General features: G+C 37.8%; 4 protein-coding genes across 6 annotated transcripts; 2 read left to right on the top strand and 2 right to left on the bottom strand.

Annotated features, from left to right (window-relative positions):
- Positions 1 to 7,431: 7,431 nt before the first annotated feature.
- LOC145056781 (MOB kinase activator-like 1A) lies at positions 7,432 to 10,453 on the bottom strand. The gene is made up of 7 exons (XM_079004501.1): positions 10,265 to 10,453; positions 9,323 to 9,371; positions 9,111 to 9,219; positions 8,893 to 8,986; positions 8,018 to 8,151; positions 7,772 to 7,935; positions 7,432 to 7,658 (listed from the first exon to the last, which is right to left on the bottom strand). The coding sequence occupies exons 1-7, from the start codon at positions 10,285 to 10,287 to the stop codon at positions 7,584 to 7,586; spliced, it is 648 nt and encodes a 215-aa protein (XP_078860627.1). The 5' UTR covers positions 10,288 to 10,453; the 3' UTR covers positions 7,432 to 7,583.
- Positions 10,454 to 11,344: 891 nt separating this feature from the next.
- Positions 11,345 to 22,307, bottom strand: LOC145056783 (Putative membrane lipoprotein). Of its 3 annotated transcripts, none has more exons than XM_079004505.1 (4): positions 22,167 to 22,307; positions 21,397 to 21,643; positions 20,750 to 20,846; positions 11,345 to 11,363 (listed from the first exon to the last, which is right to left on the bottom strand). In XM_079004505.1, the coding sequence occupies exons 1-4, from the start codon at positions 22,167 to 22,169 to the stop codon at positions 11,360 to 11,362; spliced, it is 351 nt and encodes a 116-aa protein (XP_078860631.1). In that variant the 5' UTR covers positions 22,170 to 22,307; the 3' UTR covers positions 11,345 to 11,359. The 3 variants fall into 3 exon arrangements, with proteins under 3 accessions (XP_078860631.1, XP_078860630.1, XP_078860629.1); XM_079004504.1 differs by lacking the exon at positions 11,345 to 11,363 and adding an exon at positions 17,504 to 18,781; XM_079004503.1 differs by lacking the exon at positions 11,345 to 11,363 and having other exon boundaries at positions 20,467 to 20,846.
- LOC145056782 (growth-regulating factor 3-like) lies at positions 17,859 to 19,687 on the top strand. Its single transcript, XM_079004502.1, has 4 exons — positions 17,859 to 18,081; positions 18,554 to 18,968; positions 19,041 to 19,417; positions 19,495 to 19,687. Exons 1-4 carry the CDS (start codon positions 17,859 to 17,861, stop codon positions 19,500 to 19,502), a joined length of 1,023 nt encoding a protein of 340 aa, XP_078860628.1. The 3' UTR covers positions 19,503 to 19,687.
- A 9,133-nt stretch (positions 22,308 to 31,440) lies between the features above and the next one.
- Positions 31,441 to 39,184, top strand: LOC145056785 (uncharacterized). Its single transcript, XM_079004506.1, has 6 exons — positions 31,441 to 32,621; positions 32,897 to 33,006; positions 33,102 to 33,444; positions 33,607 to 33,801; positions 38,423 to 38,523; positions 38,647 to 39,184. The coding sequence occupies exons 1-6, from the start codon at positions 31,578 to 31,580 to the stop codon at positions 39,101 to 39,103; spliced, it is 2,250 nt and encodes a 749-aa protein (XP_078860632.1). The 5' UTR covers positions 31,441 to 31,577; the 3' UTR covers positions 39,104 to 39,184.
- The last annotated feature ends 32,905 nt before the right edge of the window (positions 39,185 to 72,089 follow it).

A 72,089-nucleotide genomic window follows, 5' to 3' on the forward strand; every position in this document is an offset into this window, starting at 1 on the left:
GCCATAGGGTTAAGGCCGAGCACCAGAGACCGCATGGTAAGTTGCAGCCGTTGGAGGTTCCCGAATGGAAGTGGGAACAGATTACCATGGACTTTATCACCAAATTGCCAAGGACTGCTAGGGGAGTTGATGCAATTTGGGTGATTGTGGACAGGTTGATGAAGAGCGCCCACTTCCTTTCTATTAGTGAGAGCTCCTCCGCAGAGAAGTTAGCAGAGATGTACGTGAGGGGAGTGGTATCTCGGCATGGGGTGTCGATCTTAATTGTCTCAGACCGGGATGTACGTTTCACTTCCAGATTCTGGAAGAAGTTTCATGAGGAGTTGGGTACTAGACTGCATTTTAGTACCGCATATCACCCCCAGACAGACGAACAGAGTGAGCGGTCGATTCAGACGCTCGAGGACATGCTCCGGGCATGTGTGTTGGATTTCGGGGGGAGTTGGGATACATACTTGCCCTTGGCAGAGTTTTCTTACAACAACAGCCATCATTCGAGCATTGGTATGCCGCCCTTTGAGTTGTTGTATGGGAGGAGGTGTCGGACCCCCATTTGCTAGGGAGAGGTCGGACAGCATGTGATGGGTAGTACAGAGATCGTGCTTCAGATGACAGAGCAGATCCAGCAGGTCAGACAGAGGTTGTTGACCGCTCAGAGTCGTCAGAAGAGTTATGCGGACAGATGCCGGTCCGAGCTTGAGTTACAGGTCGGCGACTTTGTGCTCCTGAAGGTCTCTCCTTGGAAAGGAGTGATTCGATTCAGGAAGAGGGGCAAGTTGGGGCCTCGATACATTGGTCCATTTCGGGTGGTCGCGAAGGTAGGCAGGGTAGCCTATCGATTGGAATTGCAAACAGAGTTGGGGCAGATTCACGACACTTTCCATGTGTCGCAATTGCGGAAGTGTATAGCCGATGAGTCGGCAGTGGTTCCATTAGAGGATATTCAAGTGGATGCGAGCCTGAATTATGCTGAGAGACCAGTGGCAATCAGAGATCAGAAAATCAAGGTTCTGAGGAACAAGGAGGTACCCTTGGTTTTGGTTCAGTGGCAGCATCGGAATGGGTCCGAGATGACTTGGGAGCCGGAGCGTGAGATACGCGAGCAGCATCCGGAGTTATTTGCAGAGTGAGACTTCGAGGGCGAACTCTAGTTCTAGTGGGGGAGAATTGTAACAGCCTGGATTCCCAGGTATTATTCATTCTTATATTTTTGGTAATTTTTGAGGAGACTCGGCGAGTTGGTGCCCAAACTCGCCGAGTATGATCGCGACTATGGGCACGGGTTCGCGCCTAGACTCGGCGAGTCCATGCTGTTTAATGAAACCCTAATTCCCCAGGTTTGGAGCCTATTTAAGGGCACTTATAGCCTCCCATTGCGGCTACCAGTCCCTTGAGAGAACCCTAAGAGAGCTAATTCGTTTTGGGAGAGAGGAAGTCACTTTTGGGCCTTTGTATTCCTTGTTTAGCAAGAAGAATGTGGCAAGAGCAAGGAGGAGGTGAGATTCCAACAGATCCAGAGTCCAGAGGCTTCATTTTGAGGTAATAGTTCGAACCTCCTTCAGTTTTAGGGTTGATCTTTAGAGTTAGGGTTTTCTAACCCCTTTGGAGAGTGATTATGTGAAACAAATGGTCCCTCTTCGAGTTTGTGCCTTGGATCTGGACTCAAAGAGGTCCAGAGACCTTAACCCTTGGAGCTTTTTGGGTTATTATGGAGTTATTGGACCTAGGTGGTCATTTTTGGGACCAAATCTCCTTTTGATGCCTTGTGGGGGTTATACAAGCATCAAGTTTCGAACTTTACGTGTCATTCATGCTTGGGAAGGCTAGATCTATGGTTTGGGAAAGCAGATCTGACCTCAGAAGGTCAATAGAGTTTGTGCATGGCATGAACTCGCCGAGTTGTTCTTGGCACTCGACGAGTAGGGTTGGGGTTTCACGTAAATTGTTCAGTGAGTAAACTCGCCGGGTTGAGGGGATGACCCAGTGAGTCAGGGAAAGTCAATAAGGGGCTGAGTCAAGCCGGAACTCGCCGAGTTGTTCTTGAGACTCGGCGAGTTGAGTCGTGGTTGCCCCGCGATTCATGCCAGGTGGAACTCGTCGAGTTAGGGAAGTACTCGACGTGTCAAGAGAGGATCCGAGGGAGTCAGTGAACGCGTATTGACTCGCCGAGTCGCTTTGGTGCACTCGCCGAGTCCGGTCAAAGTTGATCGTTGACCATTGACCAGAGTTGACCAGTGTTGACTTGATAGGGTTAGTCAACCTTAGTTGTAAAAGTGTTAATTAGAGATATATTGTATTATAGGACGATTATAGCTCGGGGAATCGAGCTCGAGTGATTTCAGGGATTTACGAGTTATCGAGATACGCGAGGTGAGTCTTCTCACTAACTTTACCTTGAGTAGGTAACTAGAGTTATGTGATACAGTGTTTGTATGCTATATATGTGTTATGTGTTGCACTGCATTATTCTATGTGATTTATGCTGTGCATGTTTACAGAGTTAGAACCTGAGGGTTCACAGAGTTTGGGTGCACGGACCCACAGAGTTATAGCCTCGAGTGGCTAATATGTGTTATATGTGGTATTTTGGGGAACTCACTAAGCTTTGTGCTTATAGTGTTTGGTGTTATTTGTTTCAGGTACTAGTGACGACCGTGGGAAGGCGCCGGCTTGATCATTACACACACATGGGATTTTATGTTATGAGATCTTGGGATTTTTGTATGGCATGGATTGAATTTCAAACATTGGTGTTTTTACGAATATTAAATGAATTATGTTTTTATAAAATGCGAAAAATTGTTTTGAAATTTTCGGTGTTACACTAAGTACGAAAGATACTAACACCTTCCAACCTTGGAAACTTTTCAAACTATATGTGGAAAATATTGGATTTTCTGGAAACTACGTTCATCTACTTTCTTCCAAAATGACATACTTTTTCTGTAAAAAAACACTTATGAACTCACCAACTTTATTGTTGACACTCTTTCGAAACCACTTGTATTTCTCAGGTAATCGGTAATACAGGTAACTACCAGCTTTTGAAGAAGGAACGCTAAGGCGTTTATTATCAAACATTTTAAATCATCATATTGTAATATTCTTTTGGTAACATGTATAACGCAACAATGTACATTTTTATTATATATATATATATATATATATATATATATATATATGATGGTTGTGTTACTTTCTTTACGATATTCAATTGTTATGGTACTATGTGAAGTCACCCACTCCCGAATGTTTCTGCCATTCTGGTTTGGGGGTGTGACAGATTGGTATTAGAGCATTGTTTATAGTGAACTAAGTATATCGAACCACATAAGATATACAAACTATAAATGCAAAAGGGGACCAAAACCCTCTGACAAAACTTTTTCATAAACAATATATTTTTAATATATATATATATATATATATATATATATATATATATATATATATATATATATACCTTTTTACACGCATGCATCGGACTCGTATCATAACCAAGTTTTCTAAAAAGTATTAAGGCAAGTTGCGACACTACGATTGGGCCTCGAGGTATGTAATCAAATCGAGAATAAATATAGCCTGATCAACTATATTTATCCTGGATTTGACCAACGTACGTCGATGAATGGTCGTGGTGGACAACAAGTCAAAAACTTACCAAATAAAATTTATAGGCTTGCAGAATTCGAAATACTATAGAAGTATTGTTATAAAATATAAGGACAATGAAAAACTTGCACACCACCATATATAGTTAAACTTAGGATGCCGTTAAATAGAAATTTCTTTTCTTATAAAATTCTTATACCTCTATCCTAGTACAGACAAAAATGGCCGGATTCCATATACCGGGAGATCCCTACTACCCAAACCAAGGTAACGGTGGATGGATAGAAGAAGACCCAGAGGAAATCGAAGAGGAAGTCGGAGAGGAATTCGAAGTCGATGAGGAAGTCGAAGAGGAAGAAGAGCCTATAGAGGAGGAAGAGGAAGTTACGGATGGAACAGACTCCGAGCCGGAAGTGATCAACCCTCCCGCTCCTCGTCCTCCCGAAGTTAGAATGGGTTACCAAGCTCCCATTCCCATATGGGGAATCCATCTCTACCATTGGAGCCATCAACTAGGTGTACGCCCTCCCTTCGGCATGTGTCAGGAGTTTTACAATGTCAGTGAGGGAGGCTCAGCTGATCGAGCGCTTCCCGTTCTTGTGGGCACAATATCCACCCAGAACTACCATTCGGACATGCAAGCGGCCAGAATTCGTGAGATCAATGCTGCTACACGGGGTAACGTCACAGACATCCGTCGTCTGGACGGACTACACGAAGATACCCAACTCCACACAGGGACGCTTCAAAGCCAAATGGAGGCAGCACTTGCAGAAATAAGAGAGATGAAGGAACAACAAGTGGTTCTTGAGAGGCGTTTAATGGGAGTCAAACAATCGGATGCAAAATCTAGCTCCAAACGCACAACACGCTGCAAGTAGGACTTGCCCAACTCCAACAATTTTGATATAGAATAGGACCTCGGATAAAGTTTTTCTTATTTTCTTTGAACTTGTAATTGGAGACCTCTAGATAGGTCAAATTTTCCTAAACATATGTGGTTATGATCTGTTAGAACGGAATCAGGGTAGACAGTATTCTATGCTCTTATGATCCGCAAGGATTGGTATATTAGTGACCTGCTAGGTCGGTACTCTAGTTACGAGAGAATTCTATGATTGATGACCAGTGATAAATATGCTTGATGTTTATATATGCCAGTATATGATAGTTATGCGCACATAGTATTTGCTTGTTGATTGGGTTGAGGCGGACCTGCTTTATGCTGTAGGCCAACACACCCTATGAGCGGTCCGGGGAGACTGTAGGTCCACGTGGCAGACCAGTCATGCTGAAGGCTCGGGATAGATCTAGATAGACTGTAGGCCCTGTAGGGCGGTCCAGTCAGGCTGATGGCCCAGTATGCATGTTGATTGATTGATTATTACTGATATGGTATTGTCAGTGTGGTATTGGTATTTTGGGGGTAGCTCACTAAGCCCTCGGGCTTACAGTTTTCAGTTTATTGTTTCAGGTACTTCAGGAGATCATGGCAAGGCGAAGGCATGACCGTACCACTCCTCATCCTTATGTTATGATTTTGGGACACTGACGGATATTGATTTGAAAACATTTTTGTAAACAAACGTTGTTTGATTTTATTTATGATTTAAAAAGTTTAAATTTGGCGTAAAATTTATGGTTGTTACAACATGAATCTATATGCCAAATAATCGATAATCAACGTCTTGCCAAGATATCTACATGAACTTCCTAATTTGACAAAGGTCAAACCTCAGTCTACTACTAGTCAAACTGGTCAAAAAGTCAACGATCAACAGTAATCACGCCGTAACCAGCTAATGGTCACATTGTGATCACTAGGCGGCAAGATAGTCGGGAAAAGCCCAGATGTCTCACCGAGACATATGATATGTCATGCCGTGAAACGGGGCTTAATAATCTTCCTCATTCAATCCTTAATCCATATAGACAGGAGTTCCAAACCTCATATCTGAAACTCCCAAACATCTCAATGGATAAAGCTTCCAACTTTATCCATCCCAATGACTTAATCAACCAAAAACTCCAACCTTAAGTCCAAAATATCCATCAAAGAGCCAAAACTAAGTGCATATATTAACTAAGAACACATATAGGTTCATTTCTTAAGAAAACACGGTCCATAAGCATCAAAATGCCACAAAAACATTATGGAGTTCTCCAAACTCCAAGAACACAAGGATAAAAGGACAAGGATTACTCAAGAGCCATCAAACAACTAAATATATCAATATCAAAGCATAAAGGTGGAGCCTTTTACTTACAAAAGCTCCAGAAGGTAATTAGCTTACTGGAATACCAAGGATTCACACACTAAAACCATACTTCAAGCTCCCTCTCCTTGGATCTTCATAAAAGAGCACCAAAACACAATCAGAATCAAAGAGAAAGGTTAGGGTTAGATGGGAGAATATTCTCTGGAAGTTGTAAGGGTTGCAAATGGCAAAAATCATGGAGCCAATCTCTTTAAATATGGAATAAAACCCTAAAACAACGTGGACTATGGTTGCACATATTTCGCGTCGTGACACCTTATGTGTCGCAGCGTGAAATGTTTGATCCATCAAATCCCAATTCAGCTTAAGCTCGATCTATCTTTCAGTCAAAAACTCAACCTTTTGCCCAAAGTCTTATACTCTTAGCCCAAGAACCTCATTCCTTGAAGGTCCAAACTTCATCTCTTAAAGTTCAAGACCTTCTCTTGGGCAAATTAAAGTCTGCCATTCTAAAATAAGAAACATCATAAAAGTGGATGTTACATCCCGAAACTAGATGTTACATCAACCCAGTAATAGGTTTAAATCTTTCTCACGTGATCTTATTATGCATACAAAGGAGTCAAAGAGACTTTGCATTTAATTTGTTTCTATTACAAGATGGATGGTTTCTCTCTTTTATCATTAAGGTTATAACGTAATTCCTATGATGTAATTTCTCACTGAGTAGCATATTTTATAATTTAGTTTATTAATAAAAACTTAGGACATAAAGCTGGTAGTTTTGAAAATCAATTTGAATCCTAGATACTTTATTGTAACCTTGCACAATAGGTGCTACATAAATCAATTTACCATGAGATTTCTTAATAAATTGGTACTATGACTGGTATATTTCTAAAATTACAATTAAATACATGAAATTCACGATGTATACTTTTCAATCGGATCCCTACACAAGTACCATGGACTAATGCTCTAATACATTTCAAAGAAATAATTGTAAGTTCAAATTAAACCTTATAATATCATAAACAAGAACTAACAATCAACTGAATGGATGCACACTCTAGTTTTCCCCTCCCAATGGTTTCTAGGGAATGATGTCGAGTGCTATCTATGTAAAAAGCAGTGAAGCCCCTTAATGAGAAACTAGGTTGCTAAGAATCTTGTTATTATCTCTTCGGGGAGAGATTAGACTCGTGTTTGTCGGGGGTTATGACATACTGTCCTATCAGATATCACTACCCCTGCACCAAACCTCTGTTAAAAAAATGGACACACTTAGTTTGTTGTTGCATTTGAAGTTTTTGAGCACCTCCTCACAAATAAATTGATAAATGTGTTATAAAAAACAACCGTTGGGCACCTCCCCTTACTCCCTTCTTCTTCGGTTCGCCCTAATTAGAGTAGAGGTACATTAATCGGTTTTCTAAACCAAACCAGATCGGTTTGAAAATGGGTTCGGGTTTTTTTTCGACAATGGTCGCAATTTGTTTGTGTGAACTAGTTCGGTTTTAAGCCGGTTTAGAGGTAAAAAAAAAAGTTCAAAGCCGTTCTTAGTTGTTAAACTCTTATATTTAGTTCAAGAAGGCCTATCTTAATAGAACATTTCAAATCACAACTTTTTCATTAAGGGATCAAATAATAGAATAAAAAACACAACATAAATATTTGACATCTTTAACCACACCATCTTATTATGTTCCTCAATAGATTCAAGTTTAGCTATCAACCCAATCAAGAGGTTCTTCAATGAGGGATAACAATGGATTCTATAAGCTCTTGAAGTGGAGCTAACTCCTTGTTGTCAATCAAACAGAACTCCTACATACACAAAGCCCATAAATCAAGAAGAATACAAGATATAAAAACCTTTAAAAAAAACACACAAATTTTAAAGATTTGTATATAGAAATAAGCAAGTGTAAAACGCTTACACATGTAAACAATATGAAATGCTTAAAGCATGTATTTAAATGTGCTTCCTCCTTGAGACTCACAATCTTTTGAAAGTGTGTATGATAAATATGAGCATATACACGAAATAAACGTTTAAATATCGTTTTCACAACATCCCTAAAATTGTTAGGAAATGGTGTACCTGAAAATTAATAAGACGAAAATAGCAATGTACTTTAAAAAGGGCATTTTCGGGAAAAACAAAACTAAAAAAAGGAAACTACCGAGTTTTTGAGGAAATATGGATTCATCATCCAATTGTGACTCAATCCAATCCATTAAATACTCCACATATTTTGGAGCCGATACTTCTATAGGCTTCTTGATTTGCACACCATCAGCCCATCTATATTCATATCTGAAAGTTTCCATTTACATAATATTTTTAATTTTTTATAAATATCAAAAGATATTATCTTGTAAACTATCCACAATAATCAAAACACAAAATCAATATGCTCTCAATGGACATTTATATCTCCTAAACATGCTTAATTCTAAATTTAGTAATCAATTTAATCATCAAATCAATTATGCCATATATGTTTTTAGACATTTCTTCAAAAATGGTCCCTATGGTTTCCAAAAAAATCAAGTTCAGTCCTTAACTTTTTAGGTCAGCAACGTTGGTCCATGTGGTTTCAAAACTTTTAAAGAATGGTCCTTAACCCTAACTCTGTTAGTTTTTTCTGTTAAGTTCATTTTAATGAGGGGAAAATAGTCTTTTCCATACCACAGGGACCATTTTTGAAGATATATATATATATATATATATATATATATATATATATATATATATATATATATTCTGACTATATTATTTAAATATGTATAGAAATCTTCAAAAATGGTCCCTGTGGAATGGAAAATACTATTTTGCCCTCATCAAAATGGACTTAACAGAAAAAAAAACTAACAGAGTTAGGGTTAAGGACCATCCTTTAAAAGTTTTGAAACCACAGGGACCAATGTTGCTGACCTAAAAAGTTAAGGACTGAACTTGATTTTTTTGGAAACCACAGGGACCATTTTTGAAGATTTGTCATGTTCAGTTTTATTTTGGGTAAATTAATATAAGAACATTGTTACTAAACCATACTTTGGGCCTGCAGCCATTGTTGGACAGCTGTCCGGTGTACAAAACTCGGTTAATGTGCCATAAAGAAGATTCACCTGGTTGAAGAAATCCACAGCTGAAAATCAAAAATCAAACCCTTTTTATTCCGATTTAAAAAAAAAATGAAATTATATTCCCTTTTTAGTAAAAAGAAATGAAAGTAGGTTGCTATTTCATAAAGAGAGGGAAAGAGAGTTAACTGTTGACAGCAAGCCATTCATTTGTATCCTCTCCTGGTGGAAGTCTTACAGCTTCTCTTAAGTTTCCACTTCCCAAAGTAGCATCAATGTGTTTCCTTAGTTGTGCACCCTATTTTATAAAAATATAAAATTATTGATGCAATAAATATATTATTATTACATCTGCAACTGTAGAAAAATCAAATTTCAGAGAGAGAGAAAGACAGGTTAACCTTACTCCCCGAGGGTGCACTTTTTTTGGGACGAAATGTCCTCTGATTCCTGTTAATATTGTCAAAAATTAGTAAATTAGGGAGTGTTTGGGATTGAATTTTGTTATAGATTATGTGTTTTGGTATAACAGAATTGGATAATTAACTGAATGTGTTTTGTGAAAAAAACAACATTTCTATGAAGCATTTCATCAAACACCTTTTGTGCATCTATCAAGCATCTCGTTTTTATAGAGTTGCTTATCAAATTGTATCAACAAACATCCAAGAATCTCCTCAACACTTTGCAACTAAAGAATGCAACCTTTTAACTTCTTTAATCAAAGTAAAACGATGAAGCAAATTACCAAGGGTTTTGCAGTTATATGTTTGATACACAAATTGGTATCAATTAGCTTCAACTTCAAAACGTAAATTTGGATCAAATATTCCAGATCATTTCAAGTCTTGTTTCTGACTTACTTTCCCACGACCCAATTAATCAGCATATACACGCTATAATCCATGTTTGTAATAATAAGAGCACATACACCTTGAAAATCGAAAAAGATGTACAGAATTGCATTTCGGGGTCAAACCTACACCTTGTGGATATCAAATTCAAAATTCGACATACATTTCCATACAAAAATATAGCATATATTTTGTAAACGATCATTAAGGAAATGTAGGTCATCAAGATTTTCCTCAAATTTAAACCAAATTTCAAGTTGAAAACGGGTCATTTGCCAAATAGCGATTTCTTATTCATTTTGGTAAAGGCGAAAATGCAAATGACGCCAATTGAGCACTTTATCAATCGAAAAACACTAAATTCATCGTAATCAAGAAAAATCAGAAATACCCAGATCAACAAATTCGAGGCAATGCATCATACAACCATGTATACGTGTAAGAAACGATTCACAAAGACATGAGATGCCAAATTACAATTGTACTTGCCTGCCGAGACCGAAAAGGCTCATGACTATGGAGAGAGGACAGAAAAGAGAGAAATGATTGTGGGTGGATTCTTGAGAGGAGAAATTTGAAGAAAATGGAGAAATGGGGGGAGAACAGCCGGGAGGGATCTGCCAGATTAGTGAGGGTACTTTCGATTTTATGTTATTTTTTAAAAAGGAGAAGGGAGGAGCACTTGATTATTTGCTAGGTGGAATTCTATTGAGTGGTATGAATCTATGTATTACAAAATTGCAAAAATGTTAAAATGGTACTTGTAAATTTTGTAATTTTGGTTTAAAAAATTTTGATGGTTCATCAATTGTTTAAAATTAGATTTTTTTTATTGGATTTGATTTAAAAAGACAATTATGCTCTTATAATTTTTTTTTCAATTTTTTTAATTGTTATAATAATTAAATTATTTAAAAATTATATGTTAAATATTAAATGACTTGGGCCCACCCCACAGGGTACACACGACACAACCTAAATGACTTCATCATCTCCATCTCTTTCTCCTCTGTTGAGATCGTCAACCTCTTTTCTGTCGAAAATGCCATCAACCACCACAATCATCAATCCCCACCATTACTTCCGTCGACCACCGGTCTTCTTCACTTAACTCTAGATAACCTAATACTATGGTCATTATCATCCAACCACCACAACAAATAATCTTCATCCAAATATGGATTCACCCACCTCCAATCGCTCTCAAGAACACATACATCAGAGAAACCACTAACAACAGGTCAGAAATCAAGACCATCAGCTCCCTTTCTTAGCCAGATCTAAACCTAGTGATGCAAGGGGTGCTCAAACATACCAATTAAACCCAAACATCAAGTGACATCCTTATTTTCAAGAACCGAAAAAAAAAATTACACTTTAAAAATCATGATATTTTGGTTTGCGGAAAATCCCAATATATTAACACAATACAAATGATTGTTTCATAATATAAAAACTCTATAGATGTAATAATCGATACACAACATATGTTATAACATAAAGACCTAAGAGTCTTGAATATTATTGCAGGTCTCCTCTTCAATCCTCAACATCAAACTTAAATTTTCAGTAGTCTTAACACCGCTACCTGTAATGCATATAAATTGAGTGGGTCAGGTTGGGAAACCTAGTAAAATATATAGGGGTTTCAAGCCCATAATCCATAACCTGCAAAACCAATTGTCATCCAACAACACATCATAAAAATATATAAGACATTTTCCCTAACTACCCATCTCATCGATCCTCACATACCGATCCTAATACATTGATCTTATAAGATCTATCCTGATGGATCACTATAAACAAAGACTTGACTATACTGCTTCGGAGATTCCCTGACAGCCAACGAAGATTGATAAAGGCAACAATAAGGGAAAATGGAGTACATCGAATTAACACAAAGTTCATTAACATTTACGGGAATGATTACCCGCTAATATTCTACAAGACTATATGTAATAGCTAGTGGTCGTCATCTTACTCCGACAGATGATTGATCATCCAGGCACCTAATAGCTACCTGGCTCAAACATACCTAGCAGTAGTCTGGTATAGACACACCATATCGGGTATTTCAAGTGTAAAAGGAAGGGGAACACTAATGTAGTACTCTTGTGCATGATACATATCCCACCAAATCATCGATGTAATTGACCAGAGTTCTACTCTCCGTTCCAAGATCACATACATCCCAATATAAAACTAACCAATGTACAAACTTAATTGAACTAAGCATCTCTTTAGGTCTTAGTCTATAACTATAAAAAGATTACAACACCCATCATCATCACGAAGATTTTGCTGATGTAATATTTTTACAATAAAGGGTATATCTAACATCCTTTCAACTTAACTCAAACTAAGCATCATTTGTAAGTCTCACTCCATCATTAAGCAAGACTATAATGCTTGAAATCATCATCCAAACTGTTTTCCTGTTTATACCATGTTACAATGTACAATTATAATATTATCCAACTTAATTGGACCTAATCATCCTTTATATGTTTTAATTTAGAAACTAGACTAGACTCTAATCCATGTAGTCAACATCCAAAACCAACTTTGTTTAGGCAACACCATCATAATATCATTAACATAGAATATTAGGTATATATTTATCTTCTATGTAAGAATACTTCTATTATTATTATTATTATCATGTAATAATATCATATATATATATATATACACATCTTAGCACATATAGAACCATATCAGGTTCGCGTATCGTATGTCATTATATATATATATATATATATATATACACACACACACACACATCTAACACATATTCCAGGAAATAAACATATAATTCCCATAGAAACTTTAAACAAATGTTTAATACTTTTAAGTTTTAATAATTAAAACCATGTTCATGAATGTAACTTTGCACTTACATGATGGAGGTGGAAGATCCTCAGGAAAGCTAGCTCCTTGGCTAATACATCAGCTTATCCATTTTAAACAACCTAACTACGAATATTACTATGCTTCGGTGTTCGTTCATACTTATGCGGGTTTTATAACTCTCTTAAGATTCCTCAACAATCCAAATGAATTCGTCAAGATCTATCAAATAAGGAACAACAATGTAAGATCATATCGGAGGTAGGATCCGTATGTGCTTATTAGAGTTTGAACTATAAACTTGAGCTAAAAGTTTGAGAATTAGTACCAACATTTCAACAAATGTTTTAACCCACAATATATGTGGTTCTCTGAGTTTAACATGTTAGGAGTTCAAAATAATTTTCAAGGATTTTTGGTGATGATTTAATCTATTTAATATACAACACAAAACTAGTACTCACAAGAAAAGTATTTCAGAAATTCAAAATATTAATGATTTCCAGTGAAACCGTTGATGTAGGGTAGAGACGAGCTCGGAACTCTAGGGACCGCTCCACGAGGCAACACATGAACCAGAGAGAAAGAGAGGAATGTTTTGAAGGTGTGCTGGATTGAAAGGCAGAATCCTCTATTTATAGTCGAGTTTTGGAGGTACGCGTCGCGCCTTTCCTATGCACGACGTGCATTTGAACACCATAGCTCCACAGGAAGTTGCCACGTGTCCCCACCCCACTCAGCCATGTCACTCGTAATCTGATCGAATCCGGTGCTAGGTGTGCGGCGCGTTATGGCACGCACTTGACGCGCAAGTAAAGATTTTTCAAAAACCATTACTTTTGCGTGTGTGCTTCAATCTAAACCCTCAATATATCTTTGTGATGATCTCAACAGGTACTACAACTTTCTTTTCGGTTGTTTTCGCCGGTTTTGACTTTCATTTTCAAGTCCAACGGGGGTAAGAATTAATGATTTTATAAAAATCATAACTTACTCATATGAATCCTGTTTTCGACAAACTTTTTCCTAAAGTTTATATCTCGAGGAGTACTATGAAACTCATTTTTGCACTTTTAGTCAAACTCAACAAATCTCTAAGTACTGTTTCGACGTAATTAATTTTAACTACGTGGTTGATTTCTATTTTTATAAAATCCATATCTCTCTCCTTTGGAGTCGAATTTTTACGAATCTTATATCCTTGAGATCATGTTAACGACTACTATCCAAGTATGTTAACCGAATCGGAAAACGTTACAACTTTTTAATCGCTAATTTTTAGAGCCTAATGGACGATTTTTAGCAAATAAATGTACAACATATTTGATTCTTATTATCTTAAAAATCGAATTACAATGCTTTCTATTACATTTATTTTCCTATTATTTCCTAACAGTGACTAGTGATGGAATTTCTCAGGGTTGTTACACCCCGACCCCGACCCCGACTGCGACTCCGACCTTAAATTTTCCCGTTTCCCGCCCCCGAATTTGAAGACCCCCTTTTCCTTGTTTTCCTTGTTTACCGTGAATCCCCTATTAACCCCGTTTGGCCAGATATCATCGTTTAACCTTATTTACCTTATTTTTTCACTCGTTTATTTTGTTTAACCTTACATATTACATTAATTATTCAAAATACAAAACATACATCCGAAGGAGCATAATATGCTCTACAAACTACTTTGGCTATCAAAAAGTAAAAACCGCGCGTCGGATATCAACACTTAAGCATGGATTTGTCACAACAAATACTTCATATCCAACATTTTCCTCGTTGTTAATACCATATGATTCAAAGTTATGCATCAAACAACAAATGAATGACTTCTAAATTCCTAGCCACAACATCAAATGATCTATTATCTTTTTTGTATCCTTTGTTGAATTAGAATCACATGTTGTAATTCTAATTAATACACTTTGAAGAGCTGCTAAAGGAAGTGTCATAATTGAGTTTACTAGCTTCAAACTATAAAACTAGTTTCTAAAAGTCTAAAAAATAGACTTGGTAACATGTTGTGTCAATATCGGATTGAAACATTAAACAGGTTAAAAGCGATTGACACTAACTTACCCATTTAATATCCATGTTGTACATGTCAATTAGTTACTTAGAACAAGGGTTGAAAATTTTTATACAAACCCATTAATTTTGTGTTGGGTTAATGGTTTTAAGATTTAGACCTTTTAAACATGTTATGTCGTGTTAAGTTAAAAAAAAGTGTTTTTAGAATGACGACTCTCACCCACCTACGACCTAACTCTAATTTTACTCATAAATTACACCATTGTCCTATATAAGACTTGAACTCTTAACTACTTACATGTGTGACACCATGTCAACCAAATACCACCGACTATAAGCTATTTTGCTTGAGTTGAAAATTTTTGGCTTTAACTTTACCTGTTTAATATTAATGTCGCGTGTCAACTCATTACTTAGGCTACATGATATATATAGCACATTTCACACATAGAAGATAATGTGGAGGGGGGTTTCCACCTATGAACACCACCCCACGTTATAGTAGATATATTGTGGAGTAAATGTGCTAAGAGATCTTCACTAAAGACACTTCTCTATCTCTCTCTTCTTTTTTTATCTTTATCTCTTCTTTACTAGTAAACACATTTCCATAAAATCGTGAAATGGTTTGATGACGAGGTGACTAAAGTAACTTCTTTACCCAAATCTATTTATTTTATGTTTGCTTAACTTGTCGTGAATTAATTCAAAAGCTATTGTTTAAATGAATTAATTCGAAGTAATTATTTCAAGTTTGTAAACAAGCGATACATGGTAGAATTTATTTTGTTACAAAATAGTCGAAAGGAAAAACAAGAGTAAATTTTTTTAACTCGATTTCAATTGAGAAATTAAATTATCTCCTACTTTTTATACCTACAAATATTCATACCCATTAACTTTATGACACGTGTCATCATTCCACCATTCAATTTAATTTTAGACAAAACTGCAAAAATGGTTCCTATGGTATGCATTTTTTTGGGGTTTTAGTCCAAACTATGACTTTTTTGGATTGGTGGTCCTTTTGGCCATGTTTGTACGTAGATTTGGTCCCTCGTAAAATTGAAATGACTATAATACCCTTCTGATATATATATATTTTTATTTTTTTCTATTTAATTTAAATGAAAAAGAAAATAAATAATTAATTTGGGCCTCTCTTTCTCTCTTTCTTTCTCTTTCTCTCTCTCTCTCTCTCTCTCTCTCTCTCTCTCTCTCTCTTTCTCTCTCTCTCTCTCTCTCACCGTATCCCCCAGATTAATGCTTGTCTTCTTCACCTCATCACAATCGATTAACAACTTTGCTTCTAAACCCAGAAAATCAAGAATCAGGTGTAGCTCTCAATCGATTAACAACCAATGCTTCTTTCTTTCTTTCTTTCTCTCTCTCTCTCTCTCTCTCTCTCTCTCTCTCTCCCTCTCTCCATTTCTTCTTTCCGTCAAAGTCTATCATAATAGTAATTAATATTATCGGACCCACAATCTCTTGAAATCAACCACTAATCTATATGTAAAAGGGTCTCTTTTAAAGAAGTCAATTGTTGGAAGTTCTAGCAAGCAAGAAGAAACGAGTGGAGGTACACCTGGGATTTCAGCTTGGGAGAAGCTATTAACTAAGCATCCTGAGCTTTTGTAGCAATCTGGAGACGATTTCTCTCCCTCTGCATCACCACCGAAAATGTGGACCACCATCGGCGCCACAATCAATACCCATTGCAACTCGAATCCTAAGGAAATCAACCCCTATCATCATCTTATACCTACAACTTGAGACCTGCTTATCAATTTTACAAAGAAAGAAGAAAGAGACATCGAATCTCCATCTCTGTCCCATCTTCTCATTCAAAATCAAATAAGAAAAAGAGGATCATTGAGATATGTTTATCATATACCACACCAGATCTTGAAACAACAGAAGATAAAAAGGCTTACAATCGGAATAAGTACAAAAAGAAACATGTTGATCAGAAGCATTCAGTGAAAGGAAGGCGGAGGTCGTCGGTGGAAAGGTAGCAAAGGTCATCGGTAGAAGTGGAAGCACTGATGGGATTGGAAGAAAGAACTAGGAAGGGATGATGGGGTGGCTTAGCTTTGATACGGGAAGAAGAAATATGGAAGGAGGTTCGATCAAGTGTATGGATTTGTGACGGGGAAAAAGAAAAATTGAGAGCCCCATTTGTTGTCTACATACGACACTCCTCCACTTCTTCACCCTCTAATTGAATTGCGCATGCTTCCTTAGATGTTCAATCCAACAATGGTGGAGATATTGGAAGCTTGATTTTCAAAGATCTCAGTCCGATTGCAAGGAGATCTTGGCGTCACTGTAGATCTGTGGACATGATCTGGTGGTGGTTGTAGTGATAACTCAGTGGGTGGGTGTGGAATTTTAATTAAGAAGGAAGATGCAAAGAAGATGAATTGGTCCTGGTAAAAAGAAAAAGGATGAAGGTATATGGTGAAGAGAGAGAGAGAGAGAGAGAGATAAGTAGGCCCGCTTTTATATTTAATAATAATAATATTAAAAAGTGAAAGAAAAATAAAAAATAAATTCATTAAGGGTATAATAATCTTTTTATTTGGACAGAGACCAAAACTACAAGCAAACTAGTTCAAAAGGACCATCAACCCAAAAAAATCGGGGTTTGGACTAAATCTCCAAAAAAATACATACCACAGGGACCATTTTTGCAATTTTGTCTTAATTTTATTTAATACATTCTTCATAAGATAGTTAAGTAAATATAGAATGTTGACACATGTCATAATGTTAGTGGGTAGAAATATTTATAGATATAAAAAGTAAGATGCAATTTAATTTCTCTTCAATTTAACACAATTATCAAACAATAAATGAATAATCATATACATATAAATCCTCAAATGTTTTCAAAGAAAGTAATGTTTATCTTCAAAGAAAGTAAGAAAATAAAAAGAATATGTAAATGAATGCTCATGCCAACCATTTCATCCCCACATCCTAATTCCTTTCTTACCACGCATGGCCAAACCCTAGATCTGCCCCTTCAAAGGTAACCCCCTCTCTCTCTCTCTCTCTCTCTCTCTCTCTCTCTCTCTCTCTCTCTCTCTCTCTCTCTCCCCATCCATACACGTATATGTTCCCTGCAACATTTATATAAACATATCTGCAGTTTTGTTGCAGTTAATTTTCCTTGAAAAACGACAACACAGTAAAGGAGATGAGTGGCAGCACGACAGTGGCGGTAGCGGGCGGCGGTGGCGGTGGCGGTGGAATATCTGGATATCGTCCGCCGTTCACGCCGGTGCAGTGGCAGGAGCTGGAACATCAAGCTCTGATATACAAATACTTAGTCGCAGGAGTTCCTGTACCTTATGATCTCGTTGTTCCAATTAGAAGAAGCCTCGAAGCTTTATCTGCTAGGTTCTTCACTAATCCTACTTGTAAGTTCACAAATCTCCGAATCATGTTTACGTTCTCAGTTTTTACTCAACGACTTTGTTTCGATAGATACCCTCGACTTTGACTTTCGATTTCAAAGGTTTTGCTTTTCAGATTGGGGAAATCGATTATGATTTGCTACAAAATTCAAGTTGTTCCATTAAATGCTTTCGCTAATCAACCCCTGTACAACATAAGATCCATTTCTGATTTCTGTATTGAAGTTTAACGAAGTCGGATTTAGATTTATCCTTTATTCCTTTCATTTCTCTTCTTCCCGATCTTCTATTAGGTTGAAGTTTCAAAAGCTTCTCATAAGTTTCGATTTGATTCTACAACACCAAACATACTCCCAATCTCCAATTTATATGAAATACAATCATCCAATATCATATATCTAAATCGGATGATTGAATCAGAATCTGATTTCAGTTGCTTGTTGTGTAATTCTGACTAATCTTAACCTTTTTGAAGCATTGAGCTACTGTTCATACTACGGGAAGAAATTTGATCCAGAGCCAGGGAGATGTAGGAGAACAGATGGGAAGAAATGGAGATGCTCAAAAGACGCGTATCCAGACTCCAAATACTGTGAACGCCATATGCATCGTGGTAGAAACCGTTCAAGAAAGCCTGTGGAATCTCAATCTCAATCTCTATCTCAATCTCAATCTCAATCTGCTTCTCAGTCATTGTCAACAACTGCAGTGTCAAATGTTAGTACTGTGAGCAATGGTGGTAATAGAAGCTACCAGAATCTTGGAAATGGAAGCTTCCAGAATTCATCCTTGTATCCTACTTCTAGTTCTTGTAGTTTTGATTTCGGAAGCAATGTGTCAAAGTTACAGGTTCATGGAAGTGCATATGGAATCAACAACAACAGTTTTAGGTACGTTTTTTTTTGAGAAATCATTCTGATTAGGACGTTAGACTCATGTTAAATGACTATTTTACCCCTTAGGTATGATCAATCACTAACGGTTGATGTGGATGATCAAAATTACACTTCCAATACATGGCGTCTACTCCCAAACCAAATTCCCACATCTTCTTTAATGGAATCAAGAACCGAATCTTACTTACAAACCAAATCCATGGTTAATTTTGACTCTGTGGTTGACCCTATATCAATGCCAAAGCCAAGTCAACAACAACAACAACAACAACATTGCTTATTTGGAAGCAAAATCGGGTCCCCAATTGAAGTGAAAAATGAGCAACAATCAATGCGCCCGTTTTTCGATGAGTGGCCCGAAGCTAGGGAACCGTGGTCCACCACTCAGTTGTCCATGTCAACTACTAATGATTACACTGCACGAAGTGATTGTACCTCTAATGGTGCGTAATAATACTGATACTGTTACTAATACTGATACTGTTATTGATACTGATGTTTTGTTTTTGGTTTTGTGAAGATGGGTAAGAATGGAGGTGATAATGAAGTGGGGTTGTGGTAAAAGATGAAGTTTGTGTTTGATGTGTGTATTTGATCTTTGAATTACTTTGGAATGTTGTTCAACATGTGTTTTTTTAAGAACTTTTTTTTTGGAATAAATGTTGGTCTATTTTAAATTGTATATTTACTTGGGTGAAGTGAATTTTTATAAATGATGTACAAACTGCGTCCCAACTTATGTTTTATGTTTCTGGTTATAAATGTTGTCAAATTTTTTATTTTTTTTTGTTGTATATAAATCAAAGTAATATTATATGTTTTTTTGTTACTTTACAAAATCTACAAAAGAAAAGAGTTTGTTATTTGTAATTATAATTTAGAGCAAATGATTTTATTTTTCGAATTTGATATTGTATTATGTTTTGTTTTAAATCGAATATCATGCTTTCAACATTTTTAGTATTTTATCATAAGTCATAACCCTCTTGAGGTACCTAGTTTGCCAAGTTGGCCAAGTTGAGTTGAAAATACAATATAAAAAAAAATAAAACATAGTGTGTTTTGTTGTGTGTTTTATGTCATTGAACAAAGAAAAAAGATTAACATCGAATAAAATTGGAAAATTCGATGTTAAAATTAAAATAGAAACAAAAAGCAGTGCTAAAATAATAATAATAATAAAAAGAATAAAAACAGAATGTCTTTTGTGTCATTTGGCTATAAGTTATAAATTACTTATAAATAAAGAAGTTAATTTTATTTGATAGGAATATATATGTTACAAAAACAATCAATAATTTAAGTTTCTCACATTCTTTTTATCATATTTCAATAAAAAATGGTTTAGGATAATGTTCTTTTCAACTTAAACGGATTTAAATTGATTTTATATTTTATTTGGTGAGCTTGCTGAAAGACTAATTATAAGGTGAAGAGATTTCAAAGTAATCTTGTTTTAGAATTACATATAGAAGCTAGTAAAAGACAACACTTGTTTTCCAAAAATAACACACAAGAAAAAATTGTGATTATTTTGCAAATTAATCTTTAGTTTCAAGAAAAATATCATAAACTAAAAAACTCTTAGCTTTTGCAACATAAGACTCTTTTAGCTCGAACAAACCTATGCATTTTTCTTATTATCAATAACGCGAGTTTTGAGTTCATCAAAATAACCTAAAACTAACTTAGCTTGAGAAGACATAAATCTATTCATACCCAAAAATTTTACCCTTTTGTCTACCGATTGTTCATGGTTGAAGGTAGACACCCACCTTTCCATGCCGGATATATCATTGTTAGCACTGCTTGTCCCAAGTAGACCATTAGATCGAGCAAAGTCCATTGCACCGCTTCTTGTCGCCATAAAAGCTGTAAACGAGCATGCCAAGTTATTAAGGGTCATTATTTAAATCTCTGAGCTAACTTAAGAGTATCATCATGTGAGATGTATATCAAGTATACAGTGGCCCACCGGAGTTATGCTCTAACAACATCATGTCAGACACATGCCCACGAGGGTTATGCTCTAACAGCATCATGTGAGATGTATACCAGTGGCCCACTAGAGTTACGTTCTAACAACATCACATTAGACACATGCCCACGAGGGTTATGTTCTAACATCAAGTGAGATGTATGTCAGGTACACGGTGGCCGACCAGAGTTATGCTCTAACAGCATCATGTGAGACACATGCCCACGAGGGTTATGCTCTAACAACATCATGTGAGATGTATATCAGGTACACACAGTGGCCCACCGGAGTTATGCTCTAACAACATCATGTCAGACACATGCCCATGAGGGTTATGCTCCAACAGCATCATGTGAGATGTATATTAGGTATACAGTGGCCGGCCGATAAGGTGACAAATATAAAAGGAAGTATTTGGATTTGGGAAAAGATGAGAAAGCATACCACTAAAAGGAACTTTGAGGAGGCGATTAGCAGGAAGACCTATTCCGACTCCGGCAAGAGTGATTCCGACACTAAATCCGACTCCACAACCGGCACCAACATATCCAATGACATCAGGGCCAAACCCCGGGCCCCATCCAATGCCACACCCAACACCTATTCCCATGCCCCAAAAAGCTCCCGATGTAGGATGCACAGGATTCCATCTCTCATACCTTCTAAACAACCCCTTTATAATCATTAATACCTGCAACTACCACTAATTAAAGATTTCAAATAACTAATATTATCAACTAATCTCATCATTAGTATTTACTCATGCGTTAAGTGTAGGTAGGTATGTATTAAAGGGTTATAAACTTATAATAGAAAGAAATGTAAGTATGATGTTATAAATTATAATAAACAAATCAATAAAAGTAGCTCGTTAGTGAAGCAAAAAATGTGTTCAAAGTAGCTTTAGAGTCGAAGCTTCGATGGTGGAATCGTAGTTGGGATACCACTGAAATCAAAATATATGATTTACAAGATTCATTTGGTATGCAGCGAAATTGAGCTCATAAAAACACATTTGCATCAACGATCTTAGCAGGGAATTGTTTGAAATATCCCTAAAAGAAATAAACTTGGCAGTTCCCTTTTTGAAGAACCACTCGGACTCATAATTGGGCTAAAAATTGTAATTATTCAAAGTCTATCTATCTAATCAACACAACAACTGAAGTATATCAATGGTGAATTATCATAAAACAAAAGAATTAGTGAATTACCATGAACAAATTGAAGAGAAATAGTGATAATCGAAGTAGCGAGAACTCGCGAGGTACCCGAATCGCTAGGGCAGCAGAGACAACACTGTTCTATCTTCTGGTGCGCGCGGCTTTGTTTAGTCCATAGGATTTCGATTTTATTCTTTTTAGGCTTTACAAAAAGAGCACAAAAGTTTCTACAATTGTCCTTTTAAACACAATATTTCTTGATTAATCCCGTTAAACAACATAATTTTATCACATTTATCTTAGACTACATGGAGCGGGCAACGCCTAATGATGTTTTTCTGACGTGGAACAAAAAGAATGGTGTTATGATGCCCTCTACACCGTCCCCCATTTGCGTTTTTGGGCGTTATGACAAGACACGTTACACCGGTAACGGAAGGAAACAAGACTTTTTTTTATTGGAACGGTCATATTTTCGACCGTTTGCAAACGGTCACAAATTAAAAAAAAATCCTTATTATTATAAATACACAAAAAATTATTTTCATTTTACCTATAAAACTCAACAAACTCTTTCAACAATCCTTATTTCTTTCAATTTCATTTTGTTTTTTAATATTCTATTTAATTAAAAAATGGAACATTTTGATCCGTTCCATCCATACAATCATAATATCAATGAAGATGATATGTTTGTGGATATGATGTATTGATATGTTACTGACATAATATCGCTAGCGCCAACTCCACTACTGATCAGACGTGCATCGTTGAACATAGATCGTGAAGATGAGCATAGACGTCTAGTATACAAATATTTTGTGGATAATTGTGTCTACCAACCTAGCGATTTTAAAAGAAAGTTTCATTTGCAGATAAATGTGTTTCAACGGATAGCCAATGTAATGGAAAGCAGGTACCATAATTACAGTTGTTTCAAAAATTAAATATATGTTCTTTAGATTATTAAATATTTTTTTAAAAATTAAATATATGTTTTTTAGATTATTAAATAATTTTTTTAAAAATTAAATATATGTTCTTTATATTATTAAATAATTGTTTTAAAAATTAAATATACGTTCTTTAGATTATTAAATAAATGTTTTTGAAATTTTAATATATGTTTATGTATGAATATTTCCACATGAGGTATGATGCGAGAGGTAAACGAGGTTTTAAAGGGTTGCAAAAATGTGTTGTTGTAGTCACGCTTATGGCTGTGGGGGAATCGTCCGATTCTGTTGATGACTATATGAGAATGTCATAACGAACTGCACGAGAAAGTTTGTATAGATCGGTGAGAGGTGTTATCAAAACATTCAGTGACATATACTTGCGCAAACCTTCATGGAATGACATGCAACAAGTATATGTGGCGTATGAAGAACGACATGGTTTTCCAGGAATGCTTGGAAGCATTGATTGCACAAAGTGGATATGGAGAAATTGTCTTGTGGCGTGGAAAGGTCAATACACAAGTGATCATCTTGGATTGACTTCATTAGTAATAGAGGCTATTGCGTCACAAGACTTATAGATTTGACATGCTTTTTTCGGAGTTGCGGGTTCTAACAACGACGTAAATGTACTTGATCAATCACCCATATTTCAGGACCTTTTGATAGGAAATGCATAAGATGCTCCTTTCATAGTAAATGACCATGAGTATAAGTTCGGATATTACCTCACGGATGGAATATACCCACCATATTCCATGTTTTTTAAGGCGTTTCGACACCCGATAGAACCAAGAGACAAAATTTTCAAGAGAATACAAGAAAGAGCACGTAAGGACGTGGAACGTGCTTTCAGAGTTCTGAAAGCAAAATGACACATAGTTAAACATGCAGCACGAACATATGAGTTGGACACTCTACGAGATATTATGTATGCATGTATCATTATACATAACATTGTGATTGAAGATAAAGGATGAAACATTGCGGAGTATTCGCATACGGAACCTAGACACATTCAATTTCAACCAGTGACAACATAATACTTACAAAGAGTCGTTGATATTTAAGACCAACAAAAACACAAATAACTTCAACAAGATTTGACAGATCATACCTATGATGGCACTGAACTTGAATAATTTAGATCGAAAATGTAATTTGTTCCGTCCCTTTTTTAATTGGATTTTAGGTTTTTAAATGTGCTTTTATCCTTAGTTATAATTTTTTATGTTGTTTTTAATTTAGGATTTAAATTTTTATTTTTACTTTTTAAATGTCATTTTTAATTTATGATTTAATTTATATGGTAATAAAAAAAGAAATTGGAAATATAGAAACTAAAAACATAAAATAAAATAAAACAAAATAAAATAGAAAAGAATGAGTGTTATTACATGTTATTTGGTTTTGCCTATTTCCACCTTAGGTGTTAAAACACTCATGTATAACTAGGATGGTGATATGACACCTTTTGAGTGTGGTAACATATAATAACATGTTGCCCACACCCAACAACCTTAGCATTTTGCGTTTGTTTGTTTGTTTACTTTTTTTTTTTTTTGTGAAAATAAGTGTTTTATAATGGATCTAATAAAATATAAAACGTGTTATATATATATATATATATATATATATATATATATATATATAAAAGGGTGAACATAATACAGTATTGATCACCTCTGTTATAATTTGATAATATATATATATATATATATATATCATTTTTTTAATCATGAGTTAAAGATTAGCAAGGGTATTGGGTATTTAGTTTAGTTTACTAAAGAAATTTGTTATAGAGGGTTGGTCGGGCCCCTAGATATACCTGACAGGGTAGGACGGCCACCCAGATATGCCTGGCATACGTTATGTATGATATTATGTGGTAGTGGTAGGGGTGAAATAGAGCCCGTAACTGGTTGAAATAAACCGGAGGGTAGGTCAGGCACCCATGTATGCCTAAAAAGGTAGGTCGAGCACCCAAATATGTTTGGTAGTATGTTTGCTATGTATGGTATGTGGTATTTGGGGAAATCACTAAGCTTTGTGTTTACGGTTTTCAGTTTTTGTTTCAGGTACTCCAATTTTCAAATGACGAAGCTCGGGATGATTGCATCGCATACACCCGTGTTTTCCGCAATACGTGATCTTTGGGATTAGACTCTGACATTTGTTTTATTTGAAATGTTTTTCAATGTCTTGAACAAAGTTACTAAAGTGTTTTAATGATATTAAAATGAAATTTTTATCCTTGATTTTTGGGGTGTTACAACATCCCACTACATTACCGGGTACTCTCATCAGGAATTACTCCCTATCTTATGATCCATCGTGGATCCTTAATCTTTATTTTTATCTTGAATCCCTTATGGATTCCTTACCCTTAATCCCTTACGGATTATCTCCAAGTTCTTAAAGAACTCTTTGTGCTTGTTCCACTCATTGAACCCTTCCTCCACCTTCTCTACCATGCACTATCTCCTTCCCGTATGAATCATCTATCTGCATCCCCAAAGGGACCATACTCTTATTCCCGTATGAATAATTCTCTTTATTCCTGAATGAATTATATTCTTTATTCTCAAAGGAATCATTCCCTGTATTTCCGAAGGAATCATGTTTCTATTCTTCTCTAACTTTTCTATGTGACTCATTTCATAACAATTTCCCCATGGATAATCTATCTCTTTATCTCATCTAGAGATCTTCTACTACTCATCCAATACTTAACTCATTAATTACTTATTCTAATTCTTCTTCTCATGACTCTTAGGTGTTTTACACAATACCATTTACATCTATACATACATACATACATACATACATACATACTCTTTTACACAATTATAATGCATATATATATATATATATATATATATATATATATCATATTCTGTCTCTTTCTACCATCTCTTAGGTATTTAACAAATACCTTTCTCATCTAACCATACCTTCTCTAGGTATTCGTTCATACTACAGTACATGTTTCTAAACGTATACCTCATACATACTTTTAATGTACGTACATGCTTTGTTACATGGTTTAAGACATATCTTAATACCCCATCTTTATCTAGTAACTTGAGGACATTCACTTAGTGCCTTATACACACACACATATCTATATATAACAAGGTGAGTTATATCACTCACTTTTTAGATTATGTATACATGCTTATGTTTATATATATATATATATATATATATATATATATATATATATATATATATAAACATAAACATGTATACATAATCCAAAGAGTGAGTAATATAACTCACCTTGTTAGTTAGTAAGGACTAACTACCCTTTTCCTTCAATTCTTCCATTGATGCATCTTCATCCATCTTCATCCATCTTCATCCATCTTCATTGATATTATGTCTATTCATAGAACATAATAAAGTTCTTAAAACTTGTCTTAGCCTATTAAGAGCTTAATGACTCTCTTGGTAAAAATGACCACTTAATGGATCATAATTTTATCTTCTATTTTTCCATTTCTAAATCTAACCAAACTAATGAATTAAGCATCCCATACTACCTAATTCATTATAATATAATCTAATGCATCAATTAACCTCTCATTAGTTAGGGTTTTAAACCCTAACCTCACATATATAGATTTCACCATGGAAATCACATATAAAGCTTGTTCCAAGCTTCCAGAGACTCTCAATAGCATCGTATAAAAGCTATAGGTTGATTAATTCAGTCGGTTTAACCAAACTAAACATTTCACCAAAATGGAGAAATTTTACCTTATTGTGGAGAGGATGAAAATCCTTGCAATCTACCATCTCTAGCTTGTCTTGTCACCATTTTGGCAGCAAAATCGCCACTCCAAGCTCTCTAAGCGTCTCCTAATGAAATGGATCTAAAGGAGCTTTAACAAGTTATAACCTGTGTTCTGAGTGCATGACCATGTCGTAGTGAGGTTTCCACTAAACTGTGGTGACCATTTGACTCTGGTTAATGGCAACATACTTACATCACCGCACCACAACAAGCTATCCATCGTACCGTGGTGGCTGGACATCAACAAACTACATTGCTGATTCCATTCCAGCTTAGGGGACAACTTTTCATCCAACTTCTCACTTACTTAATATAGGTCGTAATCTATTAAGTTTGGACCAAAAACATAAAATTTCTCATTTTACTCTTTTGGCCAAAATGCATCTTCTCATGCATTTCTTCTCTTGAACTTGCTCATCTAATATCATCTTAGTGACTTAAACCTATTTTTGGCCATTTTAATGAAGTCACAACTTCATAAATCTTCCAATTTCTCATAAATGACCATTTGCCATTTTGGTCGATATTTGATTGAAAATCAATTCTCTCTAAATTCCAGGTTCTTACATTCCCTACGAAGAGCCACATGCTTACCAGTTGAGGCACTAGGTGATTGATAAGTTACTCATAAAATTAGTAAATAAATTCATGTTACCATCATATCTAGACATGCACAAAGACCCGATCCGATCCAGATCCGGATCCGATCCGGTTTGATGATGTCACGCCGAATCCGATTCAACCTTTAATCCGAACCGGTTTCAAACTGGATTTGACCGGTTTTCAGAGCCCTGCATCCGATTCGGTTTAATCCGATCCGATCCGATTTTCTCTTTTTTTTTTTTTTTTTTTTTTTTTTTTTTAAATACACATTTTTTGGACCTCAAATATAACACAAAATGCAACATGGGTACATTAAAATAGTTAAAACATACATCAAACGTCGAATTAGAAAGAGTTTTTAAACTAGTTAAATAATAATAATAATAAAGTGGCGTTATAACATTTAGCCAAATAGAAATAGTTTTTGTGGTCTTCCACTTCGTGTCGCCTTCATTTAATTATTCTTCAACCGCCACACAAGTAACTAGGGGTCTCATCAATGCCATATTCTTCATCCCCGTCTTCGTCTTTGACTTCATCGTCATCGTCTTCGTCTTCCGGAGGTGTTGATAAGCCTTGTGCATATTCTTCATCCATGATCTCCGGTTCAACATTTTGTGATAGCGGGCCTTCTAGTGATGCCAAGTGTTGTATACGTTCCACATAATCCAAGTAATCCTTCAAGCAAACGCAAACCTCTACCGCAACCGGGGTAAGATTCGTCCTCAACTTTGATAAAACTCTTCCACTAAAAGAAAAAGTGGATTCCGAAGCTACCGTGGAAGCTTGGACGGTTAGTAAATCACGGGCCATGATAGAGAGAATAGGAAATTGTGCTTCCTTTTCTCTCCACCAAGCCAAAAGATCCAAAATTTTAAATTGTGGTGCACTCATGAATTTTAAAAAGTTTGAACCCATATAAATTCCAAGTTCGCTACTAGGCGTTAATGTGCGTGATCTTTTGTTTTGCTCCTCCAAAAGGTAGTTATAGAGGTCGATATGAAAATCCGTTCGACCCCCACCACTACCCGATGCACCGCTAGTAGAATCGGTTACACTTGCAAAAGTGTTTGACATATTGCCATATTTTGTAGCGTAAATGTCAAACAAATTAGTAAAAGTATCATTAAAAATGTTTATTTGGTTACGGATGTAGTTTGAGTTATCTTTGTGCAAATTTAAAGACATAGCAATTTTGGTAATCAAAGCCTCTACACCCGTAACATTGATACATGAGTTTAATGCCGCGGCGCAAGTAAAAAGTGGTGACATTTCTTTGAAATATTTGACTAGTTTTTGTCTCATTGGTCTCGTAACCAAAACAAATATTTCACTTCTTTGTTCAAAACGTTCCAATTATGCGGACATCAACCATAATTCATTTAGTAACAACGGACTTGTAGGGTAATACACACCCGATAGAAAAGTGGGTGATTGTTTAAAAACTTTTAACATTTCCACAAACTCTTCCATCAAATCCCAATCATAATCTGAAACGGGGTTTTTTCCTTTTGAAATTGTGTCGTAAAATAATTGCAAAGCGATTCTTTGACGTGTCAAACTTTCAAACATCATGCATGTTGAACTCCATCTAGTGTCACAATCCCAATGAGGACTATATGGAGTTACGTTAATGGAAATGACAAACTTTCGATATTTTTCCATTGTAGCTTTATTTTTTCCAAAAACTCTAGTTAACACAGTTTTGAATTTTTCAATCGTCGAATCTATCATTTTTAAACCATCTTGTACCGCAAGATTAATAATGTGACAAACACATCTAGTATGAAAAAACGAGCCATCCAAAATAGGTTTATATTTTGCAATTAATCTTTTTGCCGCGGCGGTATTGTTACTTGCATTGTCAAACGAAATAGAGAAGACTTTGTCGCGTAAATTATAAGTCTCTATAACGCTTACTAAAATTGCAAATAATCTTGCCCCCGTGTGAGGATGCGCAAAAAGTTCAAAAGCAATAACTCGTTTGTTCATTACCCAAGTAGAGGGATCTATCCAATGTGCTATGACACAAAGATAGTTTTGGGACAACTACCGGCGGAGGACCAAACGTCACAGGTTAAAGAAACACCGGTTTTTATATTTAAAAATCCCAATTGCATATCTTTTTTGGCTATATCCCAATACTTTAAAGCATCACGTCTAAGAGAAGTGCGACTTACTTGCCAGTATTGCGGTTGCATTTTTTCCTGCAAAATCCTTGTTAATCGTGGGTTGTCGAAGTGGTTGAAAGGATAACCCTCTTGAATCACGAACTTGCAAAAGCTTTCACGAAGGTCATCATTGTTGTAAATGAAGATCGACCCGTCGGGAGTAATATTCGGTTGATTTGGATCGCTTTGACCTTTTACAGCCGGACAAGTTTTTGTTGTATGACTCCTTAACGTGCTATTGCCATCTTTTCCCAAAAACATTCCGCACTTCTTGCATCTCGCTTTTTCCTTCCCGTTCGACAACAAACACAAATCGTAATGTTCCCACACTTCTTTACTCCGAGTGGTTGGTATGATTTTAACCACCTTTGCATCCGAATCTTGACCCGTGGTTGAATTTTTCAAGCTCATTTTTTGAGTATTATGAAAATAAGTAGTAAATTTTTTGTGTAAAATTGAAATGTAGCAAATGAAAGGTATATATAGGTGTTTAGAAGTGCCAAAAAGTCAAAAAAAGTCAAAGTAGCCGTTTTTTTAAAGTTCTAACGGCTAGTAAATTAAAAAAAAAAATTCAAATTTTCCCGTTTTTTAACGGTAACAAAATATCCGGTTTCAAACCGGTTTTGGATCCGGTTTCAACAAAATCCGGTTCTCGATCCGGGGTATAATCCGATTTGCTGTCCGAAGTCTCGATCCGGTTTCAATCCGGTGGCCGGTTCAATCCGAGCCGGCTCGGTCAAAACCGGTTTTGACCAAATCCGGTTTTCGGATCGGATCGGATCCTATAGCCCAAACCGGTTTTTGTGTGCATGTCTAACCATATCTATTCACTAGAGTACAAATGTTTACCGGTAGAACTCAAATGAGAGGATCTAATGAACTAGGTACAAGTATAGACATATTTGGGTTTAGGTGGATAGTTTTTTAGTAAGAATTAAAATGGGTCTGGGCATTGGATAGTTTTTTTAGTAAGAATTAAAATGGGTCTGGGCATTGGATAGTTTTTTTAGTAAGAATTAAAATGGGTCTGGGCATTGGATAGTTTTTTAGTAAGAATTCAAAATGGGTCAGGGCATGGTAGTCGACTCACAAACGTTTTTTGAATTTTATAAAAATCAATATATTAAATATATCTTTACGAGGTCTATATTTTTATAATATTAATAATTTTAGTTGTAAGCATTTGAATAATCACGCTAAGTGATTCTTAGCGTGAAAATCTTACAAAGATAAAGATGTGAAAGTAATAAAGGAGGCTATCACCAAGAAGCAATTCCTTAATTATTGCTATATGCATGGGGAATTTCCCGAATCAAAGCAAAGTAAAAAGCTAGTTCCTTCGGACTGTAGTGCTTAATAAGACATATCATCAACTATATCATTGCATATTAAGAAATTATCAAATATGGTGATTATATTTTAATCACTGTATCAACAATTACTCGTATATAAATGAGACGAGCTCAATAAGGTCTTTTGGATCTTAGAGCACCCATTACGAGGTAAATTTCTAGGTCCAATATTTAACACTAAGTTAATAAAATAATTTCATGTATATGAAAGAAAATAGAACTTAATTAATTAAAATTTCTATGTTATAGGTTATAACAATACAACAAAAGCCGAAGGACTAAAAGTGTCAAGTGGTGAAGCATTTGGATTTTAGTGCAACTTCTGAGGAGTTAAAAATTTAAACGAGGGAAATTTAGAATTTCTTTTGTTCATACTCCATTTCCTATAAGTATAAGCAAATACAGAAGTCCTCAAACACCATCTCAATTCTCATTATCTCAAACCTCATATTTACTGTAAGTTTCTTGCGGATTCGAAAATCTGTTTGGTCAGTTTCTCCTTTACAAAACTTCTTGGTCTTCTTAGTTCTTTTCTGATTTTTCTGATTTTAGTTATAATCAAGAGATTTTGTTTCTAAATGGAGGCCTTCCTGGAGGAGTTTCAACATCTTAAATTCCATCTGGATGAGATAAAGTTAGCCACCAACAACTTTGATAACAACAACGTTATTGGGAAAGGTGGATTTGGGTATGTGTACAAAGGAGTAATACGCTCTCACTGTGAGGGGCAAGATGTCGTGGCTTTCAAGCGTCTTGATCGTAGATATGGGCAAGGAGACCCTGAGTTCTGGAAAGAGATCTTGATGCTTTCTCATTACAAACATGAAAATCTCATCTCTCTCCTGGGATTTTCCGATGAAGATGGTGAGAAGATCCTTGTGTATGAGCATGCATCTCATGGAAGCCTCGATATCCACTTAAATAGCACTACTCTCACATGGAGGCAACGCCTCAAGATATGCCTTGGGGCTGCAATGGGACTTTGCTACCTTCATGATCCGAAGGGGACACAACAAAGAGTTATCCATCGAGATATAAAAAGCTCCAATATTTTGTTGGATGAGAATTGGAATGCTAAACTTTCAGACATGGGACTGTCGAAAATAGGACCTGCTAATCAGCGGCACACCTTTCTTGCCACAAATGTTGTAGGCACCTTTGGGTATTTAGATCCGATGTATCTGGCCACGAGCATTCTAACGAAAGAATCAGATGTATATTCTTTTGGTGTGGTCTTATTTGAAGTATTGTGTGGGAGACCATGCTTTGATTATAACAATGGTCGCTTGCAATGTTTCGTGAAATGGTGGAAAGCAAGCTACAAACAAAAGAAATTGGATGAGATTATCTTCCAAGATTTGAAGCAAGAGATGGATTCGCGTTCATTGGAAACATATTCAAACATTGCTTATCAATGTTTGCAGAAATCTCGTGATGAAAGGCCAAAGATGTCTGAGGTTGTGGAAAAACTTGAGATGGCTTTTCGATTTCAGGAGCTTTTTGAAGAATCAATGGTCTACGAAGAGATCATTAAGACTGCGGTACCTCCTCTCAACTACAGGTCCGAAGAGGAGCTAAAGATGCTTCTCACAAAAGGAATCTTCGTTAACCGGGGGAAAAAGGTAATTAATTAGCTGTGTGTATAAATCATTATGTAAGTTGTGATTTATGAAAAATATTATAGCTTAATTTGAGGATTGTCACATGATTAAACCATTATGTAATAAAATATGTATAGTTTTTCCAACAATTATGTAATAAATGACTTTATTTTCCACCTAACCACAATACTTTGATAATAGCAAGACGCGTCAACCACAAAAAATACTCTTGTAAATGTACTCATAGAGTCATATCATACATCTGCCGAATTAACATGATCACTTTTAATGGACAGAGGTTTTGGCTAAATAAGAATGGGGAACATTGTGAAATGATATCTGCAGCAGAATGTTTGATTCCTATTCGCACTGTATCTGAGTATTATTATCGGCGAAGCAAACCAAGGTTACATTTGCTTCTACTTTTTGTTTTCATGTTTTTGAGACTGTTTCATGATTATATATATATAGTAATGTATTATTTGCTGTATATTCATGCAGATTTATAGCATCTTCGTGCAGATTTGCAGTAAACGGCCATCAACCATTATGTATGGAATTCAAAACACATGTCAAAACACAATTTTTGTCACGGTATATCACATACACTGTAAACCTTGTGTTCCAATTGAAGTACACAAACTATTTAGGCCTCCATTATAGAGTGGCGGGGGAGACAAAATCTTGGACTTCGTACTTAGTAGATAAGAGAGAAGATGGATGTTTGATGACAGAATTGTATCAGTTTACTAGCGACAACTACAGAAATGTTGATCTTGAAATTACATTTCTATCCGAGGAACCATTGATAGTTGAAGGCATGGTGTTTCTGCCACTGGAGAGAGTAAGCCGGAAAATACTGGTTTATTTATTTATATGTTTTTTGTGGTGTAAAAATATCCCTATGGGTTACCTACTCCGTGGTATAAAATAAAACACATTAGGATTTAGGAGTATAGTAGTTTTTTGCGATAGTCGATCAACATTTAATATGTAGGTTGTATAGGTGGAGCAAGAAGTGGTAGAGGATGAGGAGGTGGATATGCAAACCATATCGGATTCAGACACATATTGGGAACAAAAGTTGCCAAGTGATTATGAAGACATAATCAAGACGTCAAAAGATAGTGTGCAATGGACAACAAAGAAGGAGCTCAACTATATTCTTTGCAAAGGGTTCCTAATCAATGATGGCAAACAGGTATATTTCTGAAACAATGTTGGTAAAATTATTCCTCATATGTAGCCTATGGACTTGGTTTTACTAGGTTAATGACAAGAACTCCGAAATTCCAAAACACAAGTGATCAGAATATGTTGAAACCCTCTTGATTAGGGTTCTATGTATTGATATCATTATATATAGTGTAACATATTACAATGGGATCCCTATACTATAAAAAACTATATAAACTAACAAATTAAATATAATAAGTATTTAACAAACCCCCGTAGTTGGAACACGAGGTTCTTGAATGCTCAAACTATCTCTAAAATCCAAAAATAGATGTGTACATAGACCGTTTGGAAATATATTTGCATCGTTAAGCGGAAGTGGATGGAACATGTGAAACTCACACATGACCAATCCCACGCTCCGAAACAAAATATAAGTCTATTTCCACATGCTTGGCATGTCAGTATTGAAATGGTTTGAGCCTAGATACATAGAAACCACATTATTACAAAAGACAACAATGGCACGTGAGAGACGGAAATGCAACTAAAGAAGGAGGTTTCGAAGCCATGTAGGTTCAACAACGACAATGGCTACCCGTGATACTCAACTTCAGTGCTAGAACGAGAGAACACATATTGACATTTCAATGACCATGAGACAAGATTATTGCCAAGATAGACACATAACCTAGAGGTAGACCGATTAACATAGATCAGCCATCTCAGCCAGTATCAAAACACGAAACCAACCGATCAACGGATGAAGGACGAATGCGAAGATCATATGATATGGTACATTTGAGATACCGTAATAAGCACTTAAGTGCGAGAAAATGAGGGACATATGGATCATGCATAAATAGGCAGACCTACTGAGCAACATAAGCAATATAAGGAGGAGTAAATGAAAAATATTAGAGAGTGCCGGCGAGACTTTGATATATCATCGTATTAGAGATCGAATCACCATCAAGGGGGAGCTTGGCTTTAGTCGGAGGGTTGTAGGGATTACACGTAGCCATGTTAACATGTGTAAGAATGTCTTGAGCGAACGCATTTTGGCAGAGAAAGAGGCTCGAAGAACTGTGTTTGGCGGCACTACTAAGAAAGAAGGAAAACTACGGGAATTCAGTGGATAATTGAGAGATGACCCTAGAGATAAGATAGTGAAAAGAAGCAGTGAGAATGACATCATTTACATATTGAAGCATGTAGATGGTGTCAAAACTGCGATGAAAAGTAAATAGAGAACTGTCGGATTTGATGCCGAGAAATCCCAAAGAAGAAAGAGAGACAACAAAGTGTTGGTACCATGCTAGAGGAGCCTGTTGAGACTGTATATGGCCTTTTTTAAACAACAAACATGGTAAGGGAACAGTTTATTGAAATAACCGGGGCGTTCAATTTTAAGAAGATCGACGTGAAGGAAAGTATTTTTGACATATAATTGAAGAATGTGCCAATTTTTTAAACATAAATGCTTAGAACGGTACAAATTATGGAAGATTTGACAAAAAATATTGAATGTGTCATCAAAGTCTAGACTCGAGTGCTAAGTGAAACCTTGAGCCACTAACTGACCATTGTACTGATTAAGGGTGTTCGCGGTGCGGTTTGATGCGGTTTATCCTCAAAACCGCAAACCGCACCGCATATGCGGTTTGTTATTTTCGGGAACTGCAGACCGCACCGCAAAGCTAATAAACCGCGTTATGTGATGCGGTTTTGTGAGGGTGGTTTTGCGGTTTTTGTGCGGTTTATGCAGTTTCATAAACATAAATATTAAATTTAGTTGTAAACATAATAAGTGTGTGGTGCTTTATATTCTATTAAGAAAAGATTAATTGTCTGTATAAGCATCTTCTTTATGCATAACATCAAAATATTTTACAATATTTTAAAATTATAATATGAGCTTATGGTATTGTAAACACGTATTTTTGATATAGTTGGTTTCCCATTTTGAGTCATGTTTATCAATCGAAATCTCATAAACATTATTAAGGGTATCAAAAGTGGTAAACATCTAGCATGTTGTGTGTATATGTGTGTGTGTGTGTATATATATATATATATATATATACATACATATACATATATATATGGTATGTTGCAGTGCGGTTTGAACCGCAGTTTGGTAACTATAAACCGCAAACCGCACCGCATAGTGCGGTTTATGAAAACTACAAACCGCAAACCGCACCATGAGAATCCAAAACCGCATTATGTGGTGCGGTGCGGACGATTTATGCGGTTTGATGCACACCCCTAAGAATGATCAAGGCGACCACTACCGTCAAATTTGTGACGACAGAGCCAACGACAACAAACACTGTTATTGGTAGGGGTTTCGGTACAAGATCCTAGGTGTGGTTAGAACGAAGTACATACATCTTGGAGTCCATAGGAAAGAGCTGAATAGGATCACACATAGCCTTACCTGTTGATCAGGGAATGGAGACAAATTAGAATTGATAAAGATATTAAAGATTTTTTGTCTAGAGAGAACGGTGAAGGATCTAAGGAACATGGGATGCCTAGTAGTTGGAAGCGAAGTAGGAGTTAGAGATGAGGTATATGGGGTCAAAGCTACTCCAAACTCGACAACATCAAAAGTAGGAAAAAGAGGAGACGAGAATGTGGGTGATTGAAGAGGATAATGAGAGGTAGGAGAAACAGTAGAGAAAATGGATTGTTCATCTTTGAACAAAAAGGAATCATAGTTAGTAGATGAAGAGGGAGCGTGAAACTAAACCGATCAAACTTAACAAAATTAAAATTAAACTCAGTAGAAACATAATTATCAATAGTTAAATGAGGAACATAGACAAGATTTTTCATCATTTTGTTATAAACGAGAACATTTTTTAACTGAAGACGGTTATTAGAAAGAGGAAAAGAAATTTGACCAACATAAGTAACTGGAAGTAGATCATCATTACCAACCATTCTGAATTATAATTATATGGAGTTAGATATTACATTGTACATTGGTTGAATGTCATGTGCGAGCCTGTATTTAAATCCATATAGTAGTGATTATCGTTAGGAGGTTGTGTGAACATCGATTGAAAGATGGATATAAGATTTGTGTATTGTGGTTATCCAAGCTGAGTTGCATTGCCCCCAAAAGATGGATTTTAGGGTGGTTGAGACATATGTTATTGTTGAGCTAATACAAAAGAATTATAATGTTGAAACACATGTGAATATGAGTGTTGTGGTTGATCAAAAATTGACAGCAAGGGTTGTTGCTACTGTGCTGGAGGAAAACTGAGAGGCTATTGTAGATAGTGAAGCTCGGGGGCTATCAGTGAGGCCTGCTATGCAACGATAGCTGTTGGTGGAGGGCTGAAAAGGTCGTTTTTCTATGTGAGAGATAAGCCAATGGTGTTATTTGCTCCAAGGTAAGCTTAAACTTGTCCTTGTGTGCCTTGATGACCTAAAACATTGTTAGAACTAGAATACACATTAGCATAACCCTCTTCTCTTGGAAGCAACTCGCCTACTATTTTTCCCTTATACTAAGTTTATTTTTTGACTTTCCAAGAGCCTAGGGGGACAAGTATAAAAATTCTAAAGATTTGAGAGGCATTTCACCACTTTGTTCTTGTGTTTCTTTGCGAGATTTATGGATCGGAAGCATGTTTGTGGATTCAAGAAAGGATGGAAATGATTTTGTGTTGTTAATCACATCAATAATGTTGTGATATGAAGGAGGCAATTGTCGTAAAATTTGCATGACTAATTCGACTTCTTCAATTTTTGATTCACAAAGAGCTTCATCCATATTCTTAAGGGAGTGAAACAATTCATTTTTGACAAATATCCTTTCTTTGTGTTGCGAAATTGTTCCTATAGTTGGAGCATTCTAGACATTTTGTTGTTGAGGAAAAACTCGTCTACTTTGTCCTATAAATCTTTAGAGGTATAATCTTCAGTAGATATGATCTGAAGTAGATTTGCATCATGAGTGGAATAAATCCATGACTTTATCCATAATCAATGGCCGCCCAATCCTCATCATCATCTCCTTGATGTTGAGATTTATCCGTAATATGATTATGCACTTTTTCACCTTTGCACATGTAAAGAAAATTTTTATGCTATAACTTGTATTTTGACCCATCAACATATATTTTAAAGCTAAATTATGAATAAACATTGGTAACAGCAAATACAAATCGAATGAAAGTAGAAGTGAAAGTCATGGTAGTAGATGTAGATGACAAAATTGTCATGGGGACCCGGAAAAATCGTTAAAATAAATGTAATAATAACATAAAATAAAAGGCTAGAAGCTAATCGTAAGTAGAGGGATAGTAATTCCCTAGTAGCCAAAACATGGGGAGGAAGACAACAGGTGGTTGCTAAGTGAGTCAATCAACAGTGAGAAAGAGTCAAGGTCGTCGGAAGGTGCAAAGAACGGAAAAAAAAGGATTTGTTTTAGGGTTTACGTGATAAGAGGAGTCTTATGAAAACCTTGTTTAGTACCATGATAGAATATGTGGAAACCCTCTTGATTAAGGTTGCATGTATTGATATTAGTATATATAGTGTAACATACTACATTGAGATCTAAACAACAAAGTAAAAGTAATAAGTACTTAAGAACAAGTAGTTACGCATTTATTGAATTACAGTGGTTTTCTCTTGCAAAAGATGGGAAGAAATGTTATATGCTTCCAGCTCGAGTGGTTGTGAATAAACGACAGTGGAGTTGGCGGTCCTTACCTGAATCAAGGTTATTTCCTCTATTCACCCAACCTTTTTTCTTATACCCATGCCTATTTTTTGAATCCATAAATTTTGTACAAATATGTTGTCGTGTTCTCACATTTTTCTAAAAAATAATGTCTTTTTGCAGATTTGGAGAAGTGGCTTATGATCCTCATGGCAACTTTTGGATATATTGCATATTAAAAATGCCATCACCTCAAAAAACATATGGAGCCTACCTAGTTTACAAATTACACGCATACCATTCTGGTTTTGAGTTTCCTTTGAAAGTTAGTTATGGGCATCATTCTTGGTATATATATTTACTTTGTCCTCAACTCCCAATTATTAGAGGAAAGGAATATAAAAACACCTACAACCCACTAAAAAGACACAAAATGAAAGGCATTCCAAAAGAACGTAATGATGGTTGGATGGAAGTACAAGTGTGCGAATTTCAAAGCCCCATGGAAGTACACGTATGGGAATTTCAGACCTCCACTACTTCTAAAACGATTTTGAGGGATCGTCGATTGCCACTTTCTGTTAATGAGTCAGTTAAAGGGCTTACTCTACAAGGAATTGAGTTTAAACTCATGAATTAATTAATTGTAAACATTAGAGGTGAACATAGTACTAAATCCTATGGTAGCGATACTTTTTTATCCAAACTGTATACCATACCAACCAAGTACATTTGGTACAAAAAATTTTGTAAATTTTGTTACCAATATCGTCATAACTAATATACTTGGAAACAACTTATTATGTTACCAGCAAGCTTCCTTTGTTTAAATTGACATTCAATTTTCTATTATAAGAGGTAAATACCATAAAAGACATTAGGTAATTTGATTGTTTAGTAAAAAAATAGTTTTGTAATTATTTTAATTTACTAAAGAGTACTTTTATTCGAAATTACTACTTAATTTATAATTTAACATTGTAATTAGGGGCGGATCCAAGGGGTATCCCGGGATGCCCCCTCAACATTCTTTTGGTAGTGTAACTTTTTTAGGAAAATTTCGTTTTATGTAGTGTGTATATACGCATCCTTTCACTTATGAACACAAACAAACTAGTCTATTGGTTAAGGTGTTGACTTATTGAAGCAAAAATCTTAGGATGAGTCCTTGCTCCTTACATATCCTTTATTTACCTTTCTTTTATTTCTTTGTTTACCTTTCTTTTATTTTCCCAACTATATTATCCTACATCGCCAAACACATATAAACTCAACCATTTTCATCTATTATATAAACTTGTTATTCTCATGCTTCATTTGATATCTATTTTGAGTACCACATTGATTCAAGTATCAAGCGATACTTCAACTTCATGTTTATATAACAAGACTTGAGGTTAGCAAAGGATTCAATTAACATTTGGGTTTAAAAATAGAAACCAAACCGTACAAACCCAAACTAATAACCAAAACAACGACCTAATGGGTTTGGGTTCGGCTTGGTTTTAAAAGTTTCAAAACTGAGGTTGGCGGTTTTGGGTTCGAATTTAGGTCAAAATCGATCCAACTCGGCCCATGCTCAGTCTAACGATTGTAGTGACAACTCAGATTTTTTTTTGGGATACCCTTTTACTTTGCCCCGACTCCTCCATTAGTTGTAACAGCCGTGGATTAGTACAACTAAATTGATAATCCTTATGCTCTTAAAATTAGAAACATTAAACACATTTGACAACTGAAATACACGATTTCATATATATATATATATATATATATATATATATATATATATATATATATATATATATATATATATATATGGCTAGGTTATTTTATTCTAACTAATTATTGTGTGGTTGTAGGAATGATTGTGGACCATTCATTTTACTTATTTTAAGAAAGTGAATAATACATATTATTAAATTAAAGATAATTAGAAAATACCATCTAATTTCATTTTAAGGGTATTTTAGTCGATTAACATAAATTTAAAAAGGGGAAATTGCATATTTTAAGGGATAATAGATTCTATTAATTTTAAAAATCTGATTGTAGGGATGATAATTCTCCGATATTCTGTCAGAATATGTTTATGAAAAATATAAATATTCTTGAACCATAAAATAATAAAAATATTATTGAACCTATTTCTTGATCATGAATTTAAAAACTTCTTGTAAAATAACAAATTCTTGAACCGTCCATTGAAGAATAAAAAAAATTACATTAATTCTTATAGAATACGGGTAACAACTGTGACAACCCGATACTTCTTCAGTCAACAATAGTCAATTCCGTTAAATAAAATTTCAAATTTTATTTCTTCCGTTAAGTTCGTAAGGGTTAGAAAACGATTTAAATTATATAAATAAAATCTATACAAGTTTCGGAACCAAAAACACTCGAAAAATCAAGTTTTTCCCTCGAAAAATAGCAAAACTCGTTCAGCTATGCGTTTTCGGCCGAAAACCCTCCGGCCGAAAACCGATCTCGGCCGAGAACCCATCTCTGGCCAAAAACCTAACCGTTATAAAGGTTTTCATCCGAGAACTTGTTCATTTCTCATCCTTTCCACCCAAAAACTCTCTCATTCTGCTCCCAAGGATCACCTAAGAATACTCATACATTCAAGTGGAAACCTTCAAATCTTCATATTTTTCCTCAAGAACACCAAGAACACGAAGAACAACATTCATATCTTCAAGGGCCGAAAACACCAGCAAAATTGAACACCTGATTTCGGTCGAAAACAAGTTTCCGACCGAGAACTCATCCATACCGAAAACCTAGTTCTCGGATTTAGCTTGACCGAAAACCCTCCCATTCACTTCAAACCATTTCGGTAACTATTCCCAGAACAAAAACATGTGTTTTCTAACATTTTAAATAATGGTTTCGCTAATATAAATAATATTATGTGTTTAATTCTCATTAGGATACTGTTAATTCTGCGTGCATCCGCTCGAGGGTTATCTTTCCAGCCTCGCTGTCCAACACGTGCACAAACAATTGTGAGTTCATACCCCTATATTCTCACTATTTTAAAGATTTTAAAGGGTGGGGGGGGGGGATACAAGTAAAACACAAATGAATTTTGTGTTAATATTCAAATGATTTCAAATAGTTTTACAGTACATCAAGTCGTTTCATGTGAATCAAAATATTTTAAAAAGTGTTTCAAACTACTTCAAATATTTTATACTTTTATTTCGAAGTACAAGGTTATATGTATATGTCTTATACATATATAAATACAAGTTTTATTTAAAAAAATATTTAACCCTTTTGTATCATGTCGAGCAAAATGGTATCTTTCTTATCGTTTCATAGAGTTAGACATACTGTTTAGCTACAAGAACATTCAATGCATACAGAACATACATTTAAACTATAATAGGTATAGTTTATGGAATACCACTCTAGATCACTACTACAAGTACACACTACTAAAATAATTAATTAAGTATAATTATTTTATATTACTAAGTGCACTACTATAGGATAATACAAATGAATGCTAATACAGGAGAACACTATAACACTATATGTAGAACCAGTTAATATAGGGTTGTGAAGCACTATTTCGGGTACCCACCAGGGTATAGGTTCAAGTCCTATAAATTATAACTAGAGTCTCTTGGATGGAGAGCGTGAGATTTGTGTATGGATCTATACGGGACTGCCAATCCCACACCCAAACTACTAGGTACAGTTATGCAGGCATGCCTGGGGGTGACAAATGTCATAAATACCGAAGCTTGAAGAATGTCGTAGAGGCCACTATGTCATATTATTATGGTTATATGAAACTCAGAATAGTATAAAAAAAGTTTATGGGATTAACACTACTTCAAAGATTTTATGTTAATATTAAATCTCTATCCCCTACTAGTACGATACAATTACGTATTGGGAAAAGGATTTCATATAAATGTTTTGATAATTAATCAAAATCAAACTAAGTTACACTATTTTACACCACTTCTGGTGGATTTTAGGCACTATTACAGAAACTACAGACCCTATAGCCACTACATACATTATTACAGTATAAGCACTACACTATGTTCTCAGTAACAAGAATATGCACTCAAAATGGACGCATAATGCAAATTCTATGATCCTTTAGTTTATACACCAGGGTGATATATATATATATATATATATATATATATATATATATATAAAAGATCCGATAACCGGTAGAATGAGTGATTTTCGCTTCTTTTCCTGTTCCTTGTTTCCTTGTGGACTTAGAGCAGATTCACACAATCTATTACTTATTCGATCATGGTTATGTATAACCTGTATACACTAAGTAACCATAGGGGGAAACAGATATGGGTCAGGTCACAAAATACATGTACAACAAAGGTCACTAAATACAAGAATAACATACTATTTTCTAGTACACAACTTACCTTTCCGTAAGTACGTTTAACTAGGGCATACATACAAAAAGGATTGCATACAAACATAACTGTAATTCAACGCTTTTACATGTGCGAGTCAACAAAACTTTCATTTTTTTACATCAGAAGATATATGATTTTCTATAGGATTAAACCATGGTTTTTCAAAGAACATACTTTCTAAATATAAATGCTTATGAACACACCAACTTTAATGTCGACACTTTTTCAAAACCACTTGTATTCACAGGACACTATAAACCAGTACTCGCGCAGTTTCTAGAAGACGGAGCATTGGTAGCTTCAAGTCTTTCTATTTACTTTTGGACTAAATCATATGTGATTCAAATACAATGTAAACACTATATTATTAATACAATGGTTGTTGTTGTTGTTGTTGTGATACTTAAACATGACGTCCTCCGCCCCCAAATGTTTCTGCCGTTCTGGTTTAGGGGTGTGGTAGATTGGTATCAGAGCATTGTTTATAGTGAACTAAGTATATCAAGCCATAAAAGATATACAACTATAAATACAATGGGGCCGAAGTGGTCTGACTAAAAGTATACTACTAATATATAAGTATTTTATGAGAAGTATACATACATACAAACTAGAACATGTATCACCAGAAGTACAACACGCAAGTATTTAGGAAGTTGAACAACACGATTAGGTCTAGAGATATATAATCAAGTCTTGGGAGAATATAGCCTGATCAACTATATTTAACCAGGAGGTGATTAACATATGCCTAGGAATGGTCGTGGTGTTGCAACAAGCCTAAAACTTACCAACCCCATATACAGAGGATATCCAGAACAAAACATAAAGTAATATACTATAGGAGTATTTTAGGATACTATAAGATAACAACAAGTCTAAAATCATACCAAGTTCATATACCAGGAAGCTCTAAAATCAAACATACAGTTAAAATGCTATAGGAGTATTTTAGGCACTACAATTAACTTATGTAAAAATTAAAAGGCCTTTATTGGTGAGTCTATAACTGCGGCGTGTATACTTTCAGGGTTGAATATAATTGAGATTTTATAGACTTAGAATTTATGACCTATGTTCTACTTCTTGTTCCTTGTTTGGTTGTGGTTTTAGAGTAGGGTCACTTATTTGAAGGTGTATTTAATCTTAAGTTATATACAACTTGTATACATTGTGTGATTATAGGAAGGCTCGATAAGGATCCCCCATAAAATAAAATTCCTTTTATTTAAATCTCATAAATTCTCTAGACACTCCCATTCTCGCACGAGCAATATAGATAAATGTAGCCATTCTACTACGACAGTCAGCAAAAGAGGTTCATGAGGAGAATTCAGAGAAGGGATCAGTCGAAGAGAAAGGCACCGGGGTACTCACTACTGAACCATACCCTAGCGAGAAACATACATAAGGAACTCGCTCGGACATTCAAGGTCTTACTTTCCATTGTGAAGTAATGGGGATCAATGTCAAGACCGAAGCAGGATGGAGCATAGATTCAACACACCTACGGAGGATAAGAAAACCATAGGAATGCCCAGAGACAACGAACCCTACAGCTAAATCTAGGATAATCATATCATGAACATAGAATGGAGAAAATCACTCACTAGGCATGCGATGAAACCGAGCACCATATGTATCAAACTAATACTTAATAAACTAATACAACTTAGTGTGTTAGTGATTGCACTGCTCACACTATGTGTTAGGTTTATCTTGTCTTTCGTGAGAACTAGTAACAATTATTCAATTCACAAAAATTCATTAGAGGGTAACCACTACTAATTCATAAGTCTATTTTACATAGACCTCTATTATGAATTGTTTTCAGAACACTATAAGAGTTGGAACATGATACACTCGAAACTAAAATAACTCTAGACTTATAGCCACTACTAAAGACTCATTATCGTCTCATCTTGTAAACCTTATGGTTGAAAGATGCCTTCTTCGTAGACCTATAGGGCGCAATCATACCAACACTAATGCACTGAATCCCATCAAAACTCCCCAGATAAGGGTATTTGGGCGAGAGTAGTACTAGGATGGGCAAACTTAACACTTGTACAAAACCTACTTCTACCCACTACCATATCTCCATCTCAAGAATGTTTAGCAGAAACATTGAGAATAGCTCAACAAAACGCAAAATTTATATGTGTATATAAATGGTAAGAATGCAACTGAAAATGATCATCGTTACTCACGAGATCGTTTCTCGCTATGCAATAGAACCATGTCTTTACAAGGAGGTAAACAGCCAACTGGCGAGACTCCAATTCTGCAGATAGACTCTACTACTTTTCAAGTTGTGGTCACAACAGCTGTAATAGCTGTCATGACACAACTCTATGCTAACAATGCCAACAGAAGTGGAAGCAGTGCTGATAATACTAATTGTGATAACGATGAAGGACACCAGCGAGTGTCTACCGACATGGACACCTCAGACCATAAACCTAAGGGCAAGCAACAAAAGTTTTGGAACAAAAAGGAGCGCAACATGTCTCTAAGGCTTGCTAAGAGGCAACAGCCTGTGGCTGCCCCTGCGGCCACAATAACAGTCACAACATCTACCTCAACATACGCCACGATGTCTGTCACTCCAGTATGTACCATTCGATATGCTGGAACCCTCCCGCAATGTAATAAGTGAACCTCCGCCATACCGAAGTATGTCGAAAGATGCATTATAAGAACTGCCTCAGGAGAGGACACACTACCCATTTCTGTAGGACTACGGCCCGACACAACACCTCGTACACCAATGTCGGTGTGAGCCCAACAAGCCATCTATGCAGTGAAACGGGGCACTTCAAGAGGGACTGTCCAATCGAGAGGAATGATAGAGGGGCAGGAGGAGTTTGACAACCGTACCAGCAGAAGCAACAAGGAACCTTACTAGGACTTTTGGGAGTGTTTTAAAAACAAGGATAGTTAAGTATCGTATGTTGTGTGGTACATGGTATGTTTGCTAAAACTTCTCGCAATTAGAAAGTAGTTAAAATAATTAGGACCCTTGTCGGTGAGCTGTGATGACTTAGTGTGTACATCAGGGCTACATATGATTAAGATATTACAGACTTAGAGTGAGTGATTCCGCCTTAATTCATGTTCCTTATCTGGTTGTGAATTTAGGGTAAAGTCACTCAGTCGACAGTCTTATCAATCTTAATCACACATGAGTTGTATACACCAAGCGATCATGGAAGGACCTGATAAGGATCATAACATGAAGTATCATCACTAGCTATCAAAACACTCTTACTGCTAGTACTCGCTTACTACGATACGAATCGCTTGCAGTCGTAACAACAAGGATAAAACAGAATGCACTATCGAATACACATAGAACGCACTATCATGTTCACGCAAGGCGCACTATCGCCCTAACAAACATCTCTCTCAAACCGTCTTAACAAATATCTCACTAAGAAGATCCGATGTCATCATTCGACATGGGTTGGCTTGGTCCTCACCATACCAATTGCATGTGCTATGAAATGACCCATCGCCTTAACCAACTAACTAATGAAATCCTCTTCACTCATAACGACAAACAATATACGAACCTCAGAATCGTCTCTAGCTTCAAACCTCCGAAGTACTCATGCGAAGAGTACCATACCTTCTAAAACCCTTCCGGAGTATTCCCCGCAGACCATTCGGGAATACCACATATGAAGCAAGTTAAGTTCAAGCACAGAAGCTAGGGATAAATACAGTTAACCTATCACAGTTAAGTTTATACACGAGGGTGGCATATAATTAAGATTCTACGGACTTAGGCGTGTGTTTCCGTCCTATCTCCCGTTTCTTGTTTGATTGTGGATTTGTGGTAGAGTCATGCATCCGACCGTCTTATATATCTTATTTATATATGACTTGTATACACAAGGTGATGATGGATGAACCAGGTATGAGTCCTACCACAAATTACAGGACAAAGCTGCCCAGGACTACAAGTGAGCACTTACGATTCTGATGAATAGAGACAAGTAAACCAAACCCATACACTCTCTACCGATCAGAACAGCAGACACAACAGTTGAGATCCGCTGGTGCACCCAGCAAGGATCTGAATTTACTAAAGAACGCAAGGACTAAATAGAACGGAAGTATCCACCTCTTTCCCTTATCCATAACTAACCTCTCAAAATTCGAATTCCGGGAGGAAATTCTCTCTAATGGGGGGATGATGTGACAACCCGATACTTCTCCAGTCAACAAAAGTCAATTCCGTTAAATAAAATTTTGAAATTTATTTATTCCGTTAAGTTCGTAAGGTTTAGAAAACCATTTAAATTATATAAAGAAAATTTATATAAGTTTCAGAACCAAAAACACTTGAAAAATCAAGTTTTTCCCCAGAAAAACAGCAAAATTCGTTTAGCTATGCGTTTTCGCCAGAAAACCCTCAGGCCAAAAACCGATCTCGGTCGAGAACCTACCTCCGGCTGAAAACCTAACTGTTATAAAGGCTTTCATCTGAGAACTTGTTCATTTCTCACCCTTTCCACCCGAAAACTCTCTCATTTTGCTCCTAAGGATCACCCAAGAACACTCATACATTCAAGTGGAAACCTTCAAATCTTCATATTTTTCCTCAAGAACACCAAGAACAACCTTCATATCTTCAAGGGCTGAAAACACCAGCAGAATTGAACACCTAATTTCGGCCGAAAACAAGTTTCCAGCCGAAAACCAGTTTCCGACCGAGAACCCATCCAGACCGAAAACCTGGTTCTCGGATTTAGCTTGACCGACAACCCTCCCATTCATTTCAAACCATTTCGGTAACTATTCTTAGCACAAAAACAAGTGTTTTCTAACACTTTAATTAATAGTTTCTGTAATATAAATACAATTATGTGTTTAATTATCATTAGGATACCGTTAATTCTGTGTGCAACAGCTTGAGGGTCATCTTTCCAGCCTCGCTGTCCAACACGTGCACAAACAATTGTGAGTTCATACCCCTTTATTTTCACTATTTTAAACGTTTTAAAGGGGGGAGGGGGATACAAGTAAAACACAAATGAATTTTGTGTTAATATTCAAAGGATTTCAAACAGTTTTAAAGTACATCAAGTCGTTTCATCTGAATCAAAATATTTTAAAAAGTGTTTCAAACTACTTCAAATATTTTATACTTTTATTTCGAAGTACAAGGTTATATGTATATGTCTTATACATATATAAATAAAAATTTTATTTAAATAAATCTTTAACCCTTTTGTTGATGGGTTTTGGCCATATGAACATTCCTATGTGCACATGCAAACCCTAATGCTTGGATCTAGGTTTCTCTAATTAAACATGCTTTGAATCCAAGACTTCTAATGAATAATTAGGTATAAGAACTATACAAAATCAGATCTGGAAGTTTACCTTTGAATCTCTTGTTTGATCTTGTTGTCTTGGAACTCTAGAGTCACAATTGTCACTCCTCTAATGGCTTACAAACACCAACTAGAAAGGAGGATGATTTGAGAGAGAGGAGAGGGATTAGAAATCGGCCAGGGTTTCTTTGCTTTTGCAGAGGTGCCGATTTCCCTTGCCCTAGGGGTCTATTTATACTTGTAAGGCTCCTAGGGTTTCACCCTTAAACCCTAGTTGGATATTCTTTCCTTAAAGCAATCCAAATCCTTTCCAAAGATAAGCCTTGGACGAATTTGAGGCTATCCCAAGCCCTAGAATTCGTCCAACCTCTATCCAAGAAGGATTTACAGCCCAAAGTGTAATTATCAAACAATTGACAGTTTATACCCTCTTATTTACTTAATCTCTTTAAGTCGCCAAATTAATACTAATTAATTCATGACTTATATTAATCAAATAACAATATTATTATTCATTATATTATTCTCATAATATATCAATAATATTTATTCTCTCATAATAAATCATCCTGTCAAGTTGCTATGGTGAAGGCAACCCAAAAGGACCATGCATAATCAGGTCAAATACTTGCCTAATATAGTTGCAGCCTTAGACACTATTCCAACAGTCTCCCAATTGGATAAGTCTAGTAACTATATGCACAAGTTCAATCCGATTCGCAATCGTAGCTCTCAAAGACGCTGTCAAACACTGATCTAATCAATCTTGTCCTTTAGATAAGGGATCGTACAGTCCTCTGTTAGATATCATGCAGACAATTCTATGGAATATTTAGTCTAGCATTCTGGTTTCTCGATCTCCGATTTATTCGACATAGAACTTAATCGAACACATCAATTCAGTTCTGACCGGGCCCGACACATAAGTCAAATCAAATCATCGAGCGGCCGAGATATCGCTTTTACCCTCTTAGGATAAAAGTTACAGATAAACTTTGACTTATATGCATTTACTTATTCATTAATCAACTATACACAACAATGCGTTTTATAACATCGAGTTACCAATGCGTTTTCGCATTATCAATGTACAATCAATTAACAAATAACAAACCATATATCTAGGTTTTAAGACTATATGATATTATCGTCTTGCGATCACCCTTTTATATATCATATTCCATAAGGTGATTCCAGCAAGTGCGGGTTTGTTCCAATGCTCAAAACTAGTTCATAAGCACTCATGAATGTCGCATCAATTGTTTGCTATGTCTAATACCATTTAGACAATCTACGCACCAATTCACGACAATCTTCATTCATATCTACTTCCAACATAGGAACGATTGTGGACACTTTGAATAATTCGATTATTCTTAATAAATTCAATTATTCTGGAAGTCAAAACATGCAAAATGAAACAATAGTTAAACAATTAACATAAGACAGTAACATTACTCATAAATAATACTCCTTTTATTTAATCATCAAATGTTAATTACATTTATCTATTACACGTTTCTACTACTATCTAATCTATGCTAATATCATCCTTCAGCCCAATACTCCTAGCATGCTGCAAGTGCTTAACCCTACTCAGTCCCTTCGTAAGCGGATCTGCTGGGTTATCTCCCGATGATATCCTTTTCACTACGAGTTGTCATTCTTCTACACGATGTCTAATAAAGTGATATTTTCTGTCGATATGTCGAGATCTACCATGATCCCTTGGTTCCTTGGTCAAGGCAACCGCTCCTTCATTATCACAGAAAATCTCCATGGGCTCCTTTATGGCAGGTACAACTCCAAGATCACCGATGAAGTTCTTCAACCATATTGCCTCCTTCGACGCTTCGCTCGCTGCAATGTACTCTGATTCGCACGTTGAATCAGCTACAGTTTCCTGCTTGGAACTTTTCCAAGTCACTGCTCCTCCATTCAGGGTAAAGACCCAGCCCGACTGCGAACGGTAGTTGTCCCTGTCGGTCTGAAAGCTGGCGTCACTATACCCTCGCACATTCAAGTCATCACTCCCTCCGAGGACTAAGAACCATTCCTTCGTCCTCTGAAGGTACTTAAGGATATTCTTAACCGCAACCCAATGAGCTCTGCCAGGATTCCCTTGATATTTGCTAACCATGCTCAAATCAAAGGCTACATCATGGCGAGTACAAGTCATAGCATACATGATTGAGCCAACTGCGGAAGCGTATGGTACTCGGCTCATTTCTGCTATTTCAGCTTCGGTACTTGGACTTTGAGTCTTACTCAACTTGGCATTACTTTGTATCGGTAATTCTCCCTTCTTCGAGTTTTCCATACTAAAACGTTTTAGTACCTTCTCTAAGTAAGTTTTCTGACTAAGTCCTATTAGTCTCTTACTTCTTTCTCTTACTACCCTTATTCCCAAAATATAGGAAGCCTCTCCGAGGTCCTTCATAGTGAAGCACTTCCCGAGCCAGGACTTAACCTCCTGCAGAGTCGGGATGTTGTTTCCTATGAGTAGTATGTCATCAACATACAAAACGAGAAAGCTAACTATGCTCCCACTGGCTTTAACATATACACACGATTCATCTTCGCTTCGTACAAATCCAAACTCTTTGACTTTCTCATCGAAACAAAGATTCCATCTGCGAGATGCTTGCTTAAGTCTATAAATAGACTTCTCAAGCTTACACACTCTATTCGGATGCTTCGGATCCACAAACCCCTCTGGCTGAGCCATGTAAACATCCTCATCCAACTTTCCGTTAAGGAAAGCGGTATTGACATCCATTTTCCAAATCTCATAATCATGAAATGCGGCAAGCGCTAGCATCGCTCTAATAGATTTTATCTTTGCAAATGGTGAGAAGGTCTCGTCATAGTCAACTCCGGGAGTTTGAGTAAAGCCCTTCGCCACCAATCGCGCTTTATATGTGTGTACGTTTCAATCCACGTCGGTCTTCTTCTTGAAGATCCATTTGCACCCAATGGTCTTACGTCCGGGCACATTATCAACCAAATTCCAAACTTGGTTATCATACATGGATTGGATATCGCTATCCATTGCCTGTTTCTATTTCATAGACTCCGGGCCTGCCATGGCTTCCTTATAGCTATTAGGTTCATCAAGGTTTATTAGTGTACCATCACTAATATACGTGTCCCCTTCGGTAGTGATATGAAAACCATAAAACTGGGGTTGAACTCTAACTCTTTCAGAACGTCTAAGAGGTAAGGACTCGTCAATTGGTTCAACCGGAGTTTCCTCCTCGGGTTGAGTGCCAGCGGTAGAGGTTCCTTCATCTATCGACTCTTGAATCTCTTCAAGCTCGATTTGCCTCCCACTGTCTCCTTAGCCTATGAGTTCTCGCTCTCGGAAAACTCCTCTCCTCGCACCAAAGACAACATTGTCCTTCGGTCTATAGAAGAGATATCCAAAGGATTTCTGCGGGTAGCCGATGAAAATACATCGCTCACTACGAGGTTCGAGCTTGTGGTGAGTATCTCGTCTTACGAAAGCCTCGCAACCCCAAACCTTGATATGTGCTAACGAGGGAGCTTTCCATGTCCACATCTCGTGAGGTGTTTTGGCAACCTTCTTAGTAGGGACTCGGTTCAGGATATGGGCGGCAGTCTCTAAGGCATACCCCCCAAAAAGAGATTGGTAGTGAAGCACGACTCATCATAGAGCGAACCATGTCCAACAAGGTTCGATTACGCCTTTCTGCCACACCATTCAATTGTGGTGTCCTAGGTGGCATCAATTGTGAAACTATTCCACACTCCTTGAGATAATCGTGGAATTCAAGACTTAAGTACTCTCCTCCTCAATCGGATCGAAGCATCTTGATTTTCCTACCCAATTGATTCTCCACTTCATTCTTGAACTCTTTGAACTTTTCAAAAGTTTCTGACTTTTGCTTGATTAAATAGATATACCCATATCTACTATAGTCATCGGTAAAAGTCACGTAGAAGAGGTTCCTATCCTTCGTGGTTGATCTAAATGGTCCACATACATCGGTATGTATTAGGTCCAATAGACCCTCGCCCCTTTCACACGTACTTGTGAAGGGTGACTTGGTCATCTTTCCAAGTAAACAAGATTCACATGTGTCATCTTCCCTAAGGTCGAATGACTCCAACACTCCATCCTTTTGGAGTTGGGCTATGCGTTTCTTGTTGACATGTCCATGACAAAAATGCCACAAGGATGCTCTATCCATACTATTGGAAGAATCTATGTTCAAAACATCATTTCCTAAGTTATCAACAATCATAACAGGTTCATAAATTCCATTACACGGTATTGCTTCAAAATAAAAGACACCATTTAGATAAGCCAAAATAGAACCATTCTCATTATTAAAACAAAATCTAAAACCTTGTCTAAACAAACCATGAAATGAAATGATGTTTCTAGCCATTTCTGGCGAATAGCAACAATTGTTCAAATCTAAACTTGTCACACCCCCAAACCAAGGATGGCGGAAACGTCCGGGGGTGGAGGACTTCATGTACAGTATCACAACAACGAGTATAATAGTGCTCAAAGTAAATACAACCATCATAAATATAATTGAAAAAGTTATACCAAAGTATATGTTTACATGTTTCAAAATCAATTACATTATGATGACAAAAGTAAAATGTTGACGGTTTAACGTCCCATCCTCAAGGCACTGAAGTTTTTCCTATTTCACTGATTTCCTAAGAATACAAGTAGTTTTGAAAAAGTGTCAACAATTAAGTTGGTGAGTTCATAAGAGTTTTGTTTGAAGTAGAAACCATTTTCCTTATAAAATCGATAGAGTTTGATTTCCAGAAAATCCAATATTTTCTTAGTTAAGTATGAACAAAATATTTCTATATGATGCGTTAATGAACCCTAGAATGACCTGTAGATTTCCCCTATAATTGTCCAGCGTATATAAGTTATATAAGATTTAAGTTAGATAAAACGTTGAATATAATGGGTCTGCCCTAGGTCCACAACCCAACAAGGAACAGGAGATGAGGCGGGCACCACCAATTCTAAGCCAATCAAGACTAAATTCTTATATGACTCAAGCATATACGCTCAACGATTATAGTTGAAGTCTAACGATTCTAGATGAAATATAGTTTTAATATCATAACAACTATTTTATGTGAACCTGGTACTTTGGAATGTACCCCATTTGTAGTTAAAAATCCGGTACTTTGTATCTGTACCCCCTTTTTGTATAAAACCCGGTACTTTGTATATGTATCCCTTTTTGTATAAAAACCCGGTACTTTGGAATGTACCCCATTTATGTGAAAACCTGGTACTTTGGAATGTGCCCTATTCGTGTGAAAACCTTTTGTAATGTAAATGATCATAAACTATACCTATTATAGTTTATCAAAATGTTTGAAATGTATATGCAACCTAACTATACTTATTATAGTTTAGTATGTTTATTTGCGGTGTATAAGAACCCTTTCTATGTAAGTCAAATGTATAGTACAATATAGCTATGTTTATCTTGCTTTGTTCTGTACTAATGGTTATGATGGAGGATTCTTATAAATTCAGTAAGTAATTTTCCTATTATATAAATATATCATTACAAGAAATACATGTAATATATGAAGTCATCAAAGATTTAACACTTTGCTCAACATGTTACAAAGTGTTTTGAAAGTTAGAAGCTGTTAACTAACTCTTAACGTTTTGCATTGTTTTAGAAAAATCATACGAAGTCGAAAACTAGATCCATAAATTCTGAGAGTTCCTAAATTGTGTCTAGTTTACTCACAATTTTTATCATGATTTTTGGAAGCCTTTAACTTGTATTAAAATGCTCATATTCACAGACTGGTCCGGACTTGTGTTTGAAAAGACAGGCTGTTTTGTAAAATCACCATAAGTTGTAGACAAATCGTGTGGAGATGTGCAAGTAGTCATTTTAAAGCTAAGAAGTGGAACTACTTGCACCTAAAACAGTTTTGAAAACTAAAATGTTTAAGTTGTCCAAAACAGTCCGTGAATGGAGTTGAACTTTTCTGATGAAGGCTGTTAGAAAAGTTTAGTTATGTTTTTGGTGTTTTAACTTGTATTCCCCCCCCCCCCCTAAAAACTTGAGAAAAGATGAAAATGTAGGGGTATGAACTCACCTTGAGTGATTTCAGAAGATGGATGATGGAGAGAAGAAGTGTTCAACCCAAGAACACTTGAAGAATCACTTGACGGTTCGAAGATCTAACAAGAATGTGATGGAGTTTGTGTAAGATATCCATGATTTGAGTAGAAAGAAGTGAAATAATCATAAGGAGAATGGATTTTGCTTACCAAATGTGGAGGAAAAACCCAAGATCAGCCCTTGAATCTCGAATTCTAGAGAGGGAAAATGAGAGAGAAAAGAGTTTGATCTTTTTGGTGAAAAGAGAGAAGATGAGAGAAATGAGGAGAGAGGAGGCTTTTCTAGCCTTTGACCAATTGTGGGGTTGGAAAAAGGTGGGAAAAGTACAATGAAGTGACTAGGTAAGGGTTGATGGGGAATAGTGACATGGAGTGGGTAATGGAGGTTGCTTGTGTCATAAAATAAAGGAAAGTCAACACTCCACCTTTGTACTTCACCCACTCTTTTGGATAAGGTTTTATCCTTAAAAACGTGATAATTTAATAATTAAGGGTCCTTATATGTTAAAATAAAGTTTTGGGTGAAAATCCCACATTAAAACAATTAAAAACGAAGCTAAAATGAAGTCGTAGTCGAAAACCGGGAGACAAAGGACTTCCAGCGAGACCTCTCGGTCCTAGGCCGAGGTTCGGTCCCTAATGATGCCGAGCCGGAGGCGAGATGGGCGAACCAGAAGTGTGAAGCGAAGGCGAAGGCTCGGTCCTAGTCTCAGAAGCGAAGGCTCGGTCTCAGAAGCGAAGGTGATCAGACCCGAAATGTACCGAAGGTTCGGGTTCGGGTGATGTGCGAGGTTCGGTTCCAGGAGCCTTCGGGTTCGGTTCTTTGAGTGAGGTTCGGTTCAGCAGCCTTCGACTCAGAAGGGTTCGGGTCCTAAGAGGACTTTCGGGTCCTAAGAGGGGTTTCGGCTCCTTAAGTCCGTTTTTCGCGTAGACTTCCGTTTTTGGGCTGTTTCTGCCAAATTCGAGGGTTGGGATGCCCCGAGTGACTATAGAAAGTTGAGAGAGATTTCAGAGAGACTCCACATACTTAGAGAGATTTGGGAGAGATTTGACAATCTTGGAGAGATTTCTCATACAAAGAGATATTTGGGAGAGAATTCACATACTTAGAGAGATTTGGGAGAGATTTGACATTCTTGGAGAGATTTCTCATACAAAGAGATATTTGGGAGAGATTTCACATACTTAGAGAGATTTGGGAGAGATTTGACATTCTTGGAGAGATTTCTCATACAAAGAGATATTTCGGAGAGATTTCACATACTTAGAGAGATTTGGGAGAGATTTGACATTCTTGGAGAGATTTCTCATACAAAGAGATATTTGGGAGAGATTCTCGATAAGAAGAGATAGAGTGAAAATGATTGAGAGCGGTTTCGTGTGTGACGAATGTGAGTGTCCGGCTTTGCAATGCAAGGTCAGTAAACCCCGTTAAGCCTTGTTTAAGGATCTTGCATACTCCCGATGAGTATGCAACATTGTTTTATCAGTTTGGCTCGCCACGTACCATAGTTTTAGGTTAAGGAGATCTAGATTTACGCACTTTTCGATTTATGATCTCTCGTTAGAATAACGAGTCGTCTAGTAAATACATAACGTAAGCCCTCATACACAAGGGTTAGTTGAGTTGACTGGTTTGACTTGTTGACTTTAGTTGACTTTGACTTGACCAAAATTTGACGGTTGTCACAAAACTTAAACCATTCCTAAGCACTAAAGAATACACTCCAATCTTGGTCACATGCAACGATCTTCTGTTCCTCATGATTAGATTAATTCTTCTAGCCTCCACATCCCTATTTCTTCTTAGTCCCTGCACATTAGAACAAGTGTGGTAACCACAACCGGTATCAAGAACCCAAGAAATAGCATGAGATGAATCGTTAGATTTAATTATGTATATACCTACGAAAGACGGCTTGATCTTTCCTTCCTTGATGGCTTGCATGTACTCTGGGCAGCTTCTCTTCCAATGTGCTATTTTGTGGCGGTGGTGGCACTCTGCCTCCTTTGGGTTAGGGCAGGGCTTAGCAGGATCAACTTTGGTCCCACTAGAAGAGGCACTATCTCGGGCTTTAACCTTGCGATGGTTCTTAGACGAAGCCTTCCTCTTCTTTCCCTTTCCTTGTCCAATAGCCAAAACAGGAGCAGCGGGTGGATTGGGAGTTGGTGCAACAGACTTGTCCTTGAAGTTGCTCTCAGCAACCCTCAAGAGACCTTGGAGTTTGCTTAGGGTGACCTCCTCTTTATTCATGTGGTAGGTCATCCTAATTGATTGTAGCTTGGAGGCAAAGAGTGAAGCACCATGTGGATCGCCAAGTCTTCCTCAAAGTCAACATTCAACTTGCGAAGACGGTCGACATACCTTTGCATCTTTTGCAAGTGCACGGTAAGAGACTTTCCATGACCCATCTTAGCGGAAATCATGTTAGTGAAAATCTCATAACGCTCTTGTCTCGCGTTTTGGTGGTATCTCTCCAATAAGTCTTGGTGCATCTCGTACGGGTACATGTCCTCATAGGACTTTTGGAATTCGGAGTTCATAGTGGCTATCATGATGCAATGAACCTTTGTTGCATCACGCTCGTGAGTTTCAAAAGCGGTCATTTCAGCTGGAGTAGTGATTTCAGGGTTGATTTTCTCGAGCTTCTCATCGAGGACATACTCCTTATCCTCATAGCGAGCAATAGTGCGAATGTATCTTATCGATTCGCTAAAGTTCGTTCCATCAAAGGTGACCTTTTGACAAAGGCTCATCAATGTGAATGAACTAGCAGCAGCGTTGTTTGCGTTCGACATCTACAATTAGAAAGGACAAAGATAGATTAGAATATGAATCCCTAATTATCACCCAATAAGAAAAATTAGGGCTAGGATCCAACAACAATATTTACATATTAGAAAAGGGATGCCGTAATCTAACATGCAAACAATTTGAAGGTAAGTGAATGACGATTCACTAATTCTCCACCATGAAAACCTAACTTTAAGTTCTAAATGAATTTGAGAATTCCTAGGTTTAGATGAGATTCATTGAAACATTTCAATGGCATGTTTAAATCTCGATATGCCCCTCTTGTTTGTGACTAGGATACCGAGGATCACAAAGCGGGTGTGAATTACCATGCAAATTCACATGGTGCCTTCATTGTAACGATCACCCATTCGATGTTTCGGTAAACCACACACACTCCATCGAACTATGATAAACAATGAATCACCCTTTGCCACCTTCGCTTAGAACCAATTAGTGTGCCGGTAAACCACACACGTTCCACTAACTTCTTAGCAAGGTGCAAAGTCATGGGATTGCATCAATTCACTTTTCCTAAAATAACTAAGATTAGGAAAGTTTTGAAAAACATGTAGTTACTTTGTATTTCATATTATACTTTTAATGAGAGGATGAGGTTGCCCTATCCTACCCGTTCGGCTAACGACCCTCCACCGATCAAGCAAGCGGTGGGTGTGAGTGTACACCCATTAAGCGCCATTTTATAGGCCAGAACCTTATACCCACCTTATAGATCGGCTTCGTGAATGAGGCCTACTAACGGTAAGACTAGCATTTTAGTTATACATATATATATATATATATATATATATATATATATATATATATATATATATTAATCTTGTAATATTATATTAGTATAGGGTTGTATTTTAAACTTGTAAAATTCTAGGGTTTGAAATTTAAATTGTCTAAATTAGAACTTTTAATCACAAAACATAAATTTCAAAACTTGAGTACAAGTTTTAAACATTTAAAACATGGAGGATCAAATAACAAATAATCTTTAATTAACAATTAATTCCATAATTATCCATATTCGATTTATTTAAGATTTCTTGCATAATAATTTACCAATTTGATCAAAATAATTAATTAATTATCACATAAGGAAATTAAATATTTTATTAATTGATAAATATCTTTAATTAGATCAAGATTATAGTCATATATATCAAAAATCGGATTAGGGTTGATCTAATATGATAAAGGCAAGTTTCCATAAGATAAATACCAAAAAATCCCGAATATGGCCCTTCCTGACGCTCGGACTCGCCGAGTGCCCAATTGGACTCGCCGAGTCAGGCCAACTTGCCGAGTCCACTATGGGACTCGCCGAGTCCATGACTCAGAAACACAAATTTCGAATTTTGCAGGTAAGATTCAAACAAACAAGCAACAATTTAATAGAAACCAATCTAGGCTCTGATACCACTGATGGGTTTTGGCCATATGAACATTCCTATGTGCACATGCAAACCCTAATGCTTGGATCTAGGTTTCTCTAATTAAACATGCTTTGAATCCAAGACTTATAATGACTAATTAGGTATAAGAACTATACAAAATCAGATCTGGAAGTTTACCTTTGAATCTCTTGTTTGATCTTGTTGTCTTGGAACTCTAGAGTCACAATTGTCACTCCTCTAATGGCTTACAAACAACAACTAGCAAGGAGGATGATTTGAGAGAGAGGAGAGGGATTAGAAATCGGCAAGGTTTTCTTTTCTTTTGCAGAGGTGCCGATTTCCCTTGCCCTAGGGGTCTATTTATACTTGTAAGGCTCCTAGGGTTTCACCCATAAACCCTAGTTGGATAATCTTTCCTTAAAGCAATCCAAATCCTTTCCAAAGATAATCCTTGGACGAATTTGAGGCTATCCCAAGCCCTAGAATTCGTCCAACCTCTATCCAAGAAGGATTTACAGCCCAAAGTGTAATTATCAAACAATTGACAGTTTATACCCTCTTATTTAATTAATCTCTTTAAGTCACCAAATTAATACTAATTAATTCATGACTTATATTAATCAAATAACAATATTATTATTCATTATATTATTCTCATAATATATCAATAATATTTATTCTCTCATAATAAATCATCCTGTCAAGTTGCTATGGTGAAGGCAACCCAAAAGGACCATGCATAATCTGGTCAAATACTTGCCTAATATAGTTGCAGCCTTAGACACTATTCCAACATTTGAATCATGTCGAGCAAAAGGGTATCTTTTTTATCGTTTCAGAGAGTTAAACAAACTGTTTAGCTACAAGAACTTTCAATGCATACATAACATACATTTAAAGTATAATAGGTATAGTTTATGGAATACCACTCTAGATCACTACTACAAGTACACACTACTAAAATAATTAATTAAGTATAATTATTTTATATTACTAAGTGCACTACTATAGGATAATACAAATGAATGCTAATACAGGAGAACACTATAACACTATATGTAGAACCAGTTAATATAGGGTTGTGAAGCACTATTTCGGGTACCCACCAGGGTATAGGTTCAAGTCCTATAAATTATAACTAGAGTCTCTTGGATGGAGAGCATGAGATTTGTGTATGGATCTATACGGGACAGACTATCCCACACCCAAACTACTAGGTACATTTATGCAGGCATGGCTGGGGGTGACAAATATCATAAATTAATACCGAAGCTTGAAGAACATCGTAGAGGCCACTATGTCATATTATTATAGTTATATGAAACTCACAATAGTATAAACAAAGTTTACAGGATTAACACTACTTCAGAGATTTTATGTTACTATTAAATCTCTCTACACTACTAGTACGATACAATTACGTATTGGGAAAAGGATTTCATATAAATGTTTTGATAACTAATCAAACTACAGTACACTATTTTACACCACTTCTGGTGGATTTTAGGCATTATTACAGAAACTACAGACACTATAGACACTACATACATTATGACAGTATAAGCACTACACTATGTTTTCAGTAACAAGAATATGCACTCAAAATGGACCCATAATGCAAATTCTATGATCCTTTAGTTTATACACCGTATATATATATATATATATATATATATATATATATATATATATATATATATATATATATATAAGATCCGATAACCAGTAGAATGAGTGACCGCTTCATTTCCTGTTCCATGTTTCGTTGTGGATTTAGAGGAGATTCACACAATCTACTACTTATTCGATCATGGTTATGTATAACCTGTATACACTAAGTAACCATATGGGGAAACAAATATGGGTCAGGTCACAAAATACTTGTACAACAAAGGTCACTAAATACAAGAATAACATACTATTTTCTAGTATAGAACTTAGTTTTCCGTAAGTACATTTAACTAGGGCATACATACAAAAAGGATTGCATACAAACATAACTGTAATTCAACGCTTTTACATGTGCGAGTCAATAAAACTTTCATTTCTTTACATCAGAAGATATAGGATTTTCTGGAGGAACAAACCAAGGTTTTTCAAAGAACATACTTTCTAAATATATAAATGCTTATGAACTCACCAACTTTAATGTTGAGACTTTTTCAAAACCACTTGTATTCACAGGACACTAGTAAACAAGTACTCGTGCAGTTTCTAGAAGACAGAGCATTGGTAGCTTCAAGTCTTTATTTTTCTATTTACTTTTGGACTAAATCATATGTGATTCAAATACAATGTAAACACTATATTATTAATACAATGGTTATTGTTGTTGTTGTTGTGATACTTAAACATGACGTCCTCTGCCCCCAAACGTTTCTGTCGTTCCGGTTTGGGGGTGTGACAGATTGGTATCAAAGCATTGTTTATAGTGAACTAAGTATATCAAGCCATAAAAGATATACAACTATAAATACAATGGGGCCGAAGTGATCTGACTAAAAGTATAATACTAAAATATAAGTATTTTATGAGAAGTATACATACATACAAACTAGAACATGTATCACCAGAAGTACAACACGCAAGTATTTAGGAAGTTGAACATCACGATTAGATCTAGAGATATATAATCAAGTCTTGGGAGAATATAGCCTTATCAACTATATTTAAACAGGAGGTGATTAGCATATGCCTAGGAATGGTCGTGGTGTTGCAACAAGCCTAAAACTTATCAACCCCATATACAGAGAAAATCCAGAACAAAACATAAAGTAAAATACTATAGGAGTATTTTAGGATACTATAAGATAACAAGTCTAAAATCATACCATGTTCATATACCAGGGAGCTCTAAAATCAAACATACAGTTAAAATGCTATAGAAGTATTTTAGGCACTACAATTAACTTATGTAAAAATTAAAAGGCCTTTATTGGTGAGTCTATAACTGTGGAGTGTATACTTCTAGGGTTGAATATAATTCAGATTTTATAGACTTAGAATTTGTGACCTATGTTCTACTTCTTGTTCCTTGTTTGGTTGTGGTTTTAGAGTAGTGTCACTTATTTGAAGGTCTATTTAATCTTAAGTTATACACAACTTGTATACACTTTGTGATTATAGGAAGGCTCGATAAGGAGCCCCCATAAAATAAAATTCGTTTTATTTAAATCTCATAAATTCTTTCGACACTCCCATTCTCGCACGAGCAATATAGATAAATGTAGCCATTCTCCTACGATAGTCAACAGAAGTGGTTCATGAGGAGAATTCAGAGAAGGGATTAGCCAAAGAGAAAGGCGTCGGGGTACTCACAACAAAAGTCAATTCCTTTAAATAAAATTTTGAAATTTATTTATTCCGTTAAGTTCGTAAGGGTTAGAAAACCATTTAAATTATATAAAGAAAATTTATATAAGTTTCGGAACCAAAAACACTTAAAAAATCAAGTTTTTCCCCAGAAAAACAGCAAAATTCGTTCAACTATGCGTTTTCGCCAGAAAACCCTCAGGCGGAAAACCGATCTCTGCCGAGAACCTACCTCCGGCTGAAAACCTAACCGTTATAAAGGCTTTCATCCGAGAACTTGTTCATTTCTCACCCTTTCCACCCAAAAACTCTCTCATTTTGCTCCCAAGGATCACCCAAGAACACTCATACATTCAAGTGGAAACCTTCAACTCTTCATATTTTCCCTCAAGAACACCAAGAACAACCTTCATATCTTCAAGGGCCGAAAACACCAGCAGAATTGAACACCTAATTTCGGCCGAAAACAAGTTTCCAGCCGAAAACCAGTTTCCGACCGAGAACCCATCCAGACCGAAAACCTGGTTCTCGGATTTAGCTTGACCGACAACCCTCCCATTCACTTCAAACCATTTCGGTAACTATTCTTAGCACAAAAACAAGTGTTTTCTAACACTTTAATTAATAGTTTCTGTAATATAAATACAATTATATGTTTAATTATCATTAGGATACCGTTAATTCTGCGTGCAACAGCTTGAGGGTCATCTTTCCAGCCTCGCTGTCCAACACGTGCACAAACAACTGTGAGTTAATACCCCTACATTTTCACTATTTTAAAGGTTTTACGGGTGGGGGGGGGGGATACAAGTAAAACACAAAGAAGTTTTGTGTAAATATTCAAAGGATTTCAAACAGTTTTAAAGTACATCAAGTCGTTTCATCTGAATCAAAATATTTTAAAAAGTGTTTCAAACTACTTCAAATATTTTATACTTTTATTTGGAAGCTCACGGTTATATGTATATGTATTATAAATATATAAATACAAATTTTATTTAAATAAATCTTTTTCCTTTTGTATCATGTCGAGCAGAAGGGTATCTTTCTGATTGTTTGATAGAGTTAGACAAACTGTTTAGCTACAAGAACTTTCAATGCATACATAACATACATTTAAAGTATAATAGGTATAGTTTATGGAATACCACTCTAGATCACTACTAAAAGTACACACTACTAAAGTAATTAATTAAGTATAATTATTTTATATTACTAAGTGCAATACTACAGGATAATACAAACGAATGCTAATACAGGAGAACACTATGACACTATACGTAGAACCAATTAATATAGGGTTGTGTGGCACTATTTCGAGTACCCACCAGGGTACAGGTTCAAGTCCTATAAATTATAAACGAAGTCTCCCGGATGGAGAGCTTGAGATTTCTGTATAGATCTATACGGGACTGACAATCCCACACCCAAACTGCTAGCTAGAGTTAGGCAGGCATGCCTAGGGGTGACAAATGTCATAAATACCGACGCCTGAAGAACGTAGTAGACGCCACTAGGTCATATTATTATGGTTATATGAAACTCACAATAGTATAAACAAAGTTTACGGGATTAACACAACTTCAAAGATTTTATGTTAATATTAAATCTCTCTACACTACTAGTACGATACAATTACGTATTGGGAAAAGGATTTCATATAAATGTTTTGATAATTAATCAAACTATAGTAAACTATTTTACATTACTTCTGGTGCATTTTAGGCACTATTACAGACACTATAGACGCTACATACATTACTACAGTATAAGCACTACACTATGTTTTCAGTAACAAGAACATACACTGAAAATGCACCCATAATGCAAATTCTATGATCCTTTAGTTTATACACCATGGTGATATATATATATATATATATATATATATATATATATATATATATATATATATATATATATATATATATATATATATATATATATATATATATATATAAGATCCGATAACCAGTAGAATGAGTGATTTTCGCTTCATTTCCTGTTCCATGTTTCTGTAACGACCCATTTTTTTTTTGATATTACTTTAGAAAAACATTAATAATAAAAACATTGTCGAAATAAAAAGAAACATTGTTTGTTCACACCATAACACATTGCAACCACGTTCTCAAAAGCCAAACCGTACATCCTATCAAAATATCAGAGTACAATCCCAGTAAATCTCATAAATGCGGAAACCGAAGAATGTGTGTATGACGTGCCGCTACCGCGCCGGCTCCTTCCCCTTCGATGCAGAGATACCTGAAAACAAAACCGTAAACGTAAGCACAAAGCTTAGTGAGTTCCCCCAACGTACCGCATACCATACAAACACACAACACATATACTGCCAGGCTATTCTGGGGTGCCTGACTACCCGGTACGGCCATTCTGGGGTGCCGACCTACCCATACGGCCATTCTGGGGTGCCGTCTTACCCGTGTCAAGCCATTCTGGGGTGCTGACTACCCATCGGTCCTAACAACCGATCCTCGGGGACTATTTCACCCCTACTACTACTATCACATATAACATAACAAGCCAGCATGCATACATATCGTCACATACTGTCAGACGTATCTGGGGTGTCTGACTACCCTTCGGTCCGAACAATCAAACTCTACTACTATCACATACAGCATATCAAGCTATCATATAACATGTCAGGTACTAACGAACTTAGATGATATCACAAAGACAATCATCTATCATACAACTCCTACTGGTGGGTCGGCATTGAGGCCTTAGACCCACCGCTACTGGAAGGTAACTCACCTCAAAGTAGCTGCTGAACTGATCGGGAACCGACTGACTGCTGCTGCTCCGGGAGTCCTCCGGCTGCAATTTCCACGACATACTCAATCAAACACCGCTAACTGACCTTTAGGTAAAATGACCATTTTACCCCTGGATTAACTCTAAGCCAAAGCTGGAGTCAACTTTCAGGTGACCCGACTCGCCGAGTGGATCACCACTCGCCGAGTCCCTAGCAAACCAATGCCCTGGGTCCCTGGTTCTACTCGTCGAGTCGGGCTATGACTCGACGAGTTCACCTTCTAACTGCCATTCAACACCTTCATCCTACTCGCCGAGTTGTATGAACAACTCGTCGAGTTCATCTTCATCCGATGAACACTTTATGCTAAGACTCGCCGAGTTGTATGAACAACTCGCCGAGTCTGTTCTTGAGCTATGAAGATTGCCTTGGACTCGCCGAGTCAGGGCATTGACTCGCCGAGTCCTAACATGGGTGAGTTCAGCTCCTAACTCACCGAGTCACCCCCTGTGACTCAAGGCTCAACTCGACACATGAAGAAGGGACCAATTCGGTGACTCGCGACCAGACTCGCCGAGTCACCTATGCGACTCGCCGAGTCGTCGCCATGCACTCCTTAAATATACCGATTTGCTCGGTTCCAGACCATGCCATTCATAGATCTGGACTTCTAGGACACGAATCACACGTAAAGTTTCCAACTTTACGTGTGGATATTCACCAATATGGATTATAAGGCTCAAAATGTCTCAAAATGGTAGATCTAGGGCTAACAAGCCTCATGAGACCAAAAAGCTAACAGATCTGAGCTCCTGGAGCTCAATCTTACATAGATCCAAAGGCCAAACGCCTTATTACAACATATAATGAACATGCAAACTTGGGGAATTGACCAAGAAGGACCCAAATGAAATTTTAAGCATAGAATCAAGGGGAAAACGGGTTATACCTCAAGGGAAATGTTGAAATGACACAAGGATGGCTGATCTCCTTCTCCTCTTCTTGATCTACTCCTCTTACTCTTCAAAACCTTCAAGAACACACCAAGAACACCTCAAACTCTCAAGGAAACAAGGGAAAACGATGTAGGGGGAGTTCTGGGGGTGAATGGGGACGAGTTGGGACAGAATGAGAGTTTAAATAGGGTGCAAACCCTTGAAACTTAGGGTTTCATCCCGCAGCGGTGACTCGCCGAGTCCAGGATATGGACTCGTCGAGTCGCCTACTTAAAACGCGTCCTGAGTCTCGTCCCTACTCGGCGAGTCGGACCCTATGACTCGCCGAGTCTAAGGCTAAATTAGGGCAATGCTCAAATAAAATTCACATACCGGAAACCAGGTGCTACAAATCTCCCCCACTTATTTTAGACTTCGTCCTCGAAGTCTGCTGCCCGATCCTGAAACAGCTCGGGGTAGTGCTCCATCATCTCGTCTACCGGCTCCCAAGTCCACTCTGAACCCTTGCGGTGCCGCCATTGCACCTTCACTAGCTCCACCCTCTTGTTCCTTAAATCCTTCGACTTCCTGTCGAGGATTGCGACTGGGCGCTCGATGTAGTTCAGGCTGTCATCAACCTGAATATCCTCCAAAGGTACTACTGCAGAATCGTCCACTAGGCACTTCCGCAACTGCGAAACATGGAAAGTGCTGTGGATCTGGCTAAGCTCGGCTGGCAGATCCAGCCTATATGCTACCTTGCCCACCCGGGCTAAGACCCTGAACGGTCCGATGAATCGCGGGCCCAACTTGCCCCGCTTCCTGAATCGGATGACGCCTTTCCACGGTGACACCTTCAGGAGGACCATATCCCCGACCTGGAACTCTAAATCGGATCGACGCTTGTCGGCATAACTTTTCTGTCGACTCTGAGCAGTCTGAAGCCTGCTCCGGACCTGCTGTATCCTCTCAGTCGTCTTGAGCACCACTTCGGTGCTTCCCATAACCCTCTGGCCAACCTCACCCCAGCATATCGGGGTCCTACACCTCCGTCCGTACAACATCTCGAAGGGAGGGCGGTCAATACTCGCGTGATAGCTGTTGTTGTAGGAGAACTCGGCCAAAGGAAGATAGGTATCCCAGCTACCACCGAAATCCAGAACACACGCCCGCAACATGTCCTCCAAAGTCTGGATGGTCCGCTCACTCTGTCCATCTGTCTGCGGGTGAAAGGCGGTGCTGAAATGCAGACGAGTGCCCAACTCGTCATGGAATCTCTTCCAAAACCTGGAAGTAAAACGCACATCCCTGTCCGAGATCACCGATACTGGCACCCCATGCCGTGCCACAATCTCCCTGATATAGATGTCGGCCAATTTCTCGGCCGATATGCTCTCCGGAATCGGAATAAAGTGAGCACTCTTGGTCAATCTATCCACGATGACCCAAATCGAATCCACTCCACGCGCGGTCCTGGGAAGCTTCGTGATAAAATCCATCGTGATATCTTCCCACTTCCACAGTGGAATGTCCAACGGCTGCATCTTGCCATGCGGCCTCTGATGTTCGGCCTTGACTTTCCTGCAGGTCAAGCACCGCTCGACGTACCATGCCACATCCCGCTTCATGCAGGGCCACCAATAGTCTAGACGAAGATCCCTATACATCTTCGTCGCCCCGGGATGAATAGAGAATCGGGACTTGTGCGCCTCCTCCATCAAAATCTGGCGCACGCCCCCGTGATACGGCACCCACACCCTACGGTGTAGTGTCAATAACCCTCGGCTATCATAATCGAAGGAGGAGACCTGACCTACTACGCGCTCGCTCTTCCGATGCTCCTCCTTGATAGCCTCCTATTGAGCTTCCCGAATCTGCTCCAACAGGGGAGTCACCACAGTCATCCTCAAACAGGCGTCCCTGATCGGCGCCGCCTTGCGGCTAAGCGCATCGGCCACCACATTGGCCTTTCCCGGGTGGTAAAGGATCTCGCAATCATAATCCTTCACCACATCCAACCACCGACGCTGCCTCATGTTCAGATTCGGCTGGTCCATGAGGTACCTCAAGCTCTTGTGGTCCGTGTAGATGGTACACCGAACCCCATAGAGGTAATGTCGCCAAATCTTGAGAGCAAATACCACCGCCCCCAGCTCCAAATCGTGCGTCGGGTAGTTCGCCTCGTGAGGCTTGAGCTGCCTCGAAGCGTAAGCAATGACATGCCCCCTTTGCATCAGCACCGCGCCCAACCCAGAAATGGACGCATCGCAATAAACCACGAAATCCTCTACGCCCTTTGGCAGGGCTAAGATCGGCGCCTCACACAATCTCTGTCTCAGCGTCTCAAATGCAGCCTGCTGCTCGGGTCCCCACCGAAAGACCACGGCTTTCTTCGTCAGCCGCGTCAGGGGCACGGCTATCTTGGAGAAATCCTGGATAAATCTCCGATAGTAGCCTGCCAATCCTAGGAAGCTCCGAATCTCAGATGGGGACTTCGGAACCTCCCATCTCATCACGGCCTCGACCTTGGCCGGATCGACCAGAATCCCGTTCTGGTTGACGAGGTGCCCCAGAAATTGCACCTCGCGCAACCAAAACTCACACTTGGAGAACTTGGCATACAAGCTCTCCCTCCTCAGGGTCTCTAACACCTCTCTCAAATGCTCCTCATGATCCTCCCGGGTCTTGGAATAAACCAAGATATCATCGATAAAGACTATCACAGACCGGTCCAGCATCGGTCTGCATACACGGTTCATGAGGTCCATGAACGCGGCAGGAGCATTGGTGAGCCCAAACGGCATCACCACAAACTCGTAATGGCCATAGCGCGTCCGAAACGCGGTCTTCTGCATATCCTCCTCCCTGACCCTCATCTGATGATAACCCGAACGCAAATCAATCTTGGAGAACCAAGATGCGCCCTGAAGCTGGTCAAAGAGGTCATCAATCCTCGGAAGCGGGTAACGGTTCTTCACCGTTACCTTGTTCAGCTCCCGATAATCTATACACATCCGATGCGACCCATCCTTCTTCTTCACAAACAGAATCGGGGCTCCCCAGGGCGAACTGCTCGGCCGAATAAATCCCTTGTCCAGCAGCTCCTGCAGCTGCGTAGACAACTCCTGCATCTCGGGAGGAGCCAACCGATACGGTGCTTTGGCTATCGGAGCCGCACCGGGAACGAGGTCAATCCTGAACTCCACCTGTCGCTCTGGAGGTATCCCAGGTAGTTCTTCCGGAAAAACATCAGCAAAATCTCGAACCACCGGGACCTCGCTCACGGTCGCCTTACCCGCCTCCCGGGTGTCCATCACGTACGCGACATAACCCGCGCATCCCTGCTGAAGGTAGCGCCTAGCCCTCGCTGCTGAACACACAGTGGGTCCACACTGCGGCCGCTCTCCATGAATCACTAACTCTCCCCCGCTTGGGGTCTTGACTCGCACTAGCTGCTGTGCGCAATCTATCACTGCCCCATTAGGGCTCAGCCAATCCATACCAATAATCACCTTGTTCCCACGCAATGGAATGGGAACCAAGTCTACCAGGTAACACTCCTCAAACAGTCGCAGGACACAATCTCGAAACACCATCGATGCTCGCACCGATCGATCATCGGCAATCTCTACCTCTAACGGGCAATCTAACTCGCCTGAAGTCTCATGGAATCTCTTGCTAAGAGCAAGAGAAACGAATGATCGGGATGCACCCGAGTCGAACAATACCTGAACCGGGATGCCGTTCACATGGAACGATCCTAATACACATATATACACACGGAGCACATATCAATATCATAACAACGTAAAATAAAAGATAAAAGGAAGGAATCATACCCGTCACCACATCGGGCGCGGCGCGTGCCTCCTCGGCAGTCAACTGAAATGCCCGACTCCTCACCACTGGAGCCTCTGCCTTGCCCTGACGGCCATCCGTGATCCGCAGGGTCGCTGGAGCTGGCGCCTTCACTGGCGCTGAAGCTGTCAACATGGGGCAATTGGCCCTCTTGTGGCCCTTCTGGTTGCAGTGGAAACACAGCAACTCCGATGTCTGAATAACGGTCGCAGGAGCAGTGCAATCCCTGCTGATATGCCCAAAATTGCCGCACTTGTAGCAGCCTGACGATCCCATCCTGCACGCCCCCTCGTGCGGCCTGCCGCACCTCCCGCAGCGGCTCGGTCCCGACTGGCCTTTCGGCCTCCCATCTGATCCCTTGGGCTTCTTCCCCGAAGCCCCCGATGACTGACCATTCTCAAGTTTCCGTTTCCGGATGTGCTCCAAATCTATCTCTCTCTCTCTAGCCCTGGCAATCATGGAGTCCAGGGTAGGGCAAGCCGAAAAACTAACATGCTCCCGAATGTCAGCTCGTAGCATATCATGGTAACGAGTCCTCCTCATATCCTCGTCACCTGCATACTGGGGCACCAATAAAGCCCTCTCCCGAAACTTGGCGGTGATCTCCGCCACGGTCTCTGTCGTCTGCCTCATGTCTAAGAACTCCCTGGCCAGCTGCTGAAGCTCGACCGCCGGCGCATACTCTGCCCTGAACCTAGCCACAAAGTCCGACCAGGTCATTGCCTCGATAGCCGAGGCTCCCATCGAGTCACCCACTGACTCCCACCAATCTCGGGCCCGGTCCCGTAAACACCCTGCTGCGTACCTCACCTTCGACCCCTCGGGGCAGAAGCTGATCAACTGGGCGGACTCGATATCCGCAATCCACCGCCTGGCGACAATGGGGTCCTTCACCCCATGGAAATCCGGCGCACCACTGCTCCTGAAGTCCTTGAAGGACAGTGTGCGAGATCCTGACTGGCTAGAGGCCAAGTCGCTCCTGAATTCCCGTAGACGATCCTCCATCATCTCCACGATCCCTTCCTTGATCGACCCAAAGATGATGGGGGTCGACTCAAGGATGCCCCTAGTGATCTCCGACGTGATGAACTCACGTAGCCTCTCCTCAATCGGCTCGGTGCCAGGTCCCGAACCTGACCCCTCTCCTGACCCGCCATCTGCCGGTCTCGGACGAAGTACCACCATTCTGCAAAACATTAATAATAATCATTAGTGGTACTGCTACTTTCTGAGGGATCTCAACTACTTACAGGTTCCTTGGTCTCGTCTTGGCCTTCCTCGGCTCGGGTACGGATCCTCTGCTTTCAGTAGTACGGGCCCATACTACCTTCCACATCTATCCGTACCTTCTCCGAGGAATTCCTCGACTCCACCAACTCCCCTCTACTACTGCTACTCTCCGATATTCTCACCCTAGGCTCGCCCTAGGGAGAATTCAAGTTCAACACAACTGGTCCTCAGCTGCTGTAGGTCTCCTCATAATGCCAGTTAGCCACCACCTAAACACCACCACCTGTGATGAGGATTAGATCATCCTTCAAGTGAAAGGCCCGTCCCTACAACGGTTGGACTCAAACAAGAGCTGCGCAATAGGGCCAGTCCCAACACCTTGGGATTATTCAACCCTGATTACATGTGGTGTGACGTGTTTACCTAGTGGCTCACTCCCATTACTCAGAATCCCACCGAGCACAAAGCAAGCAGCATTCGGATAAGGAAAAACAGACTCAAGCCAAAACTGTTCTTAGAACAAGAAACGACACTTAACATAGGATGCTAAGCGCATACTATCAGGCATAACCTAAACAGGCTACCCTACTGCTGTTTGCTCAATTCTAGCATGCAATATTCAATAAGCTGATAAACATAACATAAACTTGTATGGGTACTATGGGGAATACTTACTTGAGCTCGGCCGGTCGCGCACGTCACACACTTTACTCTTTCTCGTGACTCTTTTCCGGGTTTTAAAGAATAATTTCTTTTTAAAAAAAATCTTTCAATCCCTCGGTTTGAGTCCAAACACTCCCGAAGGCGTGTCCGAATCCCTCAAACCAGGGCTCTGATACCAACTTGTAACGACCCATTTTTTTTTGATATTACTTTAGAAAAACATTAATAATAAAAACATTGTCGAAATAAAAAGAAACATTGTTTGTTCACACCATAACACATTGCAACCACGTTCTCAAAAGCCAAACCGTACATCCTATCAAAATATCAGAGTACAATCCCAGTAAATCTCATAAATGCGGAAACCGAAGAATGTGTGTATGACGTGCCGCTACCGCGCCGACTCCTTCCCCTTCGATGCAGAGATACCTGAAAACAAAACCGTAAACGTAAGCACAAAGCTTAGTGAGTTCCCCCAACGTACCGCATACCATACAAACACACAACACATATACTGCCAGGCTATTCTGGGGTGCCTGACTACCCGGTACGGCCATTCTGGGGTGCCGACCTACCCATACGGCCATTCTGGGGTGCCGTCTTACCCGTGTCAAGCCATTCTGGGGTGCTGACTACCCATCGGTCCTAACAACCGATCCTCGGGGACTATTTCACCCCTACTACTACTATCACATATAACATAACAAGCCAGCATGCATACATATCGTCACA

This window comes from Lactuca serriola, chromosome 6 (assembly GCF_051521515.1).
Source record: "Lactuca serriola cultivar US96UC23 chromosome 6, Lser_US96UC23_V15, whole genome shotgun sequence".
In the NCBI taxonomy this organism is placed as follows: Eukaryota; Viridiplantae; Streptophyta; class Magnoliopsida; order Asterales; family Asteraceae; genus Lactuca; species Lactuca serriola.

Coding starts and splice junctions, on each gene's coding strand:
- LOC145056781 (XM_079004501.1), bottom strand. CDS start 10,287: ATGAGCCTTTTCGGTCTCGGCAG. Junction 9,372..10,264: donor AGCCTTTTCGGTCTCGGCAG/GCAAGTACAATT, acceptor CAATATTAACAG/GAATCAGAGGACATTTCGTC. Junction 8,987..9,110: donor TGAATGGCTTGCTGTCAACA/GTTAACTCTCTT, acceptor TTTGATTTTCAG/CTGTGGATTTCTTCAACCAG.
- LOC145056782 (XM_079004502.1), top strand. CDS start 17,859: ATGAGTGGCAGCACGACAGTGGCGGTAGCGGGCGGCGGTGGCGGTGGC. Junction 18,082..18,553: donor GTTCTTCACTAATCCTACTT/GTAAGTTCACAA, acceptor ACCTTTTTGAAG/CATTGAGCTACTGTTCATAC. Junction 18,969..19,040: donor ATCAACAACAACAGTTTTAG/GTACGTTTTTTT, acceptor TTTACCCCTTAG/GTATGATCAATCACTAACGG.
- LOC145056783 (XM_079004503.1), bottom strand. Junction 20,847..21,396: donor CCTCAAAGTTCCTTTTAGTG/GTATGCTTTCTC, acceptor GCTCGTTTACAG/CTTTTATGGCGACAAGAAGC.
- LOC145056785 (XM_079004506.1), top strand. CDS start 31,578: ATGGAGGCCTTCCTGGAGGAGTTTCAACATCTTAAATTCCATCTGGAT. Junction 33,445..33,606: donor TGTTTCTGCCACTGGAGAGA/GTAAGCCGGAAA, acceptor TAGGTTGTATAG/GTGGAGCAAGAAGTGGTAGA. Junction 33,802..38,422: donor TAATCAATGATGGCAAACAG/GTATATTTCTGA, acceptor ATTGAATTACAG/TGGTTTTCTCTTGCAAAAGA.